General features: G+C 46.3%; 1 protein-coding gene and 1 non-coding gene across 4 annotated transcripts; one reads left to right on the top strand and one right to left on the bottom strand.

Moving 5' to 3' along the window:
• Nucleotides 1-612: 612 nt before the first annotated feature.
• Nucleotides 613-17,338, top strand: ZNF518B (zinc finger protein 518B). Of its 3 annotated transcripts, none has more exons than XR_010660279.1 (3): nt 613-706; nt 10,715-15,051; nt 17,117-17,338. XR_010660279.1 is itself a non-coding variant. In XM_065914323.1 (3 exons), the coding sequence occupies exons 2-3, from the start codon at nt 10,903-10,905 to the stop codon at nt 17,129-17,131; spliced, it is 2,907 nt and encodes a 968-aa protein (XP_065770395.1). In that variant the 5' UTR covers nt 613-706; nt 10,715-10,902; the 3' UTR covers nt 17,132-17,338. The 3 variants fall into 3 exon arrangements, 2 of the variants coding, with proteins under 2 accessions (XP_065770395.1, XP_065770394.1); XM_065914323.1 differs by having other exon boundaries at nt 10,715-13,794; XM_065914322.1 differs by having other exon boundaries at nt 10,715-17,338.
• An 8,255-nt stretch (nt 17,339-25,593) lies between these two features.
• On the bottom strand, nt 25,594-25,666 carry TRNAE-UUC (transfer RNA glutamic acid (anticodon UUC)). Its single transcript has one exon. It is a non-coding gene; the product is annotated as a tRNA-Glu (tRNA).
• Nucleotides 25,667-72,089: the final 46,423 nt, after the last annotated feature.

Raw genomic sequence — 72,089 nt, forward strand, 5'->3', positions numbered from 1 at the left:
GAGGCCTGGCGTGCTGCAGTCCATGGGGTCGCCAAGAGTTGGACACGACAGAGCGACTGAGCTGAAACTGGGCTTCAGGTCTGACGTTCCCCATCTTTGGAAAAGAAAATATTGAGACTCCGAGAGGGCCAGGGACTTCTTCACCCAAGGTCCCACGGCGAGGATGCAAAGAAGTTTCAAGAATCGGGATTCGAACCTGGGTCTTTTAAGGCCAGTTCCTTCACGGCGGCTTTCAAAAGAGAGACAGAGAGAGAGAATTTGAAAGGCTGAAGACCGGAGCTCCTTTGCTGCTCCTGGACTTGAAGCTCCACGAGGGCAGGGAGCGAAGGCCTTCTTCATCTGGGCCCACGATCGCTCGGCTTGGGTCAACGATATAGAAGCACGACCGGTTCTCCTTTGGCGGGGGCGAGCGGCTCTCGGGGCCAGCGTGATATCGCACCGCAGCGGATGTAGAGGCTCCGCGTGCGAGCGCTGAGCTCCGGAGCCCCGGGGGTGCTCGGCAAGGATCTGAGAGCCGGCGGGGGAGGGCGCAGCCTTAGGGACCTCGGGCGCCGGGCGCGCTCCGGACGGGCCTCCAGCCGCACTGCGCACGCGCGGCGTCGCCGGGCTCCGCCCCCCGAGTAGGGACCTACAGCGGGCGGCGGCGGCCTGGCGCTGGCGGTGTAGACAACCCCCCTTCTCCGCGGGACCCAGACCAGCCGGCCCGGTGAGTGACCGAGCCGGTGGAGGGGCGAGGGTGCCGGGTCCCGCGTGTGCGGGGCAGGCGGGCGGGCCCAGGGGTGCGGAGAGGGGCCGCGCGGGGTGCAGAGGCCGGACGAGGCCGTGCCGGGCGCGGGCTGCCGGGGCCGGGAGGTGCGGGGGCTTGGCCTCCGCGTGCCCGGGGCCGCCCGGCCGGAGGCCCCGGGGCAGACGCGAGGCGGCCGCGGGCTCGGACTGGACGCGGAGGAGGAGGAGGGGGCGGCGGCCTGGACGGAAAAGGGGGGTCCCCCGCCGGGCCGGACCGGGTGTGGGAGGAGGGGCGCGGGGCTGGAATTGGGGGGAAGGGGGCGCGGAGCCAGGGATCGCGGACCCCCGGGGGTGGCGGTGGATCTGCGCGCCCGACGCCCCCGCGCTAGTCCGCCTTTGTGCCGCTGCGACCCCGCATGCTCGCCCCCGAGAGCGCCGGGTCGCGACCCTCGACTGCGGCGGCGCAGCTGCCGCGTCCCAGCTTGCGGGGCGCCGGGCCCGGCCTCCTCCGCCCGCCCCCAAGCGTTTTAAATGATGCATTTCTCCTGGGAGAGCTCCTACCGGTCGGCTCCGAGCAGGAAGTGTCGTCAGGAGGGCCATTTTTAAAGCCTCCTGCGGGCCTCGGAGGTCTGCGTTGACGTGGTCCGGTCTCCGTGGCCAGAAGGACGCCGCCCCCGTCCCCCGCGCGCGCCGCTCCCCTGCTGGAAGGGGGCGCGGTGTTACCCGTCTGCGCCCCCCGCGCCCGCCGTTCCCCGCAGCCGCGCCGCGCGACGTGGACTCGCCCTGGGTAACGCGAACCGTCGGTTGCGCGCGTGCTGACAATAAACTGGAAAACCCGACTTGGCTTTGCCTTTCCTTGGGGGTTTGGGGGCACGTGCCCAGGGTCGGGCTCGTCCATGGAGGGCCTCTGTGCTGGAGAGGGGCGTGAGGGGACGGTAGATGACGGTTGGTCTCCTTCTATAAATGCTGACGTCGCTCTTTGGGGGACCTTACCCCAGTCCCAGATGCTTTTGTATCTTATTGCCTTGGGGGTGGTCTTTGGGCAGTTTAAAGCCAAAGAGATCATGCAGGGCGCAAAAGAACGAAAATGCCCGAATCGGAAAGGAGAGAATGAAGAAAACACTTAAGTTCCTCTGTATACGTTGGTTATTCACTGTATCCCGTGAAAATACCCATGATTTATAAAAACTGCGATAGTGAACAGTTTTAACCTAAGGTAGGAAAATGAAAAGTGAACTAAGTACTAAGCACTGTGTTCTGATTAAAAACAAACGTCTACACGCCTAAACTGGTGTTAGATCCCTGAAACATTACCCCTTAAGCTTAGAATTGAAGCCACCAAGAGTGAGACAAAACCTTGGTCTCCAAGAGCAGGGAGCCCTTTCCTATGGAAGAGCAGAGAGGATAGGAATGTGTTCCTTTATCTCTGAGTCAGGTATGCAGAGTTCATTCCAATCCCCAGCTGGAGATACTGGCCCAGCAAATGGTGGTTTAAAAACCATTATCCCAATGTAGTCTGTTTAGGTAGAATACAAATGTTTGACTTTTAAAAGTGTATCAATGTTATCCTTAACCTAGGATGCATTTTCAAAAGCTTTTTATTTTTTATAGCCTTGAAAAATAATACTTTTGTACATATTTAGTTTTGTTGGGCTGCTAAACATTTATTGCCAGGTGCTTCTTGGAAACAAAGGAGGTCATTATTTATTGGGCCTCCTCCTCCATGACTTATGCCAAACTAATGTAGATTTTTACAAGTCTAGTAATAGCGATTTAAAAATACACATAGGTCTACTGATCTATTCACTTGAAAGTGAGGAGATCTGGGCCAGTTTATGAGGAGAAAGAAGAACAAAGAACATTGCTACTGTTGCCAGGAAGGCTGACATTTTTTTCATTCATCGACTCCTCCATTCAGCCAATACACATTTGAGTGCCTTGTGTGACCAAGCCTGTGGTAAACAGGGTCCCCACCAGTGAAGCTTTCTCGTTCTCGATTGTTCTCAAGCAGCCTGGCACAGATGGCATTTTCTTTGTTCACGTATTCAGACTCAGCCAACTGCAGTCCCCAGAATGCATCCTGGGGATGAAAGTGGCTGGAGACCATCGGATCCAGACATTCTTATCCTAGGGTGGGGAGTGGGGAGGCATCAGAATGACCTGGGAAGAATGTGAGCCTTGTGCCCGAGCCTACCCCCAGAGAAGTGCAGTCTGAGTCATTCTTGCACCTGAGTCCTGGGAAGCCTTTTCCCCTTTTATTTTAAGCTCCCTTGCTGGAGAAGCGCTTTGGGGGCTCAGTCCCCTTTTTCTCTACAAGCAAGGAGGACATGGAGAAAGCAAGGCTACACAGACCCAGGACTTAAACCCCAGTGTCTCGCTTCTGTTGCAGGACCTTTGTACGGCGCCTCGCTGCCTCCCAGGGTTCTGAGCATAGAGGCCTGTGTCAGAGCCTGGGGTTGAGACCAGATGGGACTCGGTGCCTGGGAAGAACCCATGGGACTCTGCATGCTTTTGACTCACTCAGCCGCTCGATGGCTCCAGGCAGGAAGTAAGAATGGTGCCCAGCTGTGACTGCTGTTCCCAGCCTCCCTGAGCAGGGTAGCAGAAGGAATTTAGGCTAGACGCCAGCTGACCGACTCCATGACCTGGGAAAAGCCTACAAGAAGCAGGTAATTGGAGGGGGCACTTTGAGGAGTAATGGAGGTAATGCATGAATCTGCCTCCATACCCCACCCCCTGCTTCCACCTGACTTGGGCCGCAGTGTCCAGCGTTGGTAACACAGCCAGCCACTGAGGGCATCGGCATCAGATCACTAGTGTGACATTTACCACTCCCTGAAACACCTGTTTACTTTGCTGCATCCTCTGTCCACAGTCTCTTAAAGACAACAGGCTGGGCAGGGGTCCGGTAAATAGCCCTGACTCATGCCCATTGTGCTCACGCCGAGCCAGGCACGTGTCAGTTCCCAAGAGTCTGCAGACGGGTTAATGTTATTACACACTCCTCAGGGCATCAGCGATGATGTTTCCAAAGTCAAAAGTCTAATAAGCAAGGGTCTACCAGAGTCTACCTTCCGGTGTCATTACAGTTAAGGCAGCAGCCTTGCCTCACCTCCAGGCGCCCAGGGATGAATTGGTCTGTGAAAGGTTGCACAGGAGCGTTGAGATACGACACTTGCTCCGCTGCAGCTGCAATGTCCGGTGGGGGTTCTCAACCTTGACTGCACATTAGAACCCCCTGGCAGGCTTTTAAAGCACCTTGAGCCTTCCCCCCACACACAGGGTGGCCCAGGCATCTTTGTTTTTAAAGCTCCCCAGATAAATTTGCTATGTAGGAGAGTGACTAAACATCACAGAGACCTCGTTAAAGAAGTTTAGCATCCCAGACATTCTGACAGGTTGACTACCCTGATGCAGCCAAGGTTAAGAATCTGTGGGAGGTAATTTTTATTTGTTTAATTATACTTTTCTATTTAACTCTTGCTCCATTTCTTCTACAAAACTTTGACTTTAAGGCAAAAAAATGGAGGGAAGTACAAAGATGTATTTGTCCTTCATTTTTATCCCCTTTAGAGACCTGAAGTCACTAGGAACGTTTAAAAAGTAGTACTCCCTTGTGTTTGAAAGTGAAAGTAGCTCAGTCATGTCCGACTCTTTGCGACCCCATGGACAACACAGTCCATGGAATTCTCCAGGCCAGAATACTGGAGTGGGTAGCCTTTCTGTTCTCCAGGGGATCTTCCCAACCCAGGGATCGAACTCAGGTCTCCTGCGTTGCAGGCGGATTCTTTACCAGCTGAGCCACAAGGGAAGCTACCTTTCTTAAAATGCTAGCAAGAGCATAGTTGCCTCTTAAGTTTTTTTTTTTTTTTTACATGTATAGAGCCCTAAGTTTTGACACTAGTCATATTCTTTGTTTAGAAATGTTATTTCTTAAATTGTTGTTCAAAAATAATAACTTCTTTTGTTCTCTGATGCTGTCTCAGTTCACGTACTCTGCAGTGTCAAGTCTGCCTTTAAGGAACTCTTTTGTGGACTGGAGAGTGGGGGAGAGGAGCCTTGCCTCCAGCCAGAAACCTTTTATCTCGTTAGGCTTATTTGTTAAACTAAGAATCTGCTCCTCTGTGATGGCTGGAATCTTCTACACTTGAAAGAATCTTTCTTAACCAGAAATATGTTGGCTTATTTCTTGACAAAACCTGTAGTTTGCCAAACATAAGGCTGCCTGCTCACTGCATACACCATTTCCTCAGGTCAGTCATGTCAATTAGGGTATAACTCCCATTTTACAAGTGAGGAAACTCAGGCCAAGAGAGGATAATGAGTCCAGAATGACACAGCTCCAAGTCAAACCCTAGGTTTTAAACCTTGCTCCTGGTAACCCATGAAGATTGCTCTTCCCACTCTCGTGCACTTTCTTTTCACCTGGAAAACTGAGGAATCAGAACACAGGCTCTCTTGCCTAACCTTCTTGCCTCATTCTGCGTGCCCCAAGTGATACACTTGGATTCAGAAGGAAGTCTAAGATCCCAGAGGTGTATATTTGTCAGCAACATTTAGAAGTCTTTCTTGCCATCAAGGTGGCCATCAGTTCAGTCATTTCCAGTGAAAGTAGATGAGCACAAAGAAAATACTTTATTCATGTTTTCCATTGTGTAGATCTATTTACCATTCAGTTCAATTCTGATTCTTTGTCTGAAAAACTTCTTGCTGAGTGAGAACATTGTTTCTCCTTGAATACTGACTTACTGGGGAGGTGTTGGCAGTTTTCACACCTAATGTTGGACTGTTACCCTGATCAGGTATCACTCATTTACATACTAATGATCACTTAGGGGTAGAATATTTTAAATTTTTGGTTATTGAAAAAAAATTAATAAATTTTTGGTTATTGAGATATGTTACTTAGACTAGCCTATGCTCTCTGTGGCTTAATAGACAAAATGAAAGGATTCCCGTCTTCGAAGAGCTTTCTCATTTGCTTCTCTGTCCAAGAAAGGATGCAGTCAGCCAGCTAAAATTTACTGAGTTTGGTGGGCATCTCATGAACACAAGATGTATGTGATAATCTGTGTAGCATACGTATGATTTAATTGCCTAGCAACTGTTTTGTTTTTTTTTTTAATTTTGCTCATTAACATCTAGTGTGGGAACACATTCAGTTGCTACAGGGATAATGCACAATTCAGCTGAACTTGGAAAGGAAAAAGTCAGTCAGTACACTAGATTATATGTAAACCTAAGTTGTAGTGAGCACTCTTGTAGATAAAGCATCTTTTCCTTGGCAACTATAAGCACCTGTTGGCCTATTTGCCACTAAGGCAAGGTGGATGGCTTGACCCTGACCCCAGAGGTGAATTCCCTTTTAGACAGTACAACCTGGCAACTGTAATTAAAATTATAAAATGAGATTCACTGTGTACTCCAGAAAAAGCCAGGTAACAAAGAAGTATGTGTTTTAGCTCCTTGGACTACTTACGTGATAGGCACCATTTCTTCTTCTATTTTCTTCATAAAATAAGGGAAAATAATATTTTTAGCAGTTGTGTGTGAGTGACTTAGAACCTAAGTGCTTATAGTCACACTGTCCCATTCAGTCCACAGGACGACCCTGAGACACAGTAGTAATTGTCCCGTCGCTCAGTCACGACCAGCTCTTTGTGGCCCCGTGGACTGAGCGGCACGGCAGGCTTCCCTGTCCTTCACTGTCTCCCAGAGTTTGCTCAACTGCTGTCCATCGAGTCGGTGATGCCATCCAGCCGTCTCATCCTCTGTTGTTCCCTTCTCCCACTTTCAGTCTTTTCCAGCATCAGGGCCTTTTCTAATGAGTCAGCTCTTGACATCAGGTGACCAAAGTATTGGAGTTTCAGCATCAGTCCTTCCAATGAATATTTTAGTAGGTACTGCTACTGTCTGTTTTATAGTTGGACAGTTTGCTTCAGGTCAGGCCTGGAAAGCGTGGAATAGGCTTGGAAACCCTATGATCTGATTCCAGAATCTGCTGCCTTAAACATTGTTTTCCTGGTTTCTGTTCTTCTATTGACACTTGACATGTCCAGTATTTAGAAATCAGATGCTTCCTTTTTACTAAAAACTTACACGCCCATCATGACTTTTATAGCCCTCAATGTCACTGGGCTGGTTTCTAACAAACTCAACGTTTTTCTCCATCTGTCCCTCCAAATGAATGTTTAAGTCACCAGGTCAAGTGAGCTCAAAGTCAGAAGGAAAACCTGGCAGTGGTAGGTGCTACTAGGCTTTTTCCCAGGAAAACGCAAGACTCAGTCTAGTGGAAGCGTGTTTGTCACACATCGTGTACCTCCTCTTTGTCCATGGAAGTCATTTTTCTCTGATGCTGGAGGTAATCGTGCATCATAAAGCACTTTTCACCGTTTAAAAACGAGCAGCTTAACATTAACTTTTATTTACCATGTCCGAAGTTAATAATACTAAGTATCTTCTGTGTTTTTGAGAGCCTTTCTAAATGAACTTTAAAAAGTATGTCTCTAGTCCTAGGAGATCCAAGGCAGAGATGTTGTAAAGGGTACCGTGAGTTTGGAAGGTAGGTGATCCCTGAGACTGATGTTACTCATGATTGGTTAGTGGCCTCTCAGCATCTGGCCCACACATGGCCCTTACACCGACAGTGTTTTGTGTAATTCTTGGTCATCAGTTCACTGGGGAGTAATCTCCCAGAGGGCCCAGGTTCACAGGTGGCTGTACCTGAGTGTGAACAAGGTAGAGAAAGGGGCGTGGAGGGAGCAAGGTCCCGGGGACCCATTTCAGGTGTGCTTGGCCACAGCGTCAGTGTCCAAGTGTAAATGCCAACATCAGAGCCATCTCCTCCTTCCACTGTGTCCATTTACCTCTGTCTTGGATGCTACGTCTGAGATCTTTTTTCACCCATGACTAGCTGCACGTTATGATGGCCAAAGAGAACTTTGTTTTGAAGAAGCTGGACATCTTTGTCACCTGGACGGAGGGAAGTACCAAGGTAGAAACTGTATAGTTTTGAGACTGGCTTAGAGGCCAAGAAGGTACTTTGCAGCAGGTGACATCATTGGGTCATGCATGGCCTAGCACCTTGACTCCCCCATTAAACTGTATTTTCTAATCACAGCTCATGCTTCGTATTGGCACTTGCTTCTGTGGATTCCTTATTCAAAATAGCTGCTGGCATGGCCTTGCAGAAGCACCTCCAGGAGGCGCCTGCGCTGCAGAGGCAGTGAGCAGGCGTGGTTGCTTCTCTAGACTTTCTGCCAGTGGGATGTTCTCCACTTTTCGCTAAGGTCTTTATCACCCAGTCCAAGTCTCCAGTCTGGGGGGAAATGACACCTCCACCTTTCAAAGGGATTTGGAGAGGAAATGGCAAAACTACCTATTTTGTTTGTTTTTTAAAGAGTTGGTAAGCAGGTTATACCAGGCAAGCAAGTTACTTTCTCCCACGTCCCCTCCTTTTCCCTCCCTCCCTCCCTCCCTCTCTTTCTTATCTCTCCTATTCCTTTCCCTGCTCTGCTTCCTGTCTCTGTTTCTTGCTCACTCAAGATTATGAGGCTGGTATGCACATCTTATAAACAAAATTGAGACGGGACGAGAGAGAGAAGGGGCAGATAAATGACTGGTCTATCAGGGATTCAGTGGTTTGTAGCTCCAAGGTCAGGATCTAAGAAAGTTACAGGGATGCTGGTTTCAGTTTTATTGAAGGGTAAATTCTGGACAGTGAAACTGCCCAAAGAGGGAAGGAGTTTGGTGTCTGGCAGTTACTAGAGCTTCAACTGCATGACCAGCTGACGAAGATGGTTTAAAAGATTGAATTGTTGCTGGAAGTCTCAGCCATTGATTTCTGATAGTGCCATTTCGTCAGAATTACATGAGTGACCACGGGCACCTCTTCCCCATCTCTCTCCCACTGAAGTTTAGATTCGTGAGCTTTGGGGTGAAGCCAAGTATCTCTCTTTGCTATGATTCTGTGGCTCCTCCAGCTTCAGGAACCACTGGGTCAGATCCCCTTTTCAGCCTCTGCATTCCTCGGGCCAGTGGTTTTCTTAGGCTCTGCCTGCAGCTATTGCTTCTTCTGTTTTAGTAGGATGGAAATGCCAGCTGAACATGTGGGCGATAGTAGCATTCTTAGATGGTCAAACGTGTATGACTTCAGCCTTTCAGACTTATTTTGTGTGGCCCTTGGCTTGTGAGCAGGATCCCAGAGGGAAAGGGCTAATTCCCATTCATGTTTCTGCCCATCTGAACAGACACTGAGGCCTTGTGTGACTCTTGACACTTAGGGAAGCACTTGTTAAGCACATATGCATTGTCTTGTATTCTTTAGCGCTCATGCAGCTCATGCAGCTCATGCAGGAAGCTGGGTAAGTGTCTGTAATTCTGATTGCCAGATGATGAAAAAAAATTACTGACGCGAGAAAGGTTGAAAGTGTTGTTTTTTTTTTTAAGATCATGAAAGGAAGGCTTTCCACAGATCCTGAACTAAAATGGTTTTTGCTTCGCTGCTAGTTCTGTGTATGCTGAAAAAAGAATGTGTGGTGAAAGAAAACTATTTTTATGTGAGAATCACTGCATTGCACGCGTTGTGGTACTGGCTCCAGACGACAGGAGTGCAGTCCCGGCTGCCTCCCTCTCCCCGTCTCCCTGCTGCCTTCGTTTAGCCCTCCCAGACCCGGGTCCCTGCAGCAACCGGAGGCAGTGGCTGGAATAAAGGTCAGGTCATGTCAGAGGCAGCTCCAGCCTCTCCCCAGGTCTCCCTCATGTGCGGGAGAAGCCACATCCTCACGATGCCGCACTGTCGGTCTTCCCTGGACCCGTCTCCCCTTCCGCTGACCAGATCTGCCGCCCCCCCCCCGCCCAGCACCCCCTTTCTTGTTCACTGACCCCCAGCCTCCTTGCTGTCACTCAGGTGCTCCAGGCCCACTTCCCACAGACCTTCGCCCTCCCTCTGCCTGAAGCGCCCTCCGCCCCAGTGTCGGCTTGTCCTCAGGCCCCTCCTGACTGTCCACACCCCAGCCCTGCGGCCTCGTCCCCTACTCACGCCCAGTCCCCCTGGCCTGGTTTTATGGTGTGTTTTCCCCAATCACTGGCCACCTTCTGCCCAATAAAGAAACACTTGTTTTCTCCCCTCTCTGCACTCTCATGAGGGGAGGGGTGAATTTATTTCTCATCACTGCCCTGTAGGGGCTGGAGCAGTGCCTGGCACCTGATAGATGCTCAGTAAGATGCGAAGCAGGTATTTGCCTTGTGTTGTCAGAATGTTGTTGGCTTCCTAGCACTTGTTCAAGCAGATGGGGTGCATGAGAGAGAGCTGGGATCCATGCTCGTGGCTCAGTGTACATAGAAACAAATGGACCCCGGAGCCGGTGTCCTGGTTCTACCACTTATGTGTGTTTAGAAGCTAAAGTGACAAAAGGTATTAGGGAGGTTGATAGAAAATCACACTTGTGAAATTGCTAGATGCTTTCCATGACACTTAAAAGTAACTCACTCAGCAAAGGCCATCCTGAGTGACTGCCATGATTATTACCCTGCTAAAGTGATGCGTTTTAGAGGGTAGAGTTTGAAAATATTTTCAGCTGAGGCTTGTTATTTGCCAGTTCTATTGTACTACGTACTGTGTGTACCAGGGCTTCCCCGGTGGCTCAGCTGGTAAAGAATCCGCCTACAATGTGGGATACCTGGGTTCCACCCCCGGGTTGGGAAGATGCCCTAGAGAAGGGAACAGCCACCCACTCCAGTATTCTGGCCTGGAGAATCCCATGGACTGTACAGGGTAGCAAAGAGTCGGACACGACTGAGCGACTTTGACTTCACTTCTTTGTACTGTGTGTTACTATCAACACGTGCACCAAGATAATAGCTGAAGATTTAGCATAAAATTCCCAAGGTCGTTGAAATAAAGGGTAAGTCTGGAAACATGTTAGCTAAGCTAAACCTTAAGTTCATGCATTAATCATGCTTTATGATTTCTTTATTTTCCCCTTAGTGTTGCCTGGAATATCAGAGAATTGGAAGCAGTCACGTTTGAGGATCCTGACCTGCTTTATGAAGAAAGATAATTAAGTATGCTCCTAGGTACGCTGCCACAAAGTGTACCAAAGATGCTTCCTAAGGATTTGATCGTATGAAGTCTTTCTGGATTTCAGCGGGCTTTTTAGAAATGCAGATGAAGAGATGAAGGACATTGGACAGCAGCTCTGTAGCACACAAGTTGGTGACGGACGCAATGCCTTGACCATGTCACCCAAACAGCCTAATGCTCATCGAGGGACTCGACCAGATAGACCAGACGCTCAGACTGTTCTGTATCAAGGCTCCGAGGCAGAGCCTGCCGCCATGACTGTTGCTACGTGTGTAAAGTGCAAGAGTGTACACGAGGTCCCACTTCCGGATCTGAAAAAGGGTACTGGACAAAACCAGAAGGAGGACAAATATGTTTGCCTCAAATGCAGCCTTGGCTCGGCCCCTCCCCATTTCCACTTTCTGAACAACAGTCGCAGTGCTACTCAGGTAGGAAATAAACCGGAAGCCATCTCAAGTTCTGTCAATCACAAGTTTAAGGTAAGGAACTTCAAGCCAGGCAAACACTATTGTGACAAGTGTCGATTTTCCACAAAGGACCCCCTGCAGTACAAAAAGCACACACTTCAGCACGAAGAGATTAAGTTCGTCTGCTCCCACTGCGGCTGCATCTCCTACACGAAAGGGGAGTTTCAGAGGCACCTGGTGAGGCACACAGGCGTCTTCCCTTACCGCTGTGAGTACTGTGACTACGGTGCTATCAGAAACGACTACATCGTCAAACACAGGAGGAGAGTCCACGAGAAGGCAGGGGCCAAACGGCTGCCCAAAGCCGTCGCCAGGCTGGAGCCAAAAAGGATCAGCGCCTCCAAGCAAAGCCCAGAGCTTTCAAAAGCTTCCAGTCCCAGGACCGCGTTTCAAAACAAGCTGTCAGATCAGCTCTCAAGGTTTTCCCTCCACGCAAGTAAAGACAGGACGCACAGCATCACGTTGTTACCTGAATCCAGAGAGTACCAGAAAGACGTGGTGTGCATCCCACACAAAGGGGCCCTGTCAGAGCCCGCTGAGCTCAGCCTGCTGGGGAACAGAAGTGTGGAGGTGGAGGTCTTGTCCCCCTCGAAAGGGCCCGTGCAGCCGGGCATGCCGTTAACGGTGGTGGCGCCAGCCGAGCTCGTCGTCCCCGCCAACTGTCTAGCCCAGCTGATGGACGTGAAGGTTGTCAACGGAACGCAGCAGCTCGTGCTCAGACTGTTTCCCCTGGAAGAAACCAACTGCCTCGATGCCAGTGGAGGCAATGGAGGTAGTTCCGAACGTGGGTCTAAAGAGAGGGGTGCAAGCGAGCAGGAAAAAATGGCTTCCGCAGAGCCCATGCAGTCCCTCGCAATCGAAGGAAATATCGGAAAACTTGCAGGCATCGGTGGTCTACAGTCATCAGTTCAGAAGCAACTTAAAAATGTGAAATGGGTGAGGTCTTACGATTTTTTCATGCCAAATTCTGGCCGGCACAGCAGCGGAGAATCCCTGCTCAACCCGGGGAGAGTTGAGAGTTTGCAGAGAAAAGGTTACCCGTATCCCCATAGAGCTGCTCTGCCTTCCATTGCCTTCAAAGACCATTCTCCATTATCTCTAGTGAAAAACAGTGTCTTACGTGGTCTTGGAACTTCATCGAACTCTTTTCCATATAAAACTGCCCTTTCTTTTACTGAAGACAGAAGAAACTTACCCAGTGACTCGCAACAGTTATTTCCTGTGTCTGCACCGCCTGCAACCATTTCCTTCTCTGGAGAAACAGACTCACTGCCCCTATGTCAGAATGACGTGGGCTCTAGGAATGAGATCTGCCTTCCTGCCAAAACGGTTGCCCTTCCCAGGAAGCCGCAAGACAGCCAGACACAGGAGCATAAGGCAGTTTCAAACACGGGCCAGGCTTCCTCTCAACACAGAAGTGAGTATTTACACATCAACATAATGGGAGAAGACAGAGTCAGAGCCCAGCAGTCTGGGGATAAACCACTGGAAGTAAAGAATCCCGACCAGACTAATGACTCCTTCGATGGCCCGGTCATCTCCTCAGTCTTTTCTCTGAGCTCTGGATCTGAAAACGTCCCTGAGGGCGTCAGGTGGAATAGTTCAACATCCAAAATAAAGTCAATTGAACTCTTGCGCAGAAAGATAGCCCAGTTAATCGAATCGTGTGGCAAGCCTTCATCTCTGGCTGCAAACGGCGCCCATCGACATCCTGTAGGGAAGACGTCTAAGGTCACTTCAAAAGCCACGCCTGAATGCATCCAGGAAATTAACGTGTCCTTCACCAGTGCTGGCTGTTCCACGGGCACGCTCCCCAGACCTCAGGACGCTGGTGGCGTCAGTGGGCAGCTCGGGCACCAGCAGGCGTATCCAAAGCTTGTCGAAGGCAGCAGCGGGAAAACCGAAAGCAGAGTGACCAAGAAGCCGCATGTGGCTACTCCAGTGTTGATCCCCAAGGGGGCCGTGTTGAGGGTTCTTAATTCCTCTGAGGATTCCCACATTATAGAGGCGACCTGCGAAGCACCTGTCAATATCCCATGCAGTGAGACACAGTTAATAAAGCCCATTCCGCTCTGCCCAATGAAACGGACAGACCCGGACGTACAGCTTTTGACAAGTGAAAGTGGACCCATAGATATGTCCCCAAATCACGGTCTGTCTTTTCGGCCTAAATCACGAAAAGAGAGTGCCCATTGTAGCACTGTGCCCAAAAAGCCCAGACCCCTGCATGGCCCGCAAGGAAGCAGTGAAATGAGCAAGCAAGCGAAGCTATTTCCCAGAAGTCTTCCCATCAGTAAAGGGAAACCCAGACAAATCAGCTCATCTAAGAAGAAAAGCAAAATCCAGACTGACCCCAGCCGCTGTTTCAGGGATCCTTCCATCTTTCAAGTTGCAAGACAGCTTCGGCTGATTGCAGCTAAACCAGACCAGTTGATCAAATGCCCCCGTCGGAACCAGCCCGTCATTGTGTTAAACCACCCTGACGTCGACTCACCGGAGGTGTCCAACGTGATGAAGGTAATAAACAAGTACAAAGGCAACGTCCTCAAGGTGGTGTTGTCAGAGAGGACTAGGTGTCAGTTAGGCATGAGGCGGCAGCACGTCCGACTGACCTACCAGAACGCGGAGGAGGCCAGTCAGATCAAAAGGCAGATGATGCTGAAGATGAAACTGAAGAAGGTTCATAAAAACAACTACCAGGTGGTGGATTCCTTGCCTGATGACTCATCGCAGTGTATATTTAAGTGCTGGTTCTGTGGGCGGCTCTACGAGGACCAGGAAGAGTGGATGAGTCACGGCCAGCGGCATTTGATAGAAGCAACCAGAGACTGGGATGTCCTTTCTTCCAAGGGCAAATAAGTGAAAAGCCTGTCTCGGAAGCGTGGTGTTTTTGCTCCCTTTCAGTTGGTCCTGGTTTGGGTGGTTTGGTTTTGTGTCCCTCCCTGACTCAGCGGGGGAGATAGAGGCTGCAGAGATGGGAGGGCAGGTCAGCCTTGCGATCCTCCCAGGAATGCGGAGAGCCACGTGTCTAAGCCCAAGCCGGGTGCCTGGACCTCAGAAGGGTCTGTGTCCCTGAAGGAGTGTGCACAGATTCACCTACACGCATTTGTTCGGGGAGAAGGGAAACTCGGAACAGATTTCAGTGGGATCTGAGATTTCTCTTCAGTCGGCAGCCTTTTTCTGAGTAGATAACAAATCTTTTCTTATCCATTCAAAGGGGCAAGTTTAGAACGTTTGACACATGCTCTTTATGTAACAATGCTACTGAAGAATTAAACCCAGGTCTTGGTGTGCACATCCCTTGTTTTTTTTTTTTTTTTCCTTTTTGCGTTAACTTACCTCCTGAATACTTGGTACATAATGGAGATCACATTTTCTACTTCGTTCTCTTAAATTTGGTTATAAGAAAGTGGCGTTCTTTTAAGCCCCTCACCCACTCTGCAGTGTTGCTGAATGTTCACTGTAGCACAGAGAAATTGTGCTTTTGTTGACCCCTTTAAAGAATGATTCCAAAGTTTGGCCTGAGTTTGCAACAACAGCAGATGTTAGGGGAAGAATAAAAGATTTTTCAGGCTTTTGCTTTCTTTTTCAAGTACCTTGATTTGTGACGGTGGGGGAGGGAATGTGCCTTTTTGGAAGAAAAAAAGAGAAAACACCTAAAGTTGTCTCCCGTTTGCCCTTATCACTCTCCTGAGAGTCGGCTGAGTAATCCACGTCAGCTGTGAATGAACAGGCTCCTTTGAACCTGGATGAAGTTTGGGGAGACAAGTCGAGGTAGGATTGGAAAGCAAGTTGGGGCTTTAGTGAGACTGTGAATTTTGGTTTGGGAGCTCCCCACAAACCAGGACTGGGGGCTGCATGCTCTGTCTTCCTCCACCACCCGTGGGTCAGATGCTGCCCCCCCCCCCCCCGCCAGGTCGTATTCTGCCCTCCCTTGGTGGGTCTTCTGAACAGTCCCTTTGTGGAATAGACCGCTTCCCCACTCACCTGTCCACTCCTTACGATTTTTCCCTCCTGAAAACACTGTGAACAGGCAGGAATCCGCAAAATGGAAACCTCCCCACTGTCTATTCAAGCCCCAGAAACACTGTACCCTATTTTCATCAATGGTAATTTCTAACTGATCTCAGCTGCAATCAGGCCGTCCCTGCTGCTCACCCCGCCTGGGAGGCGGCTCCACAAACACTCCCAACTCCCCTCCACCAGCAGGAGTCAGGGCTGGTGCTGGTCTCCGCAGCCTGCCCTTTGCAGCACTGTGGCTGCATGGGCAGGTGGATGGCTTGGCAAGCACAGATCAGCCTGGGTTGTAGTCCTCACATGCCCCCCACCGCCCCCAGCCAGCCCCAAGCCAGCCATAATGCAGAGCACAAATGCAAGGCAGCCCCAGGGCACACGTTTTCCTTCCTTTTGGACTCCTCCCTTGGAGAACCAGGAGGCGGTTATATCTGAAAAGGGCATGAGCAGGCTTCTTGTTGGCTTGTCAGTTGAAGGCTTCCTGATCCATTTCCACGTGGGGAAGTCTTAGGTTATCCTCTGATACATTTGATTGTTAATACTTTGTAGTTGGTTCTCATTACAGATAAATTGACGTGGCTTGTGTGTAGTTTAATACATAATCATTACGTTGGTTTATTGGTTAGTTTTTATTGAAATTTGAAACTTGGGTTTTTTTATATGTGTATATACTTGTGTACACATATATTTTTTACCATATGAAGACTTGGTAGCTAATTTTCTGATTTCCTATTTTATAATGGAGTTATGTGGGCTGAAAAAATACAAAGCATTTTATATTCTAGAAATAATTTATTTTGGAAGTACATTTTTATAATGGTCTGATCTCGTTTTTAGAAAATGGAAGCACAGTAAGTAATGGGTCTGATTTCCATGAACAAATGGGTGTAGAAGCCCCTGTGAATCGTTTCAGTACAGTATTTAGTCCTTGTGCATTTCTAGTTGGTGCTCTTTGGGAAATGGGTCGTGTGTACCACTTCACTACATAAAGGAGAGCATTCTTAAGTTTTATCCACAGAAGACTTGTTATCCCCCAACCCCCTAGCATGAAAGAAGGCTCTTAAGAGTTGAGGGGAGAAGAAAAGGCTGTGACTTCCCACCACCCACCCACCCCCCCATACCTCACTGCTCGGTAGCATCTTTCCTGAAAGGCTATACCTTGACCTTCCAGGAAAGATGACCTTGAATCAGGTCAGAGTGTTAAGTGTCAGTATGAAGTATTCACACTTGGCAGCATCAACTATTTCTCAAGTATTACCTAAAAGTCAACGTATATACTTGTACAGAGCAAAATTTTGTGAGTAGAACATGTAGCTAGGCTTCTTGAGATTTTCAGTACCTTTTAAGGAATTGAGAGCTTCCTGGAAGTCATAAAAAAATGAGAAAGCAAAACATGTCTGTCTTCCTTATATAAAGAACCTTAGAAAATAGTGTGTTAACGTAGCTTAATGTCATGAAACGAACAAAATTGGAGGAGGTAGAGGCAGAGCTGTGTTGAGTATTTGTCGACTTTCTTACCTTAATTTTGAAGGATCTCTGCTCACTAAATGTTATTCATAGTTCTTAATACAAAAGTCATTAACTTATTTTTTAATGTAGACTTTCTTACTTTGGGGGATCAGGAATGAGACGATCTTCTTATATTTATGATATGACAGTGAAAAGAAAATTTTTTTAACATACCCAGAGACTATTTTACTCAAATTTTTATTCCCAATCCAAAACACTTTGTGAGTCCCTCTTATGGGCCAAGAGCTGTTGGTTGAACTAAACTGAACACAATGTATTAACCCTCCAAAGTTCCATCCCTCTTTTTTTTTTTTAGGACATAATGATATAAGCCACTCCAGAAAACGAAGACGTGATGCTGCTCAGCCTTTGGGATATTTTTTGAATCTGTCAGTGTCCGATTGAGCAGAAAACAAAACATCATATAATATGTTGTAAGCATTATTATATGTCCTGCATTAACAGTGTCTCTGCTGCTCTGACTTTGAAACACGTTATGTATATAGATAGAGATGTTGGCGTAACTTTTGTTAAATAAAACAACTGTAAAATTCTCTCCGTCCTTTCATTTCACATGTTCTGAGAGTTGGCTATTACACAGCCGTCCTGTGATACATTTCTGAACCACGTTAAAGCATCAGTCTCCACAGCATAGGTGCTTTGAATTCCATGAAAGTGTATTTTAAATTCCATGTGCTGCTGGTTAACCAGGCATGACCTGAAATGAGGTCAGGTGACATTTTTGTTTGCTTTGACTTACCCTCACAAGAGATGCTGGTTTGAGCAGCAGCAGCAATTTTGGTAGCATGGTCCTCTCATCAGAGAAGGTGTCTGGGACCTGCCCTCTATGTGCGGCCTCAACTAGGAGTGGGGCTCGGGTGGGAGTGTCCCCAAGTAGTCAGCGAGCCTTGGGGGGGCCAGGTGTGTGGGTGATGCCCTCTAGCCAAATGTACGTGATTGTTTATATCTGATTTCTCCACATTCTTGGAAAGTATGAGGGTATTTGGTGGGGGAGGGCTTCATTCCCTCATCTTATTCCCAGTACCCAAGGAGTCAAAAAGAGAAGAGATTTAGACTTGAGTGGAATATTGGCAAGCCCTGAGGAAAATACAGAAGGTAGGAGTTGCTGAAGTTCATCAGTTTGGCTTATTACCTTGAGTTGAGTCATCCTCCAACCGTGTAGATCTAATGAGTTACCACCTTCAGTTATTTGGGCTTCCTAGGTGGCTCAGTGGTAAAGGATCTCCCTGCCAATGCAAGAGATACAAGAGACTCAGATTCCATCCCTGGGTCGGGAAGATCTCCTGGCGTAGGACTGGCTACCCACTCCAGTGTTCTTGTCTGGAGAATTCCACGTGCGGAGGAGCCTGCCAGGCTACAGTCCACAGGGTCACAGAGTCAAGACACAACCAAGCCCATTTGGCTGGTTATCTAGGGGAGTAGAGATCAGATAAGGCAGCTGAAGCCCAAAGGGAATTTGTATAGCCCTGGACTTCAGGCTATGATGTCACTAGGATGGGAGATGGTAGCCAAGACAGACAAAGGCCAATAGTTGGGAAACGGCCCTCACTAATCTACATATTATAGTTAAAAAAATGTCGGAAAAGTTAATAACACCTGTTCATCAGGTTCACATGCCAGTGAGTGAAGTAGTGAACGGGACCTCGGGGCAGGAAGCCCCACGGTACCCTTCCTTGCATCTGTGAATCTCTCCACCTTACCGTATATAGTGTTACGTTGCCACAGGTGTCTGTGTAAATTGCCCTCCTGAGGTTCCAGCACATAGCAGACATACTCTTTAAGGAATCATGTTTGGAAGTAGTCTAATATGAGCAGTGCTGTCCAAATAAAATACATATACATATTCTTGACTACCTAGTAGCCACACTTAAGACAGTAAAAAGAGCAGATGAGAAAATGTTTTGCCTCAATACATTCAAAATGTGATTTAGCCATATTTCAACATAAAACCTCGGAGAAGGAAATGGCACCCCCACTCCAGTACTCTTGCCTGGAAAATCCCATGGATGGAGGAGCCTGGTAGGCTGCAGTCCATGGGGTCGCTAAGAGTCGGAAACAACTGAAGTGACTTAGCAGTAGCAGCAACATAAAACCTAATGAGAGATTTTCTGTGTGTAAACACAAAGGGTGTGTGTATATATAATACATACGTATACTTTAAATGAAGTTTCAGAAGTCTGGTATATTTTAAGCTTAAAGCATGTTTCACTTCTGATGCTAAATTTTTAGTTGTAATGCGATGTAATCCTATCAAAATACATGTGTGTTTAGTAGAAAGATTGTGCTGCTTCAGTTAAAAAAATTCAGTTCTCTAATGACCCTAGCCGTGTTCCAAGTGTTCATTACCCATAAGTGTCTAGTGTTTTATTATATTGAATAGGATAGGACAAAGGAAAATGACTCTATTGTAAATATTAGCTTACTGGTCTGGATTTCTTGATGGGAAGGGTTGAATTTCATTCATCTGTGTGTGTCTCTAAATCTAGGCCAGGTGAGGCTAGCTTTTACTCACATTTAGGGAATGGCGCTTCTGTTCCAGGTTCTGTTTTAATACTCAGCAAACAGTTCAGTTTCTAGATCTGCCTTAAAAAGTTGCACATGCGATTTTTGGAGGTGCTTTATTTTGCAAGCATAGTTGGTCAACCAAACAGATGTTTAGCACTCACTCACACTGTATTCACAGTTGGTCAGGGACCCAGCCTGCTGGAGGGGCCACTGGTCTCTGCACCATCTGAACCACCTGGGCCCCTCTGTTACCGGGACAGGGACAGAACAGGAGCCGAAGGCCTTGCATGGGTGGGAAACAATACAGAGCACTTCCACTCACAGCCCACTGCCCAGAAGTGGTCACACGACCTTCCAAAGGGGCTTCAAGAGAATAGCCCTACAGCCCTGGACCACAGGCTGAGAGCTGGAGGCATGCAGATAGTAGCTGCCGGTGGGGAAAGCAACCTGCCAATCTGACGATTGTGCAATGGTAACAGTCTGCCAGGAGTCGGTGAAGGTATGGAGAAACAGAAACCTCAGCACACTGTTTGGCAATATCTAAACTTGAAGGGGCAATATATTGCTTTGTCTGCCTTTCCTGGATCCCTAGTGAGATGGTGGTGGTGGTGCTTTGTTCGCTAGGTCATGTCCGACTCTCTGCCACCCCATGGACTGCAGCCCACCAGGCCCCTCTGTCCATGGGATTCTCCAGGCAAGAATACTGGGGTGGGTTGCCATGCCCTTCTCCAGTTTTCAAAAGGATCTGGGTCCAAGTTTTTAAAAATACAAGACAACACCTGAAGTGACTTGAGATTCATATCCTCAGAGAAGTCAGTTCCAGGTGAATCACTCACTCAGTTGTCGTAACGCCCGTTACAGGGAGACTGTTTGTCTACCCGTATGTAACACACCTTCCATACGTGCAGGTTCCTATCTGTGTGGTTCTATGGTTGGGTCTCCGTGCTGCAGCACCACACAGCTTATTGGGATTCTTCTTCAGTAATTCTACTGAGATGGTTTACCATTGACAGAAATGTACACACAATGAGTCCTGGCAGATATTCTAAGACTACCCTTGGCTCTTGGCTGTTTCACATGCATATTAAAATCAGCTCACCAATCCCTGTTGAGATTTTGATTAGAAAATCATGGAACTCATAGATGCATTTGAGGAAAATTGTAATCAATCATAACATGTGACTGTCAGTCTGGTAAGATCCCAATAATCTGATAATCAGTTTGAAAATGTAATAATGTGCTGGACAATAATGTTTTATCATTTATTCCCTTTTTTTGGAGAACAGTTTTCATTCACAGTAACAATAAGAACTGTATAGTTTGCATAATCAATTAAAGTCATGAAGGAAGAAGAAAGAATTTTAAGAGTTCAGCAAAATTGCCAAACGCAAATTCGATATTTTAAAAATTCTGTACATCAACCATGAAAGTGACTCTAGTAGCAATGTTCCTCTCACTATTCAACTGTCTAAAAGAAGTCCTAACCAGTGTGAAATGAAAAATGAAAATTGGGATCTTTATATTTTCTATGTAAGCCATAGACTAGAGCTTAAAAGAAAGAAACATGGGAAGAGATAAAACTTCCTTAGAGTTTCCCCATTCCATTTAAAGCATAATTTTTGCTTTAGGCTTTGGGAAGGTACATTTTATCAGCCTAGGGCAATTCTCTTCTAGTCATAAGTCATTTAGATTTATTTCCATAACTAAATTACATAACGTATTTGAGTTAACTTCTTTCTTTAAAAATCCTAATGTAGTGTATTACTTGAATAAAATTTTCTTGTGTTAAACCTTCCTGGTATCCCTGGGATAAATCTTACTTCCTCATGATCTGTTTTTGTGTATATAGTGCTGTGTTTACAGATCTAAGAGTTTACACCGTAGAATGGATAGGTCATTTTATTTCTCCTTTTGATGCAAATTGCTTCTGAGACGAGAGAACAGCTGGTCCTTGCAGCGCTAAGCCATCTCGCCAGTAAAGACATCTTGGACAGGCATCTGTAGCAGAGAAGGAAACTGGGTTGGGGAGGGAAAGAGTGGAGAGGCTCACTACTGACTTGATTTCTGTTTACTTTTTCAGGTTTTCCATTCCTTATTGGGTCAGTTGTGCTAATCCTTTCTGTTTCGTTCCATATCCCTAGAAAAATGTAAACAGTAGTCATGTTCTTTTGATGTTTGTATGCAAGTAGAATGATGCATCTTATTAGGGATACAGAAATCAATGTGCCATTGTGTACACAAACCACATTCCCCATTTATTGAATGATTTCACAAAGGTTGTAAAGTCAGTCACTTAAGGTATGCATTGAAATTGTTCTAAAAAGATTTCTTTCAGTTCATGAGCAGAGCCCATAAAATCTCTAAAAACAAGGTTTTCTTCATTCTAATTCTTTCACGGAGAATTCCATGGACTGAGGAACCTGGCAGGTTACAGTCCATAGGGTTGCACAGAGTCAGACATGATTGAAGTGACTTAGCAACCATGCTTGAAGACATGCCTTCATATGGGTAAAGAACAGAACTAGAAATGGTTCTTCTCAGGGAGTGAAACTTCACCAAGTCACAGGGGACAGCCATCAGGCTTTTACGGTTCATGTCTCTCAAGTCACTGGCCATTCATTTGTCACAGTCCCAGTGTCTGCCATCATCCAGGCTAGACTGACAGGCAGTACTGTGGTTTGCCTCATCTAGAATGTATTTCAGTTATGCTCACCTTCCAGGGATTTAGTGCGTGCGTGCATGCTAAGTCGTTTCAGTCCTATCAACTCTGCAACCATATGGACTGTGGCCCACCAGGCTTCTCTGCCCATGAGATCCTCCAGCAAGAATACTGGAGTGGGTTGCCATGCCCTTCTCCAGGGGATCTTCCTGAGCCAGGGATCAAACTCGAGGCTCTTCTGTCTCCTGCATTGGCAGGCAGGTTCCTTACCACTAGGCGCCCCCTGGCAAGTCCCCAAAAGCCTATTATACAATAGAGTGGGCTGACAGCAATACCAAGCCTATACTTTTTGGAATAATCTGATAACAAACCTAAATTTGTAGTGGCTTCAGTTTGGCAAAGATCCCTGTATCCTCATGCGAAGTCTACTGCAGGTTGGGCAGTACCCCTGCTCATCTTGCCTTGGGGGCCTTGCTTTAGATGGCAGAGTACAAAACAGAGAAGGGACGGGTGGAGGAGGACACAGGGCTGGCTCCTAGTTGCTTCAGCTAGGAGGTGACACATGCATGTCCCCAGCGGTCCTTTGGCCAGAACTAGTTCAACAGCTTCAATCAACTTCAAATTGTTGTTGTTCGTTTAGCTCCTAAGTTGTGTTTGACTCTTTGCAACCCCATGGACTGTAGCCTGCCAGGCTCCTCTGTCCATGGGATTCTCCAGGCAAAAATACGGGAGTTGGTTGTCGTTTCCTTCTCCAACTGATTGCAAGGGAGTTTGGGAAATACAGGGGAGGGCATGGGATATTTGGTAAGCAACAACTTGCCACAGTAACTATATGACTCTGAGGAAGTAGCTCAGCCTCCCTGTGCCTCAGTGCATGTAGCACTCAGTTCAGTTCACTCACTCAGTCGTGTCGGACTCTTTGAGACCCCATGGACTGCAGCAAACCAGGCCTCCCTGTCCATCACCAACTCCCGGTGCTTACTCAAAACTCATGTCCATCGAGTTGGTGATGCCATCCAATCATCTCATCCTCTGTCATCCCCTTCTCCTCCGGCCTTCAATCTTTCCCAGCATCAGCGTCTTTTCCAGTGAATCAGTTCTTTGCATCAGGTGGCCAAAGTATTGGAATTTCAGCTTCAACATCAGTCCTTCAATGAACTCTCAGGACTGATCTCCTTTAGGATGGACTGGTTGGATCTCCTTGCAGTCCATGGGACTCTCAAGAGTCTTCTCCAACACCACAGTTCAAAAGCACCAATTCTTCAGCACTCAGCTTTCTTTATAGTCCAACTCTGACATCCATATATGACTACTGGAAAAACCATAGCTTTAGCTAGATGAACCTTTGTCGGCAAAGGCATATCACATCAGCCTCACTTTTATAGCCAAAATTGACATATTTTTATATCATGCAGGATTATTATGATAATTCAAGCACCCAGGATGGTATCTCAGATATAAGTGTTTAATTCAGTAAGTATTTACGTACTAATGTATCAAACATCTTTTCTGGGGAAGACACACGTGATCATGATATCACAGAGACCCTCATAGCAAGATTCTTGCCCTCACATTGCATGTTAAACTTATGATTCAAACTCTGGTCCTTGGACCAGTAGCCATCTGCATCCCTTGACATTTTGTAAGGACTCCAGATTCTCTGATACCATCCTCGACCACCTGAATCTAAGCCTGCAAGTCTGTGGGTGATTTATGCATACAACAGTCAGAGAAGTACTGATCTAGAACATTACCCCTTCATTTCTCCCTTCACCAGGCTTATTCTTTGTTTCCTTTTTCAAGAACACCTGCTCTGATTCTCTCATCGACCACACCCCCATCACAATGTTAGGGATTAGGCGTTGCCATGGCATCGCTACTGCTCTTAGAAAATGGAAGAGGGGAAAGTTCCCAGGGTTCAGCGGGGCAGAGACATTCTCTGTGTTATCAGAGAAGGCATCATATGCAGGGTTATAATTAATGGTAATATGAACTGAGGGTGGAGGGGAGGGAGGGGCCAGCAGGAAGGAAGACAGTAGGAAATGAAAGGAAAGCGTCCTTCAGCTGCACAAGCTGAGCCCTGAGTCACAGTGAAATGCAGGTTGCAAAGAACTGATCTGTGATGCTGTTGTGGGTCAGTTGGTTATGAGCTTGCTCAGGACTTGGGTGTTGAAAGCGGACCACCTGCTCGTCGTGCCTTCGTTTTATGGCTGGTTTACAGGGCACCTGGGACTGAGGACACACCTTCTCCGGGCCCAGTGCATAGTCAGCTTGTGATCTAAACTCTGTTGGTTAGTTTGCTGTGCATACAGGTCACAAAGAATCTCACTGAAATCTCACGTGAATCTCACACAGTCTGTCTACCGGAGCCGAAGCTGCTCTTCCAGGGACCACGCTTTGAAAGCCTCAAGTTTTCTCTTTTATGAAAACAGAGCAAGCAAGGGCTGTTGGGTCAAGCTGAAATGTTTGTCAAAGCATTTCAAGTCAAATATCCTTATTTATTCTGTGAACTGATACAGAAAACAGTCGTTTGCCTAATGCTGCAATTTATCACTTCAGACATAATAGATCCAACCACAGATTCCTCGATTTTGTCTCCAACACTGTAGGAGAACTGGTTCATCTGACTGCAGAGTAACCACTCCCTGACCTCTCAGCAGCTCAGACAAGACTGATCGAACTTCACTCCTCCAAGTGCTGCCCCGTTTCCATTGTCATTCCTGAGGATTTTGGTCCTGGAGGCTCTTTATAAGGTAATCTGGAGCATGGATGTGTCTCACCTAGAGGTTCTGAGTAGCACTTTATAATTAACAGGGCTGCTCTGATAGCTCAGTTGGTAAAGAATCAACCTGCAATGCAGGAGACCCCAGCTCAATTCCTGGGTCGGGAACATCTGCTGGAAAGGGGATAGACTACCCACTCCAGTATTCTTGGGCTTCCCTGGTGGCTCAGCTGGTAAGGAATCCACCTGCAATGTGGGAGAACTGGGTTCGATCCCTGGGTTGGGAAGATTCCCTGGAGAGGGGAAAGGCTACCCACTCTAGTATTCTGGCCTGGAGAATTCCATGGACTGTATAGTCCCTGGGGTCACAAAGAGTCAGGCACGACTGAACGACTTTCACTTTCACTTTATAATGAACTCCTAGGACCAGCATGGTATGGGTGGGCTGCTATGGAGATTCCCCAAGTTCATCTCATGGTTTTAAAAGTCTCTAGAGAGTCTGGCAGGAGCTCCAGGGACAACCAAAAAGCACTAGGGTGGCCAACATCCCCCCCACCAGACACACAAACTCCAGTCAGAACCTGTCCTCCTTGGGCTGTTGTTGCTGTTCTCAATTTGTCTCCAGACTTTTTTGAGGAACAAATGCATTTTGATCCTTTGAAAAATGAATTTAGCCTTTAACCTTTATTTTAGAAATCATAAATCTAGCAAGTCCCTTTATTTCTTCCAGTCTCAATATTGTACAAATCTCTGCCTTTGGAAGGGATGCATATTATATGTAGAAGAAAATGGAATGATTCTTTCTAGTCTTTATTCGTATTAGAAGACATTTCACTAAGAAATCATGACTATTTTTGGCCTCGTAGCAGGGCTTAAAGAATGTTAGTTCTCTGACCCGGGATTGAACCTGGGCTATCAGCAGTGAAAGCACTGAGCCCTAACCACTGGACCATCAGAGAATTCCCTGGAGATGATGATTTAGGACTCAGAGGCTTCTGAAATAAAATGAAAGAAGACCATTGCTGGCAGTTATATTTGCTGGTAATTCACACCGGTGTTCCGTAAAACTGAAATTATTTGTATGTTTAAATACAATTAAAACTGAGATTTGAAGGAAAGCTAAAAATCATAAAAAGCTTAAGCATAGTAAATATTCTAATGGGACATTTATTTGAAGAGTTAAATACACTTTTTGCCTGTAAAATATGGGGAGTGGACTAGACCATCAAGTGCATGCTAAGTCGCTCCAGTCGTGTCCGACTTTTTGTGACCCCGTGGACTGTAGCCCAGCAGGCTCCTCTGTCCAAGGAATTCTCCAGGCAAGAATACTGGAGTGGGTTGCCATTTCCTTCTCCAGGGGATCTTCCTGACCCAGGGACTGAACTCTCATCTCTTATGTCTCCTGCATTGGCAGGCAGGTTCTTTACCACTCATGCCACCTGAGAAGCCCTAGATCACCACCACAATGTTATTTATTGTGGTTATCATCATCGTGAGCTGGAAGGGACCTTATTTCAGTATGTCTAAACCAGTTTCTCAGGTGAGCTTTCTGCTGTGTCCCTGTGGGTTAGGCAGATGTCTGCCATGCACTGGCACAGCTGGGTAACTGCTGAACTGGGAGTACATAGGAGGTGCCCCTCTGTAGGGAGGCGGGCACCAGTGAAAAATAACCCAGGGTTGCTGATTCCCCTCCGGGCTAGTCCTTCTCCGAAACTCACTCACTACACAACTAAGTCATTCCTTTTCCAAAGGGGAGGTGTGTGTGGGGAGGGGGCAGATCTTACACTAAAGTAGCGCTCAGAGACGATGCCAGGTTTCCCATTGTACTGGAAATTTTCCATTTGCACCTCCACCTTTCTGCTTCCTGCCCAGAGGACCTCAGCTCTCTGGGTGGAAATAGCTGGGCTTCCTTCCCCTCTGTCACGTATTTGGGTTGCAGGATAAAGAGATCAGGGTATATATTCCTCCAGTTCCCTCACTGCCACGTTCCCCTTTAGACGGGCCCATGGTGGGCTTCCCCGGTGGTCCAGTGGTTAGGAATCCACCTTGCAATGTGGAGGACCCCGGTTCAATTCCTGGTCCGGAAAGATCCCGCACACCTGCGGGAACAGCTAAGCCCCCACGCCACAACTACTGAGCCTGTGCCCCAGAGCCCACGAGCTGCAACCACGGAAGCCCGCCTGCTCTAGAGCCTGTGCTCCACAACAAGAGATGCCCCTGCGATGAGCAGCCCCCGCTCGCTGCAACTAGAGAAAAGTCCAGCAACGAAGACCCAGCACAGCCACAAGTAAATAAATATTTAAAAGAAAAAAACAAAGATGTGCCTGTGGTTCTTCACCCAAAGCCACAGTCAGGGGCAGAAGTAGTTCTGCAGGGTGGAAGTTCATGCACATTTTGAACCCTCCTTAAGAAGAGAATACAAAATTAGGTATAAAATGATTATCTTTTTAGAATGAGAAGAGAAACTGTGACACCTTTCCAGTCTCCTTAAAGATGATACAACTTTCAAAAGCTCTAAATGTGGATGAAAAATATTGCCTGCCTTATCAGTAAACAAAGTGAAGTCACTCAGTCATGTCCAACTCTTTGCGACCCCAGGGACTATACAGTCCATGGAATTTTCCAGCCAGAATACTGGAGTAGGTAGCCTTTCCCTCCTCCAGGAGTTCTTCCTGACCCAGTGATTGAACCGGGGTCCCCTGCATTGCAGGCAGATTCATTACCAACTGAGCTATGAAGGTAGCCCAAAGGACATTGCAACCAACAAGCCTGCAGTCACTGTGTGTGCGTGTGTGCATGTGTGTGTGTGTGTGTGTGTGTGTGCATGCATGCACACACACGTGCTCAGTCATGTCTGACTCTTTGCAAGCCCATAGACTGCAGTCCATCAAGCTCCTACATCTATGGAATTTCCCAGGTAAGAATTCTGGAGTGGGTTGCCGTTCCCTTCTCCAGGGCTCTTCCTGACCCAGGAATCGAATCCGCATCTCCTGCATCTCCTGCATTGACAGGCAGATTCTTTACCAGCTGAGCCACCAGGGGTGGCTGTCACTGTAGCCACCCCCAACTGTGCACCCTGAGGGGGCTCAGGATGGAGAAAAAGCAGGGTGCTGGCCCTAGACGGTTAAGGTGCACATCTCAGGGATGATTTCAGTGAGCCCAGACTCCTGCCCTTTCATACACAGAAAAGTGATAGTTGCATTAACTTGAGATGTCTGGTTGTTCTTTAGTTAGCAGGAGTCTTTCGATGTTCCAACTACCTGGTCTTTGTTGCAAAAACTCCTGTGTATCCTGGCTCCTCCCTTACCTCTGCAGAGCAGCCCCTCAGAGCTATCTGAGAGGCTGTCTTCCTGTCTGAAGTCCTCAGTTTTGTCCACCAAGTAAAACATAATTCTCAACTTCTACACTGTGCATTTTTTCAGTCAACACATACATACTTCCATAATACTTTTTTTTGTAAGTTTTTATCTGCCTGCTCTTTATTATCATGAAGTTTCATTAACTTGGTAATGTTTTCAATGAAAAAAAGGAAAATAATTTGATCTTTCTTTAGTTGTTTGAATACTGTATTATTAACATGCCAAACTTTTTTTTAGTGGGACTAAACTTTCCAGGCTTTCCAAGTGGGACAGTGGTAAAGAATCAACCTGCCAATGCAGGAAACTCGGGTTCAATCCCTGGATCAGGAAGATCGCCTGGAGTAGGAAATGGCAACCCACTCCAGTATTCTTGCCTGGAAAAGTCCATGGATGGAGGAGCCTGGCAGTCCTTGGGGTTGCAAAGAGTCGGAAACAACTGAACACACACACACACACACACACACACACACAGAGTAAACTAGAATTTCTTTCTGATAGGAGAATATTTCTGTTTAGACCAGGAGGTCAATGCAAACTTATAACATCGTATGTCTGTGGGCTGGAAGAATTTCGACGGACTAGGTCTGACTTTGTACATTTCAAATTTCCCTCTCTCTCCTTCACTACTCCCATGCTTCTGGAGCGTCCATCCACAGGACACATTCTTGTGGCAATTCAGCCCGAGGCCTTGCAATTTTGTGTCACAATACCTGGGTGAGTTATCACCAGAGGTGCTAGGAGTCCTCCTGGAGGCCATTTCTATATGGCCATGCTTATAATAACTGGAATTATTTATATTTTCAATTAAAAAAAGAAAGTACTTTGATCTTTCTTTAGCTGTTTGAATACTGCATTATTAACATGCCAAACTTTTTTTTTTAAGTGGAAGCTGGGAGATATGTATGCATTTCACAGATTAAAACATACAGTAGACTCAACATCTTCTTGAGACCCTGTGGACTGTAGCCTGCCAGACTCCTCTGTCGCTGGGATTCTCCAGGCAAGAGTACTGGCGTGCCATTTCCTTCTCCAGGGGATCTTCTCGACCCAGAGACTGAACCCAGATCTCCTGCATTACAGGCAGATCCTTTACCATCTGAGCCACCATAGCACCACCACATCTCCTTAGCTAGATGTCAAATACTCCACCCAACAGGAAGGGAAATGTGATGAAGCCACAGTCCAAGTGGAAAGGTACAGAGATCTTAGCCAACTGTGGTTTATATATCTCACTTTCACAAAAGCATGTGACCACATGGAATACATCGCTAACCTCCCTCTCCAAGACCTTAGAAAGTGGCTCAGGTCTAAAAATTCAGTCTGCTGGAGGCTCCCTCTGAGCTCTGGCAGTGACCTCCCTGCTCCTTTATTCAAGTGCCCTCGATCATACTCGTAACGATGCCATCTATTTCCTGCCAGGATCCATCCAGATGCACACTCCCAGCTCTGCCCAACAGTCAGAATGAAAGAGTCAACATTTATCAAGTCTCCAAAGGCCTGGTCACTGCTGGGAATGTTTCATGTGTCAATACCAACCCCAGAATATGCTACACTGTCAGGATTGAGCCTAGCCTGCCAGTGAGGAGTTTTATGACTTTGAGGCTTAGACAGTTCAAACAACTTGACCAAGATCCTTGCAGGTAAAGTCAGGCTGATCCATTACACAACTCTACGAATGTGTTTAATATTAAATAGGGGTAATTATGTAAAGCACTTATCGCACATATCAGAGGTGAAAGTGAAAAATGAAAGTGATAGCTGCTCAGTCGTGTCTGACTCTTGTGTCCCCATGGACTAGCCTGCCAGGCTCCTCCGTCCATGCGATTCTCCAGGCAAGAATACTGGAGTGGGTTGTCATTTCCTTCTCTAGGGGATCTTCCCAACCCAGGGATCAAGCCCAGGTGTCTAGCATTGCAGGCAGATTCTTTAATGTCTGAGCCACCAGGGAAGCCCATTGTGAGATGGGTGAGCAAATAGACCCAGTGAAGGAGGCTGAGGAACAGCAACCAAAACCAGGAGAGAAATCATGTTATGAACAGACAGACAAGAATAAGAGTATGGGAAGCTGTGAGAAATACCTCCGAGAGAGCATGGTTGAACTCTCTAAATCCATGAAGCTGCTTCCATTTTCATTCATTCATTCATTCATTTACTGAAGACTGCTCATTCCCGGTGGCTCAGTTTTAAAGAACCTGCCTGCCAATGCAGGAGACCTGGGTTCAATCCCTGGGTTGGGAAGATCCCCTGGAGGAGGAAATGGCAACCCACTCCAGTATTCTTGCCTGGAGAATTCCCTGGACAGGGGAGCCTGGTGGGCTACACTCCATGGGGTCGGAAAAGAGTTGGACACAATTTAACGACTAAACAACAATAACAGCTAACTGAGTGCCCACTAAGCCCCAAGTATTACTAAGCTGAGGATCCAGTGGTGAAGGAGACAGGAGAAATTCACATCCTCATGGTGCGCACATCCTGTTGGCAGATATGAGCAATACAGGGATTGATTTGGTTATCTGCTCTGCCTTTCTTCCTAGCAGCTCTCCAGGGGAGTGTTACAGAGGGATCAGGGACAAGAGAGACTTCCCTGGTGGCTCAGTGGTAAAGAACCCACCTGCCAGGCAGGAGATGCGGGTTTGATACCTGGGTTGGGAAGATCCCCTGGAGAAGGAAATGGCAACCCACTCCAATACTCTTGCCCAGGAACTCCCATGGAGAGACGAGCCTGGTGGGCTACAGTTCATGGAGTTGCAATGAGTCGGACGTGACTGAGCACATATGCACAGGGAAAAGAGGGTGAATTATTTTCTACGTGGTGTTCGGGGAAAGCCTCTCTGAGGAATTGACATTTGAGCAGAGACCCAAGAAAAGAGCAAGCAAAAGCTACACACAGATCCCTGGAGCGAGACCGCCATTCCCAACACAGGAAGAGCAAGGGCCAGACTCCCAAGATTGCTTCCTTTACGCCCCATTGGTTGTGGCCACACGATGAATACATGCATAGGGAGGGTCATCTCCAGCCCACTCTATCCTTCCCCCTAGGCTCGTCATTTGCTGCATTGTTCATAAATTACCGTTTTCATTGCCCTATCTCATTCCTTCTTGGAGAAAGAGCACTGCACCAGGAGTCAGAAAACCTAGGCATGGTCCTGACCTGATCAGTAGCTACACCCACAGGGGACAGTGATCTTCCGGCCACTCCCTTCGTCATTTTGTGGGCACTTGGCAAAACTCCAGGAGCCACTCTTCGTTAGCTGTAGAATAGCAATGTTGTGTATTCAGAAGATTGGTGGCTTGTGAACTTCGTGGCCTGGGAGACTTAGCTGAGACCCCTGTCTCCCTTCCTGGTACCATCACCTCTCTCTGAAAGACCCAGGTCCTTCTTCCTCCTCCACCACCTCTGGTTCCAGACAAGGAACTAAGGAACTTGTGCCTGCCGGGTTTTCCCTCTTGACAAGAAGGGAAAAGCTCACCATGAAGGGAAACCTTGCTTCAGACATCGGCTCTGTAATACACACTCCACAGAGCTCTGATGAACGTGGTTCAGGCGAGCTAATCCTGGATACAGAACCACACAGCTAAGGATGCACCCGGAGGTTTTCACTTCAAAGCTCTGTGCTGTGTTAATTGGATGAGTCACTATCATTACTTGGCTTATTAGTGAGACTACCTCTGTGCCCATGGGGAACTAAATGATGCAATTACATCTTCCTTCTGGTCTGTCCACTACTGCGATGGGTTCCCTCCCAGTGCTCATACCAACAGCTGTATAACTTCTACAAGTCCCTTCTTCATTCTAGCGCTTCAGCATTTCATCTATAATATGGGGGGCTGGATTCATTTGTCCCCAATTTCCTTGACACACTCTAATTCCTCTTTCAGCCTATTTTTACACTTCATAATTCTATTAGCTCATATTTTCCAAATGTGGTTCCAAACTGTGTGATTTGTGGCCCATTTGTCAATTCTCTTGGTATTGTGGTTTTGCTTTTGTTTAAATTTACAGGGAAAGTTTGGAGGCACTCAAGGATTTTGTAATTATTCTTCTCAGAGCATGAAGAGCCATGCTGAATAAAACTGCTCTTTTCATTAATCCCTCCAACAGCTCATTAGACATTTCCAACACAGTCAGTTCAAGTTTGTTACTCTTCCGCGTTTCTTCCCTGTCCAGGCCTAGACTTACACTACGAGTCTCTGGCCACACAAGGACTAAGTACTGAGCAGGACCTGTCACTTATCCCTGGACGAGGCATGTAGGTTAGCGGGCAGAGCCTCTACAGGAGGGGCGGCGGCAGCTGCAGAATTGTGATGGCAGAGAGTTGGTGATTCACTTATTCATTCAACAAGCAGTATTCATTCATTCAACGTTTCCCCAAAGAGAACTCCTTTGTCATCATTTCAGTTTTTACCGATTTTTGAGGGCTCTTAAGGCCAAATACTGATGTACACACCTGTGCAAGATTCAAAAGAAGGCAATTTGAGAGTGGATCACCAGCATTTGTGCCTTTTTATCACATTCGTAAAGTTCTCAAGGCAAGAATAGTGGAGTGGTTTGCCATTCTCTCCTCTAGTGGACCACATCTGTCCTGTAGTCATGTACAGATGTGAGCTGAATGCTGAGGAATTGATGTTTTTGAGTTGTGGTGCTGGAGAAGACTCTTGAGAGTCCCTTGGATAGCAAGAGGATCAAACCAGTCAATCCTAAAGAAAGGAAATCAACCCTGAATACTCACTGGAAGGACTGATGCTGAAGCTGAATTTCCAATACTTTGGCCACTTGATGTAAAGAGCCAAATCATCAGAAAAGACCCTGACGCTGGGAAAGATTGAGGGAAGGAGGAGAGGATGAGATGGCTGGATGGCATCCCTGATGAAATGGACATGAACTTAGGCAAACTATGGGAGATAGTGAGAGACAGGGAGGCTTCGTGTGCTGCAGTCCATGGGGTCAAAAAGAGTCGGACATGACTTAGCAACTGACCACCACCACCACCAATAACATTTAAGTATGTTAAGCTCAAGAAAGAGGACTGCCCTAAGGACACAGAGAAAGAGAAACCACCCTCGGGAGTGCCCTGGCAGTCCAGTGGTTAGGATTTTGCATTTTCACTGTCATGGGCCCAGGTTCAATTCCTGGTTTGGAGACTAAGATCCCACCAGCCACATGGCATGGCCGGAAAAAAAGAGAAAGAAACCACCTTCCTCTTATCTCTGGATGACTGGAGGAATGTGGAAACAGTTTTCTCAAAAACGATAAGGGCTGAGAAGGTACTTCAAAGGGCTGAGATGAATTTTAACAAAAGATAAGAGTTTGTGGAGAATGTTCAAGATAGCAGGAACAGCATGAAAAATGCCCAGTGGTGGCAAAGTGATTACATGTTTGGAAAACAGTATTCAACTTGACTGCCAGAAGTTGGATGTATTCTTTCAATAAAGGTTTCCTGTGGATCAACATTGTTTGAAAGCATATGTGTTTATTCCCAGATTGTAAAGTCAGATCTTTTGAGATAAAAATATCTGATGCAATAAAGACATTGATATTGAAGTATATTTCAGGCTAGCAGCTCTCTGTCTCAGCTGCCAGGAAGGAATGAGAATCTGCCCTGGAGTCTCTAGCTCAGACGTTGGTTTCACTGCCGTGTGCCTGACATTCCACAGATACACCTCCATCCCTCATGGGTAGCCCACGAGACACTCTTCCCCACCTGTTCTCCATGAAGACTAAAAATGCAGATTGGGGGAGAATTAACTCAAAAAGGGAACCAAATAGTTAAGCTCTTGGAGAAAGGTGTTGGGCGATGGAGTTGAGTTAGGTGATCTAACCTCTTAGGGTGATCCAACCATCACTTCTCAGATGGCCCTGTGAGCCACGGATTCCAGAGCATGCATGAGCACCATGAGAAAGAGGGAGTTTGAGAAAGAGGGCCAGGCACACAAAAGCCAATATTTCATTTTATTGTAAAATATTTATTTATTTGGCTGTTACGGGTCTTAGTTGCAACATGTGGGATCTAGTTCCCTGACCAGGGACTGAGCCCAGGTCCCCTGCACTTGGAACATGGACCACCAGGGAAGTCCCATGAGTGTCATTATTTTAACTTCCTCCTCTCCTGGGGGAGAGACCGCTGCCAAACTAGAAACCGGCTTCCCTGTGTCTCCTGCTCTAGCTTATGCTTTGTAATCTGCATCAGATGGAGGACGGAGGGGTCGAGAATTCACCTCAACAAGAACCCGCTGTCCTGGGAGGCTGAGAGCTTCTTTACTTGCATGTGAGCTAAGTCACTTCTGTCGTGTCCGACTCTTCGCGACCCCATGGACTGTAGCCCACCAGGCTCCTCTGTCCATGGGATTTTCCAGGCAAGAGTACTGCAGTAGGTTGCCATGCCCTCCTCCAGATCTTCCCATCCAAGGGATCATCTCCTGCATTGGCAGGCAGATTCTTTACCACTGGGGAAGCCCTCTTCTTTATTTATCCTAGGCCTTATCTTCTAAAGACAGAATCCCAGGGAAATTCCTGTGTGTGCTGGGCAGGATGATGGCTGGGAGGATGCAAATTGGAGCTAAGGCGATAACAAACTGCTTTACATAGAAGGGACTGTGGTGAGACCAGGGGTGGATGAGAGGATTGGAGCAGGGAGCCAGGGAGGGCTTGATTTGAAGGAAGAGATCGGATGGTGTTAATGGGGGAGAATTCGGGGGGGAAAGAACAGAAAGACTTCACGGCTGTTGTGTGAAGTCTGCCAAGTTAGTTTATAAACCTCCTCCCTCCTTACCACAAAAATATTTGGTGAAAAATCAGTTCTTACGCAAGCAGTTACCAGTAATGAGTGAGAGGTCATTTCATCTGAATTCACGTCCCTCCTGAACCATGAAGAATTGATGCTTTTGAATTGTGGTACGGAAGAAGATTCTTCAGAGTCCCTTGGAGTTCAAGAGCAAAGAGTTCAAGCCAGTAAATCCTAAAGGAAATAAATCCTCAATATCCATTGGAAGGACTGATGTTGAAGCTGAAGCTCTAATACTTGGGCCACCTGAGCTGACTCATTGGGAAAGATCCTGATGCTGGGAAATATTGAGGGCAGGAGGAGAAGGGGATGACAGAGGATGAGATGGTTGGATGGCACCACCGACTTAATGGACATGAGTCTGAGCAAACTCCAGGAGATGGTAAAGGACAGGGAAGCCTGTTGTGCTGCAGTCCATGGGGTCACGAAGAGTCAGACACGACTGAGCCCCTGAAAAACAGCAATGATCCATCTAGTCAGCTATCTATCTATCCATTCATCTACACATTCATCCCTCTATCTATCCCTCTATCTATATGCAGTTCAGCATATAGTTATAACATGGTCATTATGGACTGCAGTGAAGAGACACGAAATCAATGACAGGAACAGGCACATGGGGCGAATTCCAGAGAACCAGGGCAGATGCTCCCGAGAGTCTACTGCTCACGGTGGAGTGACACAGGACACGCTTCATGCCTCCTGTGATGAGTTGTGACAACACACAGGGAGGCTCACTGTTGACTCAAAAACCAGTTCCGAATCAAAACCCCGGGCACTGAGTTGATCAAATAAAAACAGCTGCTCACTTGTGAGCCATAAAGAAACAAGCTTTCTGTCCCCACCAACGGCTATAGTACCAAAATCTGAGGCCTTACTCCCTGGCTCAGCCCAAAGCCTTGACCTCACTCCTTACTCGCCTTATTCCGAGCCATCAGAATCTGTTGTTGTTTAGTCGCTAAGTCGTGTCTGACTCTTTGTGACCAGATGGACTGCAGCATACCAGGCTCCTTTGTCCATGGGATTCTCCAGGCAAGAACACTGGAGTGGGTTGGCAGGCTCTCCTCCAGGGGATCTTCCCCATTCAGGGATCAAACCCATGCTTATGTCTCCTGCATTGGCAATTGGGATCTTTTCCATGAGCACCACCTGGGAAGCTCAAAACCCTTTTGAAAAGTGAAAGTGAAGTCGCTCAGTTGTGTCCGACTCTTTGTGACCCCATGGACTGTAACCTATGAGGCTCCTCCCTCCATGGGATTCTCCAGGCAAGAGTACCGGAGTGGGTTGCCATTTCCACACCCAAATTTGAAACCAACACTTAGAAGTCAAATGGATGACATGAAATACGTCAGCTTTACCACTGACACCACTAGATGAGAGACCGTAGTTGCTATGTGTGGTCACGAAGGGCCTTTTGATGTTTGATCTGATATATAGGGACCCGAGCCCCAGGTCCTGACCCCCCTGGGTGAATACAGTCTTCTCATCCGGGACCAGTCTGTCCCTGTAAGAACTCAGCAAGAGGAAGAAGGCGGCATGGATCCTGTGTGCAAAGTGAATCAGAAAAGAATAAGCATCAAGGTGGTGACCAAGTACGCTCAGTTCTGACCCTAAAAGTGACAGGATGACCTCTCTTCCTCCTCTAGGTAAGGGTCAAGGTCAAGATGAAGAGCTGGAGGTGTTCCTCATAAGCTTCTGGGGAACAGAGCAGAACATCCCTTCTATGTGTGGAAATGTAAGGAACAGGGTAAAGACGATGGAACGTCCATCTCAGGGGAAACTTGTAAAACCTGAAAAGGGAGCAGGACAGTTTAGGACCTGTCTTTCCAGTTCCGAGGTGTTCATGAAGGTGTTCAGTTAGCTTTTGGGAGCCAGCACTCTGTTAGACTTGGATATAACTTATGTAGGGGTTTGCCAGGTGGTGCAGTGCATAAGAATCCATCCGCCAGGCAGGAGACGCAGGTTCGATCCCTGGGTTGGGAGATCCTGTAAAGAAGGAAACAGCAACCCACTCCAATATTCTTGCCTGGAGAATCCCATGGAGAGAGGAGCCTGGTGGGCTACAGTCACAAAGAGTCAGACACTATTTAGCAATTGAGCACACACACACACACACCCACACACACCCTATATGCTTTTCTCCTCCCAACCCCTTTTTGTTGTGGTTCAGTCACTCAGTCATGTCCAACTCTTTGTGACCCTACGGACTGCAACACACCAGGCTTCCCTGTCATTCATCTCTCAGAGTTTGCTCAAACTCATGTCCATTGAGTCTGTGTTGCCATCCAGCCATAGTGTCCTCTGTCATCCCCTTTTCCTCCTGCCTTCAGTCTTCCCAGCATCAGAATCTTTGCCAATGAGTTAGCTCTTCGTTTCAGGGGGCCAAAGTATTGGAGCTTCAGTATCAGTCCTTCCAGTGAATATGCAGGGTTGATTTCCTCTAGGGTTGACTGATTTGATCTCCTTGTAGAAATAAATATTAACACTTACTAGGCGGGTGACCCTGAGAAGTTTATTTAACCTGCCTGAATCCTGGTTTGATCATCTAAAAAGAGATGGACAGACATTCAAACTCATTTCTAAACTTGTTGCTTTCCTCATTATAAAAGCCAAGCAGCTTTCAGAGGTTTAATTCACAAAACAAACGAAGCTCACAAGCCTTTTTCCCTGGGCATTCAAGTTTCAATTCAGTAATTCTATACATCGTTCTTCTCTAAGAATGGTGTGTTGTCTCTCCCCCTTCACTGAGCCTGGCAGAGCCAGTTGTGAACATTCCCCTAGACTCACATTTTTGCAGAAAGGATTCAACTTTGGCCAGACCTAGTAAATGTGCTGTAATAAAAGGAGACGTTGATTCTCTGTTCACAGTCCATCATTCCAAGGTCAATGAACAGCAAAAAAAAGAGCTGCTTTTGTTGAAGGAAACGGGATGTCCATCAAGTTAATTCCATTCCTTCATATTCACAAGCCCTGTCTCTCCCTATATGTCACCTGTCGAACCTAACAGGATGGAAGCAGACACGTATAATAGCTCTAAATTATATGTATTGGGGAAACAATGGGAAAAACAGCAAACAAAAGGTTCCAAGGAAATTAGCACGGTTCTTGCTCAAATCTCACGCTCCCTGTCAGAGGCTTAGGGGAAAAGAACTCTTGTTTCTATTCAACTCAATTCAGAAATTGTTAGGAACTGAAGATGCAAAGATTCAATTCAATTCAAAAATTATTAAGAACTGAAGATGCAAAGATAAAGGCACAAGGGAATTAACTTCCAGGTCGTCCAGTAGCTAGGACTTCGAGTTTCTACTGCAGGGGACCCAGGTTCAATCCCTGGTTGGGGAACTAAGATCCTTCCCTCATGAGGAATGGCAAAAAAAAAAAATTTAAATAAATAAAAGATAAAGATACCTCCTCAGCCCTCAAAGAGCTCAGATGAGAGGGTGAGTCTGATGATATGCATGCATGCTCAGTTACTTCAGTCATGTCTGACTCTTTGCGACCCCATGGACTGTAGCCCACCAGGCTCCTCTGTCCATGGGCTTCTCCAGGCAAGAATAGTGAAGCGGGTTGCCATTTCCTCCTCCAGGGGATCTTCCTGGCCCAGGAATGGAATCAGAATCTCTTCCACCTCCTGCATTGGCAGACAGGTTCTTTACCACTAGCACCACCTGGGAAGGCCCTGATGATATGAAAGTAAAAAGTTGCTCAGTCATGTCTGACTCTTTGGGACATATGGACTATACAGTCCATGGAACTCTCCAGGCCAGAATACTAGAGTGGGTAGCTGTTCCCTCCTCCAGGGGATCTTCCCAACCCAGGAAACGAACCCAGGTCTCCCTCATTGCAGGTGGATTCTTTACCAGCTGAGCCACCAGGGAAGCCCTGATGATATAGACTTGATCTATAACTCAGAAGCGGCCCCACCTCCCAGCTCAAAGGTCTTGGAGGGTCTTCTAAAAGAAATGATGTCAGAGCTGAGTCAAAGGTTGAGCAGGTGTGAGCCAAGCAAAGGGAGGACAAACTCAAGAGAATTCTAGGCAGAGAATATAATCTCTAACACTGGCCATAATTTCTTGCCTTCCAGTGAGTGAGCTCTGCAATGTGTTTTATCATGAAACCCCTGTGATGGGTGGTATTGTGATTTATAACAAGAAAAATCTATGTGGTCATCATCAACATTTCTGGCACAGAGCTCCTAAAATCATTGTCAGTTTCCTAAGTGATGAAAGCAATGGAGGCGTCCTTTATGTGAATGAGGTGATTTTTGAACTCACATCAGGATGGAGGCTGGTTGCCAGTGGAGCCATCGGGTGATTAGAGCCTTGGAAATCTCAGTCCCCTCCTGCCACACACACACACACCTGACATCTGACCTCTGGGGAGGAGGAGAAGCCGAATATTGAGTTCAATCATCAGTTGCCACTGGCCAATGGTTTGAGTGATTGTGCCTAGGTTATGAAGCCTCCATAAAGCCCCAAAAGGATGAGGCTCAGAGAGCTTCTTTGCTGGTGAACCTGTGGAGATACTGAGAGTGGCAACCGCGAGAGGGCAGAAGCTCCGTGCCCCCTCAGACACTGACCCAGTGTATCTGTTCCATCTAGAAGAACACAGAAACTAGAGATAAAACAGAAAAGGAGGAGAACCAAGTGCCAAGGAATGTATGAACATTGTCTCATTTAATTTTCACTACCCCTGGAGGAGGGCGTGGCAACCCACTCCAGTATTCTCGCCTGAAGTATCCCCAGGGACAGAGGAGCCTGGCGGGTACCACAGAGTTGGACATGACTGATCGACTGTGTGCGCACACACACACCCCCCACACGGTATAACAAAGGTAGAAGGATTTATTTTCCATTTTAAACAGGAAGGATCTAAATCTGAGCAATTCGTCTTGTCTGTGGTCAAACACAAAACTGACAAGTTGTGGAGTGGGAATTCAAACTCTTGGTGGTGAGGCTCCAAAATCCATTCTCCCCAAAACAGAAGAGACAGTCCCTGCTGAGGTCCAGAGGTCCAAGGTCTGCGTGCTGCACCCAGATGTTCCCTCCTTGCAGACTGGATGATTTCACTTTTAAATGCACACTTTCTTCTTGGCAGTAAGGAATGTCTTTGCTCCACACCAAAAAAAAAAAAAGTTTCAATCACTTTTGCATAAGAAGTATTTATGCTGACTCAAATATTTGTTATCTGTCCTTTAGTGGTTCTGTTATAAACATGAGAAAACCTAGAGATATAGAGTATGAGAGCTAATAAAATCATTAGAAATCACCTTGTAAGGGATCCAATGGTGGATATCAGTGGGATCTAGAAACTCTTGAAATTTAAGATGAAATTATGTTTGTGTGTAATGGGCTTCTCTTCTGGAAAGAGATTTCATAACTTTCTTCAGATTCTCAAAGGAGCGTATGAGCTCGAATACCCTAATTTTGCAGATATGGAAACTGATCAAGTCACTTACACGCCCAAGGACCTTCAAGTCACACCATGAGGCCTCGATAAATCAGGTTTAGACCCTAGGTCTCTTGATTCCTGAAGCATGACACATACAAGAAACTTCTGCTTGTAAGAATCCTGTGTCTGAAAGAAAGATGTATGGCCCTGAAATCACCCATAGATTTTGTGGTCGGCAAGGGACCCTCTTGTAAAGAGTCATTCCTTGCAAACTAAGATTTGTTTCTATTAAACTGTCATGCAGAAGCACAGGGAATGTGAGGGGTGGACTGGACCACTGTGGGGGAGGGAACTGCACAGAAAGTCAGGGTTCTATTGCCTTTCTACCTCCTATCCCTTGATGTGAAGGGGGAGAGAGAGGAGGTGGTGGGTGTCTGCTTTGCCAAGGGAAACCAGGTCAGCTGAAGGACCGTGTAGAGAAAGAGTGGAGGAAAGTCTTGGGTCATGCTGTGATCTGAATATGCATGTCCCCTCCCCCCAAATTCATATTGAAATATTAATTCCCGAGGTAATATTGAACTGTGGTGTTGGAGAAAATTTTTTTCATGTATTTTTATTAGTTGGAGGCTAATTACTTTACAATATTGTGGTGATTTTTGCCATACATTGACATGAATCAGCCATGGATTTACATGTGTTCCCCATCCTGAACCTCCCTCCCACCTCCCTCCCCATGGAGAAAACACTTGAGAGTCCCTTGGACAGCAAGGAGATCCAACCAGTCCATCCTAAAGGAAATCAGTCCTGAATATTCATTGGAAGGACTGATGCTGAAGCTCCAATACTTTGGCCACCTGATGTGAAGAACTGACTCTACAGAAAAGACCCTGATGCTGGGGAAGATTGAAGGTAGGAGGAGAAGGGGATGACAGAGGATGAGACGGTTGGATGGCATCACCGATTCAATGGACATGGGTTTGAGTAGACTCTGGGAGCTGGTGATGGACAGGGAGGCCTGGTGTGCTGCAGTCTGTGAGGTCGCAAAGAGTCGGACACAGCTGAGCGACTGAACTGAACTGAAGGTGGTAGTATTAAGGGGTAGTCCCTTTGGGTGGTTCTTAGGTCATGATGGCAGAAGCCTCATTACTGACATTGTTTCCTAATGAAAGAGACCCCACAGAACTCCCCTGGCCCGCTTCTTCTGAGGACACAAAAAGAAGTCTGCAACCAAGAAGAGGGATGTCATCTGACCAGGTTGGCACCCTCATGTCAGACTTCAGGCTCCAGAACTGTGAAGAATAAATATCTGTTATCTATAACTCATCCAGTCTATGGTGTTTTATTATAGAAGCATGGCTGAGACATTCCATGTTCCCCAGAATCAGATCCTGCAGTGAGAATTTGTGTGTCATTCATTAAAAACGTGTCCCCAAGAGAAACGGGAAAAGGAGCTGGGGAAGCTGGATGGGGAGAGCAAGACTCAAGCGCTGTCTTCTGGAGGGTGGCTGGTCTGAGTCATGGAACCCTGGAGTGTTGTGAAATATACTACTAGTAATTCTACTGCTGATCTGATCATGTAATAGCAAACATTTGCTGGGAATTTACCATATCCCAGGAGCAGAGCTAGTGTGACTTTACCTATTGACTCAGTGGGTAAAAAAAAATGCTGCCTGCAGTATCAGCAAACAAAAATGCTGCAGCCATTAAGCCTATCAACCACTTCCGTGGGCCCCAATGGTGAACCAGAGGGAATCTCAGGATGGAAATAAATGGGCTGCCTGCCACCAAGCCCTCAGCTACTGCACCCACCCCTGACAGTGGACCTTGAGAGGACTCAGGATGGAAAAGCACATGATACTGGCCCTAGATAGCTAAGGTGCACATCAAGGGAATGAACTCAGTGAGCCCAGACTCTTGAATCTGCCCATACATTAAAAAAGGGTTAACTTTGTAGAGATGTCTGGCTTTCTTTGACGGTAATCTTTTGATTTTCTGACTACCTGTTTCTTTTTATTACAGCAAAAACTTCTACAAATCCTGGCTCCGCCCTTCTCTCTTTGAGCAGTCCCTCAGATCTATCTCAGAGGCTGCCTCCCTTGGCTTAAGTCCTCAAAAAGTTTGCTGAATCAAACACCAGCATCAGGGTCTTTTCTAATGAGTCAGCTCTTCACATCCGGTGGCCAAAGTATTGGAGCTTCAGCTTCAGTCCTTCCAATGAATATTCAGGACTGATTGCCTTTAGGATGGACTGGTTGGATCTCCTTGCAGTCCAAGGGACTCTCAAGAGTCTTCTCCAACACCACAGTTCAAAAGCACTAATTCTTCTGTGCTCAGCTTTCTTTATAGTCCACCTCTCACATCATACATGACTACTGGAAAAACCATAGCTTTGACTAGATGGACCTTTGTTGGCAAAGTAATATTTCTGCTTTTTAATATGCTGTCTAGGTTGGTCATAACTTTTCTCTCAAGGAGCAAGCATCTTTTAATTTCATGGCTGCAGTCACTATCTGCACTGATTTTGGAGCTCCCCCAAAAATAAAGTCTGTCACTATTTCCACTGTTTCATCACCTATTTGCCATGGAGTGATGGGACCAGATGCCATGATCCTAGTTTTCTGAATGTTGAGTTTTAAGCCAACTTTTTCACTCTCCTCTTTCACTTTCATCAAGAGGCTCTTTAGTTCTTCTTTGCTTTCAGCCATAGGGTGGTGTCGTATGCATATCTGAGGTTATTGATATTTCTCCCGGCAATCTTGATTCCAGCTTGTGCTTCATTCAACCTGGCATTTTGCATGATGTACTTTTGGAGCAGTTTAAATAATATTTAACAGGTTTCAGAATAATGCTCTGTTACAGGACTTTAATGCATCCGTCTGACTCGTATTCATTTAAAGTCATTACCGTAAATCTATGCCTTGTTGTTCAGTCACTCAGTCGTGTCTGACTCCTTCTGCCATCCCATGGACTGTAGCCAACCAGACTTCTCTGTCTATGGGATATCCCAGGCAAGAATACTGGAGTGGGGTGCCATCTCCTCCTCCAAAAAACCCTATGCCTTAGAGAAAGTTTGCTCACCATCTGGCTCTGAATAAATCACATCATGGCTCTCCAGATGTGGATAAACAGCTGAGTGTGGATTAGTGAAGGTGCAGTGGTGTTCACTTCATAAATCAGGGAACAACTTTAGGAATCACGCTGAGGGGTACTGATGCTTGGTTGGGTTAGATTTCATGACTTTGGCTCTGGGATGCCTCTGGAGTCTGTTGATGATGCTGCTGTTCTTTTTAAACTGGTCCCCCAGCTCTGGTCCTCCTCCTCCTCCTCTGCATTATGGCAAAGTCATCTCTCTTGGGTGCCGCTTCTCATCATCCTATACTGGCTCCCACTGGGCCAAGTCTTGGCTCCCGAGTGTAACCTACCAGACTCATGTCGTGACCTTGTGTCCTTGCCAACTCTTTTCTCAATTTTTTAAGCTTATTTTAAGGCAATTTCAAAATTGCGGAAAGTCTCAGTAGTAGTAATAAAGGATTCCATAGAGTTTTTATTCAGATTCACTTGTTATTTACATTCCCCCCTTTTTTTTCTCTGTATGTGTATGTATATTTATGTACACACACCCTGAATCCTCATTGGAAGGACTGATGCTTAAGCTCCGATACTTCGGCCACCTGATGGGAAGAGGTGACTTGCAGGAAGAGACCCTGATGCTGGGAAAGATTGAGGGCAGAAGGAGAAGGTGGCAACAGAGGATGAAATTATTGGATGGCATCACTAGATCAATGGACATGAGCTTGAGCAAACTCCAGGAGATGGTGAGGGGTGGGGAGGCCTGGTGTGCTGCAGTCCATGGGGTTGCAAAGAGTCGGACAGGACTTGGTGACTGAGCGACAACAGTGTGTGTGCATACATGTGGATATACACACCCACTTCTCTGAACTATTACAGGGTAGGCTGACATCAAAACCCTTTATCCCTTAGTATGCCCGTGTGTATTTCCTAAGAACAGGGCCATTTTTCTTATATAACCATAGTACCATAATCAAACTCAGGAAATTTAATATGAATTTACCTAATCTCTGCTGCTGCTAAGTCACTCAGTCATGTCCGACTCATTGCAACCCTATGGACTGTAGCCCACCAGGCTCCTCTGTCTATGGGATTCTCCAAGCAAGAATACTGGAGTGGGTTGACATGCCCTGCTCCAGGATTAGAGGCTAGTATCACCATTAACCCAATTTTGTACAGGAGGGAAGTCAACCTCAACACCCAAGCTCGGGAATGCCCCAGCCCACTCACTGAGGCTGAGCTCCTAACTACTACCCTGCCTTCCGAGGACCCACTGGTCCCCACCCCGCCAATGTCATCCCTCCCTTTCATCAAGACACCTATTCAAATGCTACTTGGCCTCTAAAGTTTAGTTTTACCCTTTTAAGTTAGTCTTAGTTCTTAGTGGTCTGTGTGTGTATGTGTGTGTGCTCAGTCATGTCCCACTCTTTGCAACCCCATGGAATGCAGCCCACCAGGCTCCTCTGTCCATGGGGATTTCCAGGCAAGAGTACTGGAGCGGCCTGTGAAAGGCTATTCTAACCTCCTCTTTGATCACTGGAATCTTTTCCTTTAGAAAAGAGATTAAGGAGACAAAAATGAAAAGACAACACTTTTGTTACTCTAAAGGAGCTTCCTTTGGGGAAACCAGTCCCTGCTATTTCCCACAATTACACACCAGATGGCAGTATTCAATTAGCCAAAAGAAATCTGGATCCAGCAGTCTAGAATAAAGTGTTTGCCTGGGCGCTCAATTGTGTCCTGACTCTGTGACCCTGTGGACTGCAGCCTGCCAGGCTCCACTGTCCACAAGATTTCCCAGGCAAGAATACTGCAGTGGGTTGCCATTTACTTCTCCAGGGGATCTTCCCAACTTGGGAATCGAACCCAAATCTTCTGCCTTGGCAGACAGATTCTTCACCAGTAAGCCACCAGGGAACAGATATAGAATAAAGGCATTGAACTAATTCTAAATTGCTCTCAAGAGCTTCTTGGAGGTGCCTTGTAAACTGCCAGCAATTATAAGTGGTCCCACTGCACTCTGACAGCAATCCTGAGACCTAACAGAAATGTGGATTAGCCTCACAGGATGACAAGGAGACTCACCCAGAGCAAGCTCAGTGGGACAGTCATGATCTGTAATGGCTTGTCTCGGGCCAGAACCCAGGTCTTCTAGCTCAGAGTCTCATGTTTACTTATGTGAACTTGTTACCTGAAAACTGGGTTCACCTCTTGCTGAGGATCAAGCCAAAGACGGGGAGAAGGAAGGATTTATAACTTGCAGCAAAGTAAGGAAGACATGTGGGTACTTTCCCAAAGCCATGTCTCACTGAGCAGCAAAATCAGGGGAGATTTCAGCTAAGGGCATAAGCATGTTCCTGAGGGGGCTTGAGCACAGGAGAATTCAGCATAGAATTGGGCAAAGAGGGACAGAATCCAAGATCTAGTTGATTGAAGCCAAGAGTGTTGGAACAGGTCAACATCATCACTCCTGGGGTTCCATTTGGCCTGGTCGTTGAATGCTGTGGGTGAAAGGCAGCAATTAAATTCTGGAAAATAACTCAAGAAAGTGCTTCAGGCTAATTTTAACCAGCAAGGCAGAACCAGAAGTCGTTTTAACTGATTTATTATCTTTGATATTGTGACTTGGACAGCAAGGAGATCAGACCTGTCAATACTAAAGGAAATCAACCCTGAATATTCATTGGAAGGGCTGATGCTAAAGCTCCAATACTTTGGCCACCTGATTCAAAGAGCAGACTCACTGGAAAAGACCCCGATGCTGGGAAAGATTGAAGGCAAGAGAAAGGGGCGACAGAGGATAAGATGGCTGGATGGCATCATGGACTCAATGGACATGAGCTTGAGCAACCTCCGGGAGATGGTGAAGGACAGGGAAACCTGGCGTGCTGCCGTCCATGGGGTCGCAAAGAGTTGGACACAACTGAGTGACTGAACAACAAATTTCCAATGCTGGCCTTTATTCCTTCCTGCAGAGTCAAGTTCTTAGTGTTTTGTTTTTTTTTTTTTTCCTCCTCTTCAACCTGAAGAATTCACTTTAGCATTTCCTGTGATGTGGGAGTAGGGAAATATTGGCAACAAATTCTCCTTTCAAATGTCTTATTTCACTTGCCTCCTAGAGGGGCACTTTTGCTCAACATGGAATTCTACATTGACAGGTGTTTCTGTCAGTACTTTCAGATAATGTTCCCTTGTCTTTTGGTTTCTATAGTTTCTGACAAGTCATTGATAAGTTGGATCATTGTTCCCTATATTATGCATTTTTCTCTGTCCACTTACAAAATTCCTCTTATCTTTGGGGATCAGTAGTCTAAGATGTGTCTAACCCAGGTTTTCAAGTGTGCATTCTATTTAGGATATACTGAGCTGCTTAGATCGGTACGTTAATGTCTTAACTGAAATTTGAAGAAGTGTGGCCATCATTACTTCAAATATTTGTCCAATTCTGTCTTCTTTGATTCCAGGATTACTTTCTATATGTAGTTACTCTTGATACTGTCCCAGTTCAGTTTAGTCGCTCAATCGTGTCCGACTCTTTGCGACCCCATGAACTGTAGCACGCCAGGCCTCCCTGTCCATCACCAACTCCTGGAGTTTACCCAAACTCATGTCCATTGAGTCGGTGATGCCATCTAACCATATCATCCTCTGTTGTCCCCTTCTCCTGCCTTCAATCTTTCCCAAAATCAGGGTCTTTTCAAATAAGTCAGCTCTTCGCATCAAGTAGCCAAAATATTAGCGTTTCAACTTCAACATCAGTCCTTCCAATGAACACCCAGGACTGATTTCCCCTAGGATGGACTGATTGGATCTCTCTGCTGTCCAAGGGACTCTCAAGAGTCTTTTCCAAAACCACAGTTCAAAAGTATCAATTCTTCAGCGCTCAGCTTTCTTTATAGTCCAACTCTCACATCCATACATGATTACTGGAAAAACCATAGCCTTGACTAGACGGACCTTTGTTGACAAAGTAATGTCTCTGCTTTTTAATATTCTGCCGCACCACTTCCTAAATGAGAGAGTCAATTCCTAAGCAGGTTGAGAAGTCCAGGGTCCTCGAGGAGGAGAAAGGAATCTGGGGCTCCTGAAAAGAGAGGGGTCTGGGGTTCTCAAGGAGGAGAAAAGGACAAGTGTTTTTTTCTACATTGCTTTGTTTTAGTCAATTTAACAATGTATCTTGCTCTGAGGACATATTTCTCCTTAACAAGGTTTTCTGACTAATCTTGTTAAGACATTTGTTGTGTGAGTGGGTCTGGTGAGACCATTCTATCTTAGCTCTAATCTTGTTAATTTAAGATGTATGTTGTGTAAGTGGGTCTGGTAAAAGTACAAAAGGCCTAGATAAGACTTGATAGGTGGGGCACTCTCCATCCCCCATGGGCCTGGCCTGCCATCTGAGTCGCCTCCCTTCTCTCCTTTCATAGGCATCACACCTGCATGGAGGACAGAAGGTGCTCCTCGTCTCCTGCTTCTTCCTCCTCCGTCTTTCACAGGCATGTCTTCCAGTAAATCTCCTCTGCACATAAAGTCATTTTGGTGTCTGCTTCTCAGAGGACACGAGTTGGCACAATTGAAGTATTCTGGCATACCCTTGTTAGACCCTGTTTTTTAGGAGTCTGTGACTGGTGGGGAGAATCCCTGCAGAGACTATCTTCTATCCTCTGAGTGCACATGTATAATCAAGGCCACCAAGGCACTGACAACTTCTAGCTTGTAGTGGGTCAATGTGATGTCCCAGACTCCAGATCTCTTTGGATTATGACAGAAGGTTTACTTGCCGTTGAAGGGGGACACTGAATACACACTGCTGTCCAAGTGTTGATGAACCACAGCCAACACCTGGCCTGGCACAGGTTCTTACTAAGTCTTGAGACACAGCCACCTTCATTTTTTAAAAACATTAACTGTGGCTCCTTTTGCACTGCAGTGTAGGTAGGTTTTTCTAGCTGTACAGTCTGTCACAACTACTGAACATTCACTATCTGGACCTTGACAGAAAGTTTTCCAGCCTGTGATGTTGTCCACTTTGTGGGAAGAGGAATACATTTTTCTGAGAGAAATATGAATCTCCCAAATCCGAGGCTGTGTTCATCTACTCTAGTAAAGAGGACACACCTGGCAAGGTATTGCTATTGTGATCTCTCTCTGATTGTGTTTTGGTGACTTACTGTCACACTTACAGATCCATTTTGGGTTTTTTCTGTGTTTTCCAGAAGCCAGAATATGTTATATAGAAAAATGACAAGAACCACCCCCTCCATCCTTCAGAGTTTAGCATATCAAACATAATACTGCATTCCAGGGCGAGAGTGGGCGGATGGTGGAAACTGTGCCAACATTATCTGAAGTTAAAGGGAGCCCTGAAGGGCCAACAGGTAAAGTATATTTGATGGCAGCACTCCTAGCATCTGGACAAATCTTTCCCTGATGCTGGGTCTGGCCAGCACATCTCTGTGTCCATTGTAGTTGCCTGAAGTCAAGTGAACTGGAGATGCCAAAACCACCTGGGTGGAAGTTTGAAGAAAGGGCCAAGCAGCTATGGTGTGAGCTACTCTATAGAGAAGCCCAAAGGGACAAGCAGCTAGGGAACTTCTGGTCAACCATCGGCAAGACACCGAGGCTCTCAGTTCCACAGGCCACAAGGAAGTGAATTTCACCAACAAGCACATGAACTTAGGAAAGCTTAAACATCCTCTTTTGACTTCCAGAACCATCTTTCCCTTTCACACAGAGCTGGAGTACATGAGAGTCAAAATAGCCCTTTGCTGGAATGTCGCAGCCCATCAGCCACCTCTTAGAAAATGCATCGACAAGTGGAAGCACAGTCTTCTCTCCCCTTCCTAGAGGTGGCCTCAATGAAGGAGGACATTGAAAGAGGAAGGGAGGACCACTACCTTTGTAACGCTGTGTCCCGAAGGTCATATGTAGCTCAAACTCTGTGGCCAGAATTAACTACCTAACCACAGCCAATAAGAGCAGGGTAATTAGCTTTTTTCTCCTTCAACCATGATGTCACTGGGCAAGACAAGTTATAGGGACATATGCTCCTCACTGAGATCCCCTTCTGGACCAGGCAGTACAGGGCAGATTAGTTATTCAAGAGCAGCCAAAGCACTTGTCCTCCTGGGAAAGGTCACCACACACTGGTCATCAGATTAGGTCAGAGGGACATACCCTCATTCCCACTTCAATGTGGGACTGTTGTGCTTTAAAAAGAAAAAAAAAAGAGGAATTGAGTTGCCTCATCAAAACTGCATTTGGCAAACAATTCACACTGCTCATCCTCTGTGTGTGTGTTCATAAACCATCCCCAACCAAGAAAGAACTCTAACAATACTTTACAGAAGTGCTTGAGATCCCAAAGAAAGCCTCCTTCATTTCAGATGACAATAGGAAATAGAGCAAAACCATTTAAGTCACCTAAGAAGTTACTGCTTTGAAAAGAGCTGAGTGGGACATAATCACACTGTAGATAACTCACCTACCCCTCTGGGGACCAAAGGCAATGATTTGTGCCAGGAAATGGAGAGTATACATCCTAGGTCCCACCTGTGGCCCCATGGGATGAAGTGGAAACACAGCTAACATCTTACTGCCCCAGACAGACCTGAAGCTACAGAGACATAAATATCCAGATGCTCAAGGGCTGGAGAAACCCAGGAAGGACCAGTCCATTTCTCCCAGAGTACATCTCCCACACTAACCGCTTCTACTAGGGGGATAAGGACCATGTGTTTTGGTGAGACCGTTGACACAGGCTCCTGTGTGTCTGACATGTCATATCTACATGTCACAACCTGGTAAGTTTTTCTAAATCTGGGTTTTGCCCCTTTAAGAGCTGGTCTTGCTTTTCCAAGAGATACTTGGCACCCTCGCATTTCTTGGCCAACTCCTGGGAGAAGGGGCCCCAATTCCTCTAGGTCTTATTGCCACAGTTGAAATAGAAGCCCAGACAGGGGCAGGTAGAGCAGGCTTGCAGATGTAGGATCAGGCAGTGGACTCCAGCCTCCACCTCCATGGAATAATTCCCATGAATCTGGGAACTCATGGTTGGCAATAGGAGCTAAGCTCAAAAATTGGTGTTGGGGGCTTTCCCTGGTGGCTCAGTGTTAAAGAATCTGCCTGCCAATGCAGGAGACATGGGTTCGATCCCTGGTCTGGCAAGATTCCACATGCCTTGGAGCAACCAAGCCCATGTGCCGCAGCTAATGAACCTGTGCCTAAAGCCCCAGAGCCATAACTACTGAAGCCCACACACCCTAGAGCTTGTGCTTCACAGCAAGAGAAGCCACTGCAATGAGAGTTCCATGCACGGCAATGAAGAGCCTGTCCCAGCTTGCAATTAAAGAAAGTCCACCAGCAGCAACAAAGATCCAGCAAAGCTTAAAAAAAAAAAAAAAAAAAAAAGGTGTTAACTGGTCCCAAAGACAGAGAAGATAGTTTTCAACTTTGTGGCTGGAAAAGAGGTTGAAGGGAGGGGTAGTAGGCTGGAACAAGGGGTGCCCTGGTTCTATTCCATCCAAACACTCTTGTAGGGACTGACTGGTTAGTCTGCCAGACCCATGGTCTATGTGTGATTTTTTGCTGACTAAGGGCTTCCCCTTGTGGCTCAGGTGGTAAAGTATCTGCCTGCAATGTGGGAGACCTGGGTTCGATCCCTGGGTTGGGAAGATCCCCTGGAAAAAGGAAAGGCTATTCAACTCCAGTATTCTGGCCTGGAGAATTCCTTGGGGTCACAAAGAGTCAGATATAACTGAGTGACTTTCACCTTCACTTGCTGACCAAACAGGCCTGTATGAAGCGGGAACCTCACTGACCTCAAGTACTAACTGCCAGGAGAGCCAAACCCATCACCCTACCTCCTGACAGACAGTGTATTCTTTTTAAACAATAGTCCTCTCGTTGTTCATTCTCCTCTTACAACAGCCATTCCCTGTGGACCTCTGAGCCACTCTCCCTAGAAAGTCATAACCAAAATAAACCAGAAAGGGGCTAATGCCCCAGAAGATATGGCCAACAGCTGTTTCTCCCACCCAGAAAGTATCTGATGGTTTGGGGACCAAGGTAAGTATCCTCAGTTTCATGAGACTCTGGGACTCTGATGGTTTCAGCATCCTATCCACGTCTCCCAGATGAGCTTCAGTGGCACATGGAAGAAGGTCAGTGTTGTCCACACTGAACATGTGTCCACCCACCTGGGACATTCTTGTTACTTAGTGCCAAAGGCTTTCAGAAGAGAATAAAAGAGTACCTTCTAGCATCTAAGTCTTGTCTTCCAAACATACATATTCACCAACATGCTAGATGTAAACTACATTCATTTTCTAACTGATTGAGATGTTGTCCACCTTTGGAGACCTTTGGTAGAGAAGCTGAATGTCTTTCAAAGCTGAGAGGTGGCAGGTTCTGCTCCGTGAAGTGTCCCCAGAGAAAGTGGAATCACCACCACAAGAATGTAAGTTCCAAGAAACTACCTCGAGGGCACTCTTTTCTAAGGAAAGCCCACACTCTGTAAAGAGATTAATAGATCAAGAAGTTGAGATAGAGAGTCAGTATTCTCAAAGACAGAGGGATGCATATTCGCCCAAGGAATTTGTTACTGTTCAGTCTCCAAGTTGTGCCCCACTCTTTGTGACCCTATGGACGGTAGCACGCCAGGCTCCTCTGTCCTCCATCATCTCCCGGAGTTTGCTCAAACTCATGTCCCTTGAGTCAGTGATGCTCTCTAACCAGCTCATCCTCTGCCACCCCCTTTCTCCTTTTGCCTTCAGTGTTTCCCAGCATCAAAGTCTTTTCAAATGAGTTGGCTGTTCGCATCAGGTGACCAAAGTATTAGAGCTTCAGCTTTAGCATCAGTCCTTCTAATGAATGACTTCCCTGGGAGCTCAGCTGGTAAAGAATCTGCCTGCAATGCAGGAGACCCCGGTTTGATTCCTGGGTCGGGAAGATCCCCTGGAGAAAGGAAAGGCTACCCACTCTGGTATTCCTAGGCTTCCCTGGTGGCTCAGCTGGTAAAGAATCCACCTGCAATGCGGAAGACCTGGGTTCAGTCCCTGGGTTGGGAAGATCCCCTGGAGAAGGGAAAGGCTACCTACTCCAGTATTCTGGCCTGGAGAATTCCATGGAAAGACTGCATAGTCCACGGGGTCGCAAAGAGTCAGATACAACTGAGCCACTATCACTTCATTTCTAATGAATTATCAGAGTTGATTTCCTTCTAAACTGACTGGTTTGATCTCATTGCAGTCCAATTCAGACACAGAATATAAAAAGAAATATTCAGCATAAAAACAGCACTGTGTAAAACTATGTGAGGTCAGTAATAGAATGAATGTGGCTGAAGATCAGATGAACTCTCAAAAATCATCAGGAATAGACAAAGGCTAAAGCGTAGAAGATAAAGAGACAGAATGTTTTCATCTCACTTCCTTCCTCAGGGGTCTACAGTGCAAGGGAGGGCTCAATACAAGACATTTGTGCATCTGAGTTCAGATGGTCAAGCCATGATGGCCAAACCATCAGTCCAAACCACGGCCATGGGTTGTGGTTACTTCACTCTGGCCCCTGTTAGGCTCAGCCAGCTGCTCTGACTCACTATAGCAGAACTCATTAGGAGTAGAAAGAGGTCACACTCCTTTCAAAATATACTAAAGAACTCATTCTATCAGCATAACATGTCATCCTTATGAATGAGAATGCAGATTTAGATCCAGAGTCTACTGAGAAGTCAGGATTGATTGTGAAACCAAACCACATTTAAACACTGGCATTTCTGATAACTAAAAAAGTGAGCTGGAATATTGAGGGTTCAATTCCTATTGTATTTTTGAGATCACAGAGAAGATCATGAAATCTTGAGATATAGATCCCTGTCTCCCCCAAAACCATCAAGGCTGAAGACCCACAGGAATGGGTTTACAGAGAATGGGTTTACTCATTTTTAGAGAAGGTGGTACAAGGGAAAAACATCCAATCACAGAAGATGAGGGGGGTCTCTGGCCCTGATGAAGACAGGTATCTGCCACAGGATTTGCCTGAAGAGCCTGAGAAGTTGCAGAACTTGTCCCTGACTCACAGCAGAGCTTCAGGTAGGAGGTTTTCTAATGGTTTAGGTCCTTCAAGTCACCATCAACCAACTTGCCCCAACAAGGGCTGGTTCCTTTAAAGGGGACACACCTGCGTCAAGACAGCCAGACAACCAGGTTCAGAGGTCAACATGAGAGGACCAGGGTAGTTGGACAAGTGCTTTCCTCTGTAATATTTGAGAGCAATTCGGATCCTAAAGGAAATCGACTCTGAATATTCGTTGAAAGGACTGATGCTGAAGCTCCAATACTTTGACCACCTGATGCGAAGAGCTGACTCACTGGAAAAGACCCTGATAATGGTGAAGATTGAAGGCAGGAGGAGAAGTGGGCAACAGAGGATGAGACGTTTGGATGGCATCACTGACTCGATGGACATGAGTTTGAGCAAGCTCCAGAGGACAGTGAAGGACAGGGAAACCTGGCATACTGCAGTCCACGGGGTCACAAAGAGTTGGACAGGACTTAGCAACTGAACAACCACAACAACAAAAAGGGAGATTTGACATCTAGGAGAATCTAATTTTTCATCCTTGAACAGTACATTTTTATCTGTTTTTGTGGTCGATAGAGAATACATTTTTAAAAGACATCATCCTTTAATATCTGTAAGTCTATTTGTTTTGTAAATAGATTTCACTTGTGAGTGCTATCATATGATATTTACCTTTCTCTGACTTGCTTCATTTAGTATGATAATCTCTAGATATTGAAAATAAACTTATGTTTAAAGGGGAAATGTGTGGTGGAGGGATAAATCAGGAGCTTGGGATTAACATACACAGACTATATAGAAGATACAGATATACTGTATAGAAGATAAATAACCAACAAGGATGTACTGGAAATGCTACTCAATATTCTGTGATAACCTATATGAGAAAAGAATCTGAATGAGAATGCATATGAGTAAAACCAACTTTTCTGTACACCTGAAACAGTGCAACACTGTAAAAGTCAGCTATATTCCAATTAAATTTTTAAAAATCCTTTGAACACAATAAAGTTAATTATTTAACTTGCCACTCTCAGGTGTGGAATTCAGGCATGCCCTACAGGGGCGCAGGTGGACGTAAGACCGAAAGACATCCAGAGGGTATGTGAAGAATCTCTTCCCAGCAGAGGGAAAAAGGCCTTCACCATAGAAAGATGGATAGAGAGCTCCTTATTTCAGTAGGTACTGAATTCACTCTCCTGCTGAGAGGAAGTCCAGGAGGTTGGGCATTCCCCTGAAAAGACTGGGTTACTATGTCCCATACCCTCAACATCTGTCCACTTGTTTTCACACCAAGTCACATCTCAGTTTCACAGGAAATTGACATCTCAGGCGGCTAAGGTGATCACAGGGCTTCCCTGGTGGCTCAGATTGTAACGAATCTACCTGCAACGCAGGAGACCCAGGTTCAATCCGTGGGTTGGGAAGATCCCTTGGAGAAGGGCATGGCAACCCACTCCAGTATTCTTGCCTGGAGAATTCCATGGACAGAGGAGTCTGGTGGGCTGCAGCCCATGGGGTCACAAAGAGTCAGGCCCACAAATAACTTGGCAGGTAGTTTTGACATGCAGGGGGTGGGGAGGGGGGCAATCCTCAGATTCATGCTGCATGGACCCTCGGAGGGCCCGCTATGGCATTTGGTGCCAGTCACCATAGGTAAATATGATATCCATCTGTGACTGACCCCACCACCCCATTTTTGATTCACTACTCCCTGCTCTGGGTTTCCTGGGATCACTTTCAAATAAAGTTCCAGATAAAACAGTTTCAAGGATTCCCAAAGGCTTTTATATTCTAATCCTGTTTTGTTATATGGCAAGAGGTAATTAAGGCACAGAAAATCCTGACTCTGATCTCTATATCTGTGTCTCTATTTCTACTTTGCAAATATGTCCATCTGTACCATTTTTCTAGATTCCACATATATCCATTAATATACGATATTTGTCTGACTTGTTTCATTCTGCATGACATCTGTAAAAAAAAGCAAAGGGGAAAGGTGGGGTGGGATGAACTGGGAGGCTGGGATTGACATAAACACAGTTGTGTATAAAATAGCTCACTAGTGAGAACCTGCTGTGTAGCACAGGGAACTCTACTCAATGTAGTAACCTAAATGAGAAGCAAATACAAACAAGAGGGGGCTATGTGTATATATATATAGCTGATTCACTTTTGTTGTACAGTAGAAACTCATTGTAAGCCAAGTATATTCTAATAAATTCTTTAAAAAAGAAGGAAAATCCTGACTCTGAAGATCTAACAGAGAGGTCCCAAGCAAGAAATACAGAAGGCCTCTAGAAGGGAGGCTTATGCAGAGAAACAGCTCGTCTTCTAGAAAACAAGGAAGGAACATAACCCTGCAAATGCCTGATTTTACTAAATGATGCCCACCGCCAACCTATCTTTTCCAAAGCTGACAGATAAAGTTGGTTTTCAGTGGAAACTTGGTGATTATATGTTATAGCAACAGTTGGAAATTAATATAGCATCTGTCCAAAATTCTTCACATTCTGTATTGAAGGTAATGCATACGAGTTCACTGGGGTTTCCTCTACATTTCAGATTGTCAGATTAGCTGCTCTCTTCCTGGAAGCACCAACAGAAACGTCCTAAGGATACCCACATTTCATTAGTATCCCAATCTGCAGTATTGAGTGTATAGGAAGTACTCATTTAAACTTCAAACGTATAAACATAAAGATGTACTTTATTAAAACGTGCCCAAGAAAAAGCAGACCTTGAATATCCAAGGTTCTTATGATAGAAAATAGGCATTTAAAACCTTCCCACAAAATATTCTCTGGGCCTAGATAACTTCCTTCCTGGATTCTCCAACAGTTCACACAGAAATATACAAATTACATGGAAATTATTCTGATTAACAGAGAAAGTCAGATTTCTCCCAAGTGAACTCTTGCCTGATGGCCAAGTGAGTTGACCAAGATGCTAAACATATTGTCAATTTCTCCAGCAAGTTCTGAGAACCAGCTTTGCACTTTCACTGCCTCTCCCTAAAACAGCCATCCTTAAAGGCCTCCTGGGCCACTTCACCAAAAACATCATCAGATACACACCTGAAAGGACTAAGATCTGATGAGGAAGAACCAGCTGCCGCTGCACATCGCAGAAGGTGAAACTGACACACTGGACCCCTGTGTCCCATCAGGCCCAGGATTCCAATAACAAGCAGAGAGGACTGACTTAAGAACCCTGGTCACCGAATTCAGAACAGTGAGCCCTTCCTGCCAGAGGAGAAGGTACTGGTCCAGGCTGTGACCAGCACCATCCCAAGACCTTCTGGAACACATTTCAGTTGGTACCAAAGACACTGAAAAGAGAAAGGCCAGGGCTTTCACTCTGCATTGAGCCACTGCCTCCCCTGGGAGAATTTCCCAGATACAGCACCTTCCAGGGACCATTCTGAGACATCGCCAGAGCAGATTTTAATCTTCCACCTCAAGGAGTACCTGCTGCTCACAAGATGAGCTGGGAATGAAGGGGGTCTGTGTTCAGCTCAACAGTCCCGAGGAAAAGTAACAGCATGAGTGACAGAGCTCCCTGAGTTTGTGGGTTGCATCACTGACACTGATGACATTTATCAGCTCCCAGGCATCAGGGAGGAACATCCCTCTTTCTTCTAGGGTCCTTGAGGTAGAAATAGGAACACACGTTTCTCAGTGCTCTTAAAACCTTGGAAGCCCTGGTAAGAGGAATCAATGTAAGGACTGGAGTCATATACCAGGCCTGCTAACACTGACAAGACAGATGTTCCGAGAAGGGACCTTGCTCCTAAGAGAAGGGTGGGGTTTCAGTTCAGTGTATGGTCACTTCCAAGTCCTGAGGGAAATGAAGGTTAGGGGCGGGGAGGTGGGGGCAGGACTGACCGGGCCTGTAAGGAATGGGATTCATTTCACAAGGGACTCAGACTCTGCTCCTGGGAGACTACAAGTTTCTTGGCTTCCAGAAGTGGAGTGATTCACACACTGGGGCAAAGTGAAGGAATGACCCTCTTATAAGGAGGAAGCCTCTCTCAGGACAGAGCTGCTCCGTGGACACTGGGCTTTGTTGGGACCTCCCTGGATGCTCCATCGGCCATGGGCCTGCAAAGCTGTCATTCACCTGGCCCTTGTGAGTTTTACCCTGAGATAGCTGGCGTCCCTTTTCATGTAGAATGGTTGATCAGGTTCTATTGCAAAGTCCTTGGATCAGCTTGATAGTTCTCTCAGCGTGGACAAATAGCCCCGGGGACAGCCACTGAACGAGACCATGCTGCAGGGGCGTTCACCCAGGTAGACAGAGTATTCACTTTCTGCAGATACATCACCTATAGCGACCAGAATCACAAGTACAGGTGCCCGCCCCCAGGACCAGCGCTTTATACACTGAATGATGTGGAGGTGAGGGATCCACTCAGATGTGGATGCACACATCCTCTGGAACATCTGGGCTTTGGAGGGGATGTCCAGTAGGCATGGCTCCACGAGTTTCTTGACTCAGTCAACCTGACACGAACCTTGAGTCTGACCCCATGGCTCTAAACAGAGGAAGAATGCCATCAGCTGGGTGGTTGAGAACACCTTTAAGAAAATTTGAAGTTTCTACTATCAGGATTAAAAAAAAAAGGAGTGATAAGGAAAATGGATGACTGAGTGACTGAGATGAAAAACTCCCCCTTCTCAAAGCCTCCCTCTCCCCACAGCACAGGGTGAAGGACAGACTTTCAGGTTTGGGGGGGTCAGAGTTTCCTTCAGGGTCCTTGACTTGTGGTTCAAGTACCTGCAGAGACCTCCATTCTCAGGCAAGTGACCATGAGCCATGGAAAAAGGAACCTACAGATCAGAGAGATCATCCCCTAAGGGCTTATACCCCTTTAGGATACTGAACTCAGTACCAAGACAATATTGGAAGAATGAGTCCATGGTGGTACAACACCAACCAGAGAGTCTGAGAGTTCATATATGCCAACCCCTTGGGGGCAAGAGGAGAGTAGCCCAGATTCTCAATAATCATTGTCCAGTTTATCCCCACACACATCTGTAGGATGTTGGTTCTATGAAGATAAAATCCCTTGCTCAAAAAGCTGAATGTGAAACACCTCACCTAACCCATCTCAAACACCCAAAAGGGAAGGGAAAGAACCTATCACTGACACAAAAGATACAAGAGAATCAGGCAGACAGTTAAAGAATGTCCTAGGTTGTGATCAGGGGGAACAGGGAGGATGAGGATCACATAAATTTTCATAGATACCTATAGGGAAAAAAAAATCAAAGCCAAATAACCTTGGCAGCCTTCACCTTGGCTCATCAGCATAGTATCTAAACCGCTGAGACCTGGGGTTTGACACTTCAGTGAAGGCAGCAGGACAAATATTTCAAATCCATCCCACCTTTGCTTCTGATTCAGTTCTGGCATTTCAAAACAGAAGGCAGAGCTTCATTAGCACCAACTGTCATAAATAAAAAGACAAATGTCTGAGGAGAGAAGCGCTTCCTTCATGAAAGACCATTAACTGATTGCATTCAAGACAGAAGCAGATAGTTCTTAGACGCTCACGTAAGATGGGGCCAAGCCTTCATAGGATGGGGAATCTATAAGGAATCTCTTCTCAGGAGAGGGAAGAGGAAGACACCATCACAAGAAGATAGATGCCAGACAAGTTACGGAAGTGAAACAGCCCTGCTGCAGTAGGGTTGATCTCTCTCCTACTGAGAGGAAAACACAGGGGCCTCGGTGCACCTCTGGAATGGGAGGCATGTCTAGAGAGACTCGGATGCTCTGATACGCATCCTACGGGACTCTTGTTTGAAACACAGCATAGAAGTGAGATCGTATTTGAGTGGAAAAGAAACCTTGTGAATAAAACTGGAGAATCACAGCAAAGAAAACAACCCTCTACCACAAAGAGGTTGATCCTTTCAAGTTTCATAGGAAAGTAACGCTCTGAGAATAGTTGCGGTGGAAATCAGCAGCTCATTCAACCCAGGTGGACCGTCCTTCAACAGGACTGACACCAAACTGACCTCAGATCAACAGGACACATTCAAGCTGATCTCTTTCCCCCCAAACATATTTTCAGACATAATAACCAAAAGCAATGGAAAATGGGACCCACAGATCAAGGAAGGTAGGTAGGCACATGTAGGCATCACCACCTTAAGATCTGGAACCCATACCAATGAAGACAGTGCACTGCCATGGGGCCTATGGAGAAGAGCCATCAATGAGAGGCCAGGGGTAAGAGTGCTGGGGAAAGGTCTCAGTGACCCAGGCTCACCATAAATACTGCCATGTCATCAACATCCCATGGATGTGTCCAGGAATAAACTCAAGCTGCACTTCCTTTCAGGACATCCAAAAGGTCAACAGATTCACCTGGAAATTCACTAATACGCATGGATGGAAGAGATTACTCTGATACATATGAAACAAGAGCATGAGGCAGAGGAGTATGAAAGGATGACCTGGGCTGTGTCCATTACGGCTGGTAGGATGAGAATCACACTCCAAAATAAGACCTGGATGGGTGGACTCAAAGTGAAATAGTCATGGAAGCCTTCAGCTTGGTCGACCAGCAGAATTACCTGTCCAAGCCTACCCTCGGGTTAGACATTACAGGTAGTGCTGTAGCAGAGGGTTTCAAACCCACCTCACCTGTCCCTCTGACTGAGTCCTAGGGGGTCAGGTGGAAAACAGCCCTTCCTAGTTCAGGCTTCACTAGAACACCCGGGACTTCAGAAGGAAGTGCCATGTCACAGCATGGAATAAACTCTTTCCTCCACGGACAAGCAGCATTTGCTCATGTTCAAATGACACCTCATAGAAACTCAAGGAATGTGTACAAGATTAACTTACAAAAACATAAAGGCCATGTCATTTGTTTTATCTTAAGTACTAAACAAATAGAAATATAGTGAATTGTATTCCTGGAAGGGGAAGAGGATGTCCATTCACCGTTAGAAATGAGTCACAGATATATTAAAATATTCACATATGAATGGAAACACATGTCACTATCCACTCCACTGCAATATAGCAACAAGATATTGTAGATTTCTTCCACAATACTTTTCTTGGCAAACTCAAATTTTAGGTAATGAGCCAATATGGGCATATATTACTGCATCGGAAGGGATGCTTAAAAAGACAAAGCAACATTACTCATAGATATCAGGGTAAGCAAATCTCATATTAGCATTCTAGCTACTTGATTCTGGCTGACATTACTGAGACAGGGATGAAAAGAGAATGGGATTCAAAGCCTGTAAAGAATCTTGTCTCAGGAGAAAGGAAAATAAATGCCATAACAGGAAGATGGATGTCTGAAACTTCAGGTATGGTAAATGAATAGCCTTGCTAGTGTAAGCTTATGTCTCCCTTTTCTACTAAAGAAAACCTCAGGTAGCTGGCACTTCTTGAAATTGGGTCTCTGTGTGTGTGTGTGTGTGTGTCAGAGGACAAGAAGGGCATGGCAACCCACTCCAGTATTCTTGCCAAGAGAATCCCATGAACTGAGGAGCCTGGTGGGCTACAATCCATGGGGTCGCAGAGTTGGACATGCCTGGAGTGAATTAGCAGGCAAGCACGTGTCAGAGGACAGGGTGTCCCGTAACACATCCTCTAGACCCTGTTTTCAGCATGTCTACGGAGGTCAGCACCACATGTTACCACATTTTACCAAAATGGATAATAGATGCTATGATCAATCAGGTTCTGTCCTATAGTTTTTCCCAAAGTCCTCTAAGAGAGTTCCAGTGACCAGTGAATTTGCTCAGTTGTGTCCAACTCTTTGCGATTCCATGGACTATAGCCCACCAGGCTCCTCCAAGGAATTTTCCAGGCAAGAGTACTGGAGTGCGTTGTCATTTCCTTCTCCAGGGGATCTTCCCAACCCAGGGATTGAACCCAGGTCTCCCTCATTGCAGGCAGACGCTTTACCTTCTGAGCCACCAGGGAAGCCCTCTAAGAGCTCAGCCCAAGCACAAAGTCCTTGTTACATGTGCCCGGAAGGGAATTACCTTGACCAGTGGGGTGAATGGAGTTGGTGAATCCTATCCTAGAAGGGAAAACATCCTGTGATACATTCTACATGGTTCCTCACAGGGTTCCACTTGGGAATGGGACAGGAGAGGTGACATTACTGGTCATTATCCCCATCCAGTCTCACATCCACACATTCAAACCCCATATGTTATCTAGGATTGCTTCTAAATAAAGTACCTAGCCCAAGTCCAGGTCTCAGATTCACAACTCCAAGATATAACTCCAACAACCTTCCAAATTTATTTCACTTCTAAGGCTTTCTTCACCCTACGTAAGGGAGAATTAACTCCACCCTGAAAGTGACACAGCCTGAAAGTGACCAGCCAGCAGCAGCAGGATCAAGAAAGAGGAAAAATGACGGCCAAGGTGAATCGCTGGAGTAGAAGTCTGAACATTCCCCATTCTGGACCAAATAATAAGCTGCCAGCAACAGTCGGGATACAAAAAGAAAATGGAAGCACTTCACTGGGAGCCAATGAGGAGTCCATTGAATGGAGCCATCGCATGCCAAGATAGCCCACCATTGAAGACGCAAATAGGCTTATAACTCTGCTTTCTCAGGCATGAAGAAGAATTCTAAATACATGCCAGGAAGCAATAATAGGCTCAGAAATCTACTCTCATAAGATCATTAGCAAGTGGAATCCTACCTCAACCACAATAGTCTGAGCTGACTGATCTGGTACCTTGTGTAGGGTGGGGTGTCAGAACACAGCTACTCCAGACTCAGTGGTTTTGTCCCTGACAACCAAATGCACTCTCAGTCCAGTGGCTGAATTCTCACTAGATTTACTGCCAGAGGAACAAAGATGCTTGATGCTTTGTACTTCACAGACTAACAAGGTCCTTGCTTCAAACAGGCTTGTTGGTCAGCAGAGCTGCCAGGAGAGGCAAATCTTTCACCCTATCTACTGACAGCATGTTCTTGGAAAAAAAAGAAAAAGAATCATAGCATTGTTCATTTTCTTAGAGCCACTTCTCAGGATCTCTGAGTCATTTTCTCAGGATCTCAGCCACTTCTCAGGATCTCTGAGTCATTTTCCCCAGAAATTATCAAGAATAAACCAAGTAGCAGCTAATGCCTCCCCCCCGCACCCCCCCCCACCCCCCCGATCGTATAGCCGACAGCTGCTTTCCCACCCAGAAAATGTCTGTCTCTACTCAGAGTTTGGGGGAAAAGGTCAGTTATGCCCAGTTTTGTGATGCTGTGGGACTGTGCTGGTTTTAGAATTAATTCTGCCCACATCTCCCGGATGAGACTTAGCTGCACACAGCAAAAGGTACAGAGCTGTCCTCGGTGATCACCGTCCTTCTCCCGTCTGGGACATTTTTTTTTTAATTACCATCAATGCCAAAAGGCACTCAAAATAATTCAGGTGTCCAGGTTTCTAGCATTTATGTTTTTATTTCCTCTGGAAAAGTTTCAAGCAGCAGCACCTGAGACATCCCAGGATCAGAGGACAACCAGGTAGAGTACAAAAGGTATCCAACGTGCTCCTCAATCACAAAACTAGCATTTTAAATGGAGCTGCTCCTCGTATGTATATCCGCAGACAGAAGAATCACCGCCAAGAGTTTGCAATTCCAGGAGAATCACCATAAGAGCACTATTTTGCTAGTAAATTGAACCTACACTCCATAAAGACTAACTGATCAAGAAGTTCAAATAAGGTTCTCAAAGACACTGGGATGGATGTTAGCCCAAAGAATATAGACAGGAACATTCAGCATTAAGCATTGTGTAAAACTACACATCAGTGGGAAAGAGCAGTGCCTACGGGAAGAAAAAGCAAGTCTCTTCACCAATACTTCCTCTCCACAAAAGACAGTTCTCTCTTCCAAAACTGACATTTTCTTGAAAGTTAGGTGGTGTGACTGCAGGGGGGGTATCAAAAATACCCACAGGCCAAGGGAGAATTCTACAGACACACAACAACTTTCAGTAAGCCATTAAGATTTCAAGGCATAAAATTCCCGAGGTCCTATTCAGGAGAGGTTCCTATGGAGATGGGAGGAATATCCCTAAGGTCCCTTCCATAATAAAAAACAGGAAGGACAAAAATAGAGAGTAGGTGAGGAAGGGCAGATAAATCAAAACAAGGATAAGATGGTTGTGCACAGCGTCAGCTACTACTTAGATGAGCAGTTGAGCTGGAGACAGGTCTTTCTACAACTATCCAATGCATGGGAGAGAGATTCTTGCCTCCTAAAAAGCACTGCTTTGAGTTGGTGGTTTGGGAAATACCCAGAGATATGATGTGTCATATTCAATACCGGGGGAGACCTCCATCTGATGGCACAACCCAGGAGATGTAAAGGATTAAAATCCTGACATACAACAGATGGTCCAGGATACAATCTTACTGTTTCAGTAGAAGCATCCCTCCTGCACATGTGGTCCCCAGATGTTCAGTGTTTGCGGTGGGGGCGGGGTGAGAACAGTAAAGAAAGTGCTGGAACCATCTAACAGGAAGAAGCTTCCCACACTGAACTCCTCCCCAGTTGTGATGATCAGAATTTTGTGTTGTGATTCAAAAATCAATGTAACTCATCAAGGTACGAAAGAAGTACTACATGATCATTTCAGTAGACACAAAGAAGCCTTCCAGAAAATTCAACATCCATTCTTGATTTTCAAAACCACCAGCGAACTCGAAAGGGAAAGAAACTTCTCCAGCCTGATAGAGGGCATCAGTGACAGGCACAGCTAACATACTTAGTAATGTAAATGCTTTCCTTTTAGTATCAGGTTTAAATATCATGGTGACCAATTACCCGCCGTATAAGCCAAGAGCCAGGGACCAGTAATAATGAAGATAAAAATAGCCTGAACAAACCTAGACTTCACAGCCTCCATCCTTGAACATTTAATTGTGAGATGCAAGAAGTTAAGGACAGCAAAGTAAATGACAAAAATATCACTTGGAACCAGTTAACAACACTGATAGGAAAAGAGCCCAAGGAGACATTAAGTCTACACTCTCAGGAAGAAAGAGAAAGTCAGATTATACAAAAGGACCCAATTTCAGATGTTTATCTTGCTGATACCAATCACATTCTCCCAGAAGAACACTGTCCAGGCCGGGATTGGGCGGGGTGGGGCGGGAAACAAACCTATCTGGATGTAGTCTGGATAAAGAGTAGCATTGGTTCATCACTGAAGAGCAAGCCAGACTCTCAGATCCATTGGAGGAAACACAAACTACTGCCAGAGAAACCAAGAAGAGGTGGAAGTGCTTCTGCTCAGAGCTTCCCAGGGAACTCTAGTGGTGAAGCCCCCACCTGCCAATGCAGGAGATATGACAGACTCACTTTCGATCCCTGGGTTGGGAAGATCCCCTGGAGGAGGAAATGACAACCCGCTCCAGCATTCTTGCCTAGAGAATCCCATGGACAGAGGAGCCTGGAGGGCTACAGTCCATAGGGTCACAAAGAGTCGGACACGACTGAAGTGACTTAGCATGCATGCTGCTCAGAGCTGGTCTGTGAGGTCCCCTGCTTCACGGTAGCTCATGGGTCAAAGGGCAGCCCAGAGAGATGGAACCCTTTTCACCGTGAACCATCGAGGCAATTCTAACAGTCTAATAAAAGTTAGTTTGTTTTTTTTTCTGTGGCACCCATCTTCCAGGGCCTCAGAAGCACATTCCCTAGAAACCTATCACCAGGCACAATCAGAAAAGAGTTCAGTCTAGGAAGACAAGCAGAGCACAAATCCCAAGCCAGAAAATACACTAGACTATGTTTTTGCCGCAAAAGACACTCTGAAGCTCAACCAAGGTGTCACTGTGGCGACTGGAACAAGTACAGAATTCTGCTCATGTTTCCAGGCTGGACCCTGGCTGGCCAGAGCAGAAAGTGCTGCCATTGACCATCATGACCACTGATCCCTCAGCTTGTCTGTCAGTCATGTTGCTGGTGGCGTCACAAGCAAGAACAAATGTTAAGGGGCTCAGCTACAACCTTCCTGTGTTCAATCTGCGCTTCCTATGTACACTTTCCAGCAGGTACATCCTGTACCTTATGCTCTGAAAGCATCCGTCAGCTAAGCAAATAGATTTACATCACCTCAGGGGGATCATCCTTCAATAGGACGGAGGTCTGATATGTGTTCTGAGATGATCTGTTCCACCTCAAACATGTTTTTGGACAGAGTAACCAAAACCCATGGGAAAAGGAGGCTATGGATGAAGGAAAGGTATCACCCAAAGGTACCACATCACATTAAGATATGAACCCATGACCCGTGAAATCACTGGAAGATGATCTCATGGCAGCATGAACCACCAGAGACCTGAGATCCAGGTGTTCAAACCTTGGGGAAAGACCCGAGTGACCCAGGAAATCCTGCCCTAGGAGGTACATCCAAGGTTACTTTCTGAGATAATCCACTGTCATCTATTATTTGAGGAGGGTGTTAAGAAGAGAATGAGTTTTAAAACTGGAAATCATCCTTCGAATACAGTAAGGTTAAGTATTGTTAATTTTTGGTAACCAAATCTATACAGGCAGGCTTTGCAGAAAGCAGAGAGGAGGTAAGGATCTAGGGACTCTCAAATTCTTCCTGTGATGGAGGCTCTTCCCCTTTCCTAGGAGGATGGAGAGGGAACACCTTGCTTCAGTCAGTTCAGTCGCTCAGTCATGTTCAACTCTTTGTGACCCCATGGACTGCAGCACACCAGGCTTCCCTGTCCATCACCAACTCCCGGAGCTGACTCAAACTCATGTCCATTGAGTTGATGATGCCATCTAACCAACTCTCCTGTTTCAGTAGGAGGTGAACTGTGTTCCTTCCGTTAAGAGAGAAACCCAGGAGACTGGACACGCTCCTGGAGAGATGGGCCTCTTCCCCAACACCCTGGATTCTCAGGCCCCTTGTTTTCATGCAGTGAGATCTCAGCTGCACAGGAAACTAATACCTTAAGGAGGTATCCACACACAAGGCAGCAGGTAGAGAGTGTGTTAATCACCAGACACTTGCCCCTCGGTTGAGTCAATTCTGAGATGCATTAGTTCCTCAGAAGGTCCCCTGTGGGATTGAACCCAGTCACTTCCATAGGTGACCAGCTCAGTAATACCCAATCCAGTGAAACTGCTCCTACCATCCCATCTCTGGTTCACTCCTCCCCCTTCGCTGGGCTTCCTAGGATCACTTAGGGTACCAAACAAAAGAGACAGTCAAGTTAGACTGTTAAGGACCTCGCCTCCAAATCAGACTCTTGAACATGTTATACGACAAGGGAGACTTGCCACAGACAGAATTTAGGCTTCTCATCAGCTGACCTTAATTAAGGGGGTAATTCCAGATTATGCCCACAGGGACCATGTAATCACAAGGGTGATTAAGAGGATAAAGTAGAAGAGGGAATGGGAAGTGGAGGCGAGGGCTGTTTCTAGGTACAAGGTCAACTCTGATCTTCAGATTCAGGACATCTTTTTCTTCAAAACTGAGGCCCAAGACACGAGAAGCAAGGCTCACAAGGTGGAAAACAAAACATCTTCTGTAAAACCGATAAGAACCACAACCCATGGACAGAGGAGCCTGGCGTGCTAAGGTCTGTAGAGTCGGATAGAACAGAAGTGACCTAGCACACACGCGCAGTATAAGCAAAGAATTCTTCTCAGCTGTGAAGACGATGTAGGCCTTCTGAACTCGCTTTGGCTCTGCTGACAGAGCCCTGGAGAATGTCTTCATTTAAATCAGCTACAGCACTCAACCTTGACAGGCTGCTAGTTCCAGGACGGTTGCATCACACGGAGAAAGCAGTGGCACAAAATTGAGCCATGATCATCAAAAGTAGCAAGCCGAATAACATCAGTCACAAGAATGTTAAGAGTACCACCCCAGGGTGTGCCCAGCAGGGCTGACAGGGTGAGAACCACAATCCAAAATGAGATTCCGCAGGCAGCGAGGGATATGTTTCCCCTGAGAAAGGGCTGGACTAGTGACAGTGCTGGGCTTCGCTGGTGGCTCAGATGGTAAAGAATCTGCATGCAATGCAAGAGACCGGGCTTGATCCTTGTCAGAAGATCCCCTGGAGGAGGGCCTGGCAACCCACTCCAGTGTTCTTGCCTGGAGAATCCCATGGACAGAGGAGCCTGGTGGGCTATAGTCCACAGGGTCGCAGAGAGTCAGACACAGCTCAGTGAGTAAGCATGCACACACAGTGAAAATGCTGGTTGACAAAGGCAGACCCTGCAGGCAGCGCAGCCGCAGAAGGGTTTCAAGCCCATCTCTCACATCCGCCTGATTCAGTCTTAGGAAGTTCAACGGGAAGATAGCCCTGCCCAGTCCAGGCTCCACCAGGATCCATGAGGCTGCCAGAGAAGATGCCGTGTCAGAGTTTGGAATAAACTAACGCTTCCCTCACAGACGAGCATCGTTCGCCCATATTCAAGTAAGAGAGACCGTTTTGAGACGCTCAAGGAATGTGGGTGAAATTCACTTACAGAAACTGAAAGGTAATAAACCAATTTACTAATTTACATTTTTGCCAATAAACTAATCCTAAATGAACAGGAATATAGCAAAACATATTCCTGGAATTAGAGGATGTCTAAGTAGTGAAGTGTCTACCATTAGAAATGAATCACTGATAGGTTCCATTCATGTGAGAATATTTCAACATAGCACCTCCATAACCATTTCACTGCAAGACAGGCAGGAGATATCATACGAATTTAGATACTGTGTTGATTTAAAATCTTGTGAAATCTGACAAGATTTGGTTTTCTTTCTCAGATCGAATTTTAGATAATGCACCAACATGATTTTATATCCCTAGATGGAAATATTTGAAGAGAAAGCAAATACACTCACAGAAATAAGAGAAGCAAATAAGCGTCACGTATAAGCACTCTAAGGTACCTGACATCACTGAGCAACAGAGATGACAAGGGAATAGATTGGAGGTCAATAAAGAATCTCTTCTCAGGACAGGGAAATGGACACCATCATAAGAAGAAGGGTGATGCAGACCCCAGCTATGGCATATGCACAGCCTTGCTCATAGAGACTAACGTGTCCCTTTCCTACTGAAAGGAGAACCCAGGAGGTTTGGCTTTCTTCAGAAATGGGTGTGTGTGTGGCAGAGGATGGGAAGATCCCCTGGAGGAGGGCCTGGCAACCCACTCCAGCATTCCTGCCTGGAGAATCCATGGACAGAGGAGTCTGGTGGGCCACAGTCCACGGGGTCGCAGAGCCAGACATGACCGAGCAACCAAACATGTACAGACAGTGAAAATGCTGGTAGACAAAGGCAGACCCTGCACGGAGCACAGCTGCAGAAGGGTTTCAAGCCCATCTCTCACATCCGCCTGATTCAGTCCTAGGAGGTTTAATAGGAAGATAGCCCTGCCCAGTCCAGGCTTCACCAGGATCCATGAGGCTGCCAGAGGAGATGCAGTGTCAGAGTTTGGAATAAACTAATGCTTCCCTCCACAGACGAGCATCTTTCACCCATATTCAAGTAAAAATGAACATTTTGAGAAACTCAAGGAATGTGGGTGAAATTCACTTACACAAAACTGGAGGATAATACCATTTTCATTAATAAACTAATCCTAAATGAACAGGAATATAGCAAAACATATTCCTGGAAGAAGAGGATATCTAAATAGTGAAGTGTCTACCATTAGAAATGAATTACTGATAGATTCCATCCCTGTGAGAATATTTCAACATAACACCTCCATAACTATTCCACTGCAAGACAGGTATGAGATACCATACTAATTTAGATATTGTATTGATTTAAAATCCTGTGAAATATTTCACTATATTTGTCCTTTCTTGGCCAACTCAGATTGAATTTTAGATTATGCACCAACATGATTTTCTATTCCTTGATGGAAAACATTTGAAAAGAAGAAAGCAAATGCACTCAGAGAAATAAGGGGAAGCAAATAAGCCTCACGTATAAGCACTCTAAGGTACCTGACACTACTGAGCAACAGAGATGACAAGGGAATGGATTTGAGGTCAATAAAGAATCTCTTCTCAGGACAGGGAAATAGACACCATCACAAGAAGACGGGTGATGCAGACCCCAGCTATGGCGTATGCACAGCCTTGCTCATAGAGACTAAGGTGTCCCTTTCCTACTGAAAGGAGAACCCAGGAGGTTTGGCTTTCTTCAGAAATGGGTGTGTGTGTGGCAGAGGATGGGAAGATCCCCTGGAGGAGGGCCTGGCAACCCACTCCAGCATTCCTGCCTGGAGAATCCATGGACAGAGGAGTCTGGTGGGCCACAGTCCACGGGGTCGCAGAGCCAGACATGACCGAGCAACCAAACATGCACAGACAGTGAAAATGCTGGTAGACAAAGGCAGACCCTGCACGGAGCACAGCTGCAGAAGGGTTTCAAGCCCATCTCTCACGTCCGCCTGATTCAGTCTTAGGAGGTTTAATGGGAAGATAGCCCTGCCCAGTCCAGGCTTCACCAGGATCCGTGAGGCTGCCAGAGAAGATGCAGTGTCTCAGTTTGGAATAAACTAACGCTTCCCTCTCCACAGACGAGCATCGTTCACCCATATTCAAGTAAGAGAGATTGTTTTGAGAAGCTCAAGGAATGTGGGTGAAATTCACTTACACAAGACTGAAAGGTAATATCATATTTGTTAATAAACTAATCCTAAATGAACAGGAATATAGCAAAACATATTCCTGGAATTAGAGGATGTCTAAGTAGTGAAGTGTCTACCTTTAGAAACAAATCACTGATAGGTTTCTTTTCTGTGAGAATATTTCAACATAGCACCTCTATAACCATTCCACTGCAAGACAGGCAGGAGATACTAATTTAGATACTGTATTGATTTAAAATCTTGTGAAATCTCACAAGATGTGTTTTTTCCTTGGCTAACTCAGATCAAATTTTAGACAATGCACCAACATGATTTTATTTTCCTTGGTGGAAAATATTTGAAGAGAAAGCAAAGGCACTCACAAAAATAAGAGAAGCAAATAAGCCTCATGTATAAGCACTCTAAGGTACCTGACATCACTGAGCAACAGAGATGACAAGGGAATGGATTGCAGGTCAATAAAGAATCTCTTCTCAGGACAGGGAAATGGACACCATCACAAGAAGAAGGGTGATGCAGACCCCAGCTGTGGCGTATGACTAGCCTTGCTCATAGAGACTAAGGTATCCCTTTCCTACTGAAAGGAGAACCCAGGAGGTTTGGCTTTCTTCAGAAATGTGTGGGTGTGTGGCAGAGGATGGGAAGATCCCCTGGAGGAGGGCATGGCAACCCACTCCAGCATTCTTGCCTGGAGAATCCATGGACAGGGGAGTCTGGTAGGCTACAGTCCCTAGGGTTGCAGAGTCAGACACGACTAAAGCAATTTAGCCTAGCACAGCCCAGTGGGAGAAGACAGGCTGCCCCATGACACATGTTTTAGACCCGGCTTTCAGCCCCACACCTGTTGTCCATATTCTACCAGGTGATCTTGTTGTGATGGATCAGGTTCTGTCCTAAAGCGTTTTGCAGAGTTTTCCAAGGGAGCCTGGCCCAGGCACAAGGTCCTTGTTACATGTGCAGGAGGGAAATTACCTCGACCAGTGGGGTGGATGGAGTTGTTGGGGAGATCCTGTGCTTTCCAGGGAGGACCTTCTGTGATATAGTCTACGTGGTTCCTTCACAGGGTTCCCTTGGGAATGAGACACAGTGAGAGGTGATGGCTCCATGTTGCTGCTGCTAATTCTCCCCATCCAGTCTCATGTTCACCTCTCTGACCTCTGTGCCACCTGGGTCATGTCCTGCCCCAGTGCAGGACTCAGATTCAGAATTCGAGGGTTTGCATTAACACAGCTGGTGCTAGTGACCTGGATTGGGAAGATCCCCTGCAGCAGGAAACTGTCACCTACTCCAGCATCCTTTCCTGGAGAATCCTGTGGACAGAGGAGCCTGGTGGGCTATAGTCCATGGGGTTGCACTGAGTCGGAAGCAACTAAGGGGACTTATATGCATACATTAAGATTCCACTTCTAATTTCTAAAATGAATACTCTTGTTTCACTGAGATGAATGATAAGGGCAGAGCATGAGGAAGACGGGGACAAAATGATGAAGTTTGAGGAAACCAAGGGCAACATGACCAGAACTTGGAATGAAAGGAAAGAAGAAAACAAGTTTTAATATCCTCTACCACCTGGGCCATGCTACCATCCTCTCTCAGCCCTGGCTGTTATTAATCCAATTCAGATCTTCCCATGCCATCTGTATTGGAGAAGGAAATGGCAACCCACTCCAGAACTCTTGCCTGGAGAATCCCACGGACAGGGGAGCCTGGTGGGCTGCCGCCTATGGGGTCGCACAGAGTCGGACACTACTGAAGCGGCATGCATGCTGCAGCATGCCATCTGTAATGATGTATACAACTTGGGACACATTGGAAGATGTGCTCTGCAGAAACCAGCAGATATACCTGCTAATGACAGGCGACTCATCCTTGGGCGTGATGATGAATATCCGACGGCATGCACCAGAAAGCGTGCACTGTACATACCAAGACCCATGGGATTATCCAGGAAACCAGCCATGCCCTCACTGTTCCAAACACACCCACATATACTGAGTATATTGAATCTCTAGATACTCAGTCTGATTCTACCACTGTAATGGTAATGTGACCTGTGTTTTCTATGGTGTATA

Source organism: Muntiacus reevesi, chromosome 22, assembly GCF_963930625.1.
Source record: "Muntiacus reevesi chromosome 22, mMunRee1.1, whole genome shotgun sequence".
NCBI classification, from domain to species: Eukaryota; Metazoa; Chordata; class Mammalia; order Artiodactyla; family Cervidae; genus Muntiacus; species Muntiacus reevesi.

Coding starts and splice junctions, on each gene's coding strand:
- ZNF518B (XM_065914322.1), top strand. CDS start 10,903: ATGAAGGACATTGGACAGCAGCTCTGTAGCACACAAGTTGGTGACGGA.